Source organism: Stegostoma tigrinum, chromosome 28 (assembly GCF_030684315.1).
Source record: "Stegostoma tigrinum isolate sSteTig4 chromosome 28, sSteTig4.hap1, whole genome shotgun sequence".
In the NCBI taxonomy this organism is placed as follows: Eukaryota; Metazoa; Chordata; class Chondrichthyes; order Orectolobiformes; family Stegostomatidae; genus Stegostoma; species Stegostoma tigrinum.
Window position 1 is genome coordinate 31,419,361 of NC_081381.1, and position 71,759 is coordinate 31,491,119.

Below are 71,759 nucleotides of genomic sequence, written 5' to 3' on the forward strand. Positions count from 1 at the left end.
ATGTACTTAGATTTCCAGAGGGCATTCAATAAGATGCCACATCAAAGATTATTGTGGGAAATAAAACGCTCATGGTATATGGGATTGCATTTTGGGCATGGATAGCAGACTGACTTGAGAACAGGAGACAAAAAGTAAGCATGAAAAGGGTAATTTTCTGGGTGGTTAGATGCATTGAGCATTGTGACACAGGGATCAGTGCGAGCGTCTCAACATTTCACAATTATTTATATAAATGACTGGGATTAAGGAACCGAAAGTCACAGTTTTTGACACAAAGTTAGGTAGGGAAGTAAATTATGAAGAGGAGAAAGGAGCCCAGAAAGGGATATGGATAGATTAACTGAGTGAACAAAAGACCCAGCAAATGTAATATATTGCTGGAAAATGTGAAATTGTCCATTTCTAAAGGAATTATAAAGAAGAAGCCTATTAAATGAATGGTGAGAGATTGCAGAGCTTTGAGACACAGAGCAATCTGGGTGCCCTAAGTGCATGAATTGCAAAAGGTTAGCGTGCAGGTACAGCAAGTAATCAGGAAAACTAGGAGAATGTGTTTGTTTATTGCAAGGTGAGTTGAATACAAAAATTGAAAGGCCCTGCTTCAGAAATACAGGGCATTGGTGAGACCACATCTGGACTAATGTGTGCTGTATTTGCCTTCTTATTTAAGAAAAAAACTAACTTCATTCAAAGCAGGTCAGAGAAAATTTACTTGACTAATACCTGGAAATGACAGATTGTCTTCAGAGGAAAAGTAGAATGACTATACTTGTAACCATAGCAGTTTTTAGAAGATTAAGAAGCAGTTAGATTGAAACATTTAAGATCCTGAGGGTCTTGATAGGGTACATGTGGGCAGAATGTTTCCTGTTGTGAGAGAATCCATAAATAGGGCCACTGTTTAAAAAATAAGGGTTGCCCATTTAAGACAGAGTTGAGGAGGGCTCTTTTTCAAAGAGGATTGTGGTTTTGTTTGGAAGGGTCTTTCTCCAAAGGCAGTGGAAATAGAATCTTTGAAGGCTGAGGTAGTTAGAGTAAGGGGGTGAAAAGTTAGTTAGAAAGGAGCGTAATATAATCAGATCAATCATGATCTTATTGAATGATGAGAGAGCATGCAACCTACTCATGATCCTAATTGTATGCTCATATGTACATATGAAGAGTGGACATTATCATTTGTAATGGAAAGGTTGGCAAAATAATGAAGCAGAAACATGGAAAATGAAAGGTTTACTAAACAGGAAATACGTACAGATTTAAGATATTTATCATATTAGAAATTATATATATAAGTTAATGATCTGTTTCTTTGTGGACTGAATTCACTGAACTTATTATTAAAATGAGGCCAGATGTTGTGCTCCTCTATAATTATCAAGAGTGGCAGAAACTCTATCGGGGCCCATGATAATTTGATAATTGGAGTAGTTAAAAATAATCATGTTTATTCTGTTTATCGTTATTACTGAAAGACTGCCTGGATATCAAGGCTAGTGAAGATATTGTCAAAGGCCAATTTGACAGGGGGATCTAAAATTTGGAAGTTAAGTGATCTGTAAGCACAATAAAAAAGACTCAGTTATGGAGCTCCTGGTTTGAACTTGCTGGGTGTTGCCAGATATTGCTAGATTGAGATAGAAATTGGTGTCACAGTCTGTGTCTGTGACAGACCTGAATGTAGCATTCATCATTTATTTATTTATTGAAAATCAACCTGTTCAAATTTGTAATTACATATCTCTGGGGCAGTTGGGACCTGAAGCTAGGTTCCTTGGCTTTTGCAGGTAGGGACAATACCGTTGTGGTGGAACAATCATTATTTACACTTTCACAGATAATCACTTCCACTTTTAACAAGAACCTAATTGAGAAGATAAAGTGTTAAACATGAGTGGTGAATTGGGATGGGTTGGTGATAAGAGAAAGCAAAGATAAATTGTTACAGGTTTAACACTGTTGTTTGGGAGTGGCAGAGGGGGTTAGTATAAACGAAAAGAACCGCGGATGCTGATAATCGGAAACAAAAGCTGAAATTGCTGGAAAAGCTGAGCAGGTCTGGCAGCATCTGTGGAGAGGAATCAGAGGTAACATTTTGGATTGAATGACCCTTCTTCAGAGCAAGAGAAAGAGTCACTTGGCCTGAAACATGAACTCTGATTTCTCTCCACAGGAGCTGCGGGACATGCTGAGATTTTCCAGCATTTTCTGTTTTTTGTTGTAGAGGGATTAGTTCATGCTCTCAACTTTGATCTCAGATGAAGTGATAATTGACACAAAAATTTGTTGCAGCCCATTTTGGAGCGTATAGCTGATGCCATGCTTCTATCTGATCCAGGAAGCTCAAAGCACAACCCAAATTGAGCCTCAGGTTGTTGTAATGGCTTCTCTTCAGACACAATTTGCTGGTGTACCCAGAAGACAAGTTGACCCATTTGCATCACTGGCAGCAGCCGTTGGGTAAGGTCCTGGAGCCAGCAAAGCAGAAACAATGAACAAAAAGCAGCAAATAATGGCAATTGAGGGAAGAAATTCCTCCAGTTGTAATACAAGCTTAAGTAGGTGGCACTACGACAATTTTAGGCACAGCTTGTGTTATGTCTCAGGAACATCAGTAGCTAAGAGGAGCCCCGATTGACTCCTTAGCCACAGACACTAAGGGCTATGGGTGTAATTCAGTTTCAGTGTTTGATCAGTATATAACGCTTGTTTGGGAATTTGACTCTGTACTTTTACAGAGTCTCTCCATAGACAGAGAGGATGCTTTCATCCCAATAGAGGGAATGGATGGATGTGGGAAGAGTTCATACAAGAAGGGTTAAGGTATTTAAAAATGTGTGAACAAAGGAAGCAAAACATGCTGATCAGAAGACCCAGTTCCTTGTAAAATGCTGTCTTCAATCAATCACAATGTGGATATCAGTGGGGCAATATAACTGGCCCTGATTTCAGGCAAGGAAAAAAAAGTCAAAGTTTGTGTTCCAGATCACTTTGTATAACCTTGCCAGCCCCCTAACATGAACACAAGATAATGGCAATGTTTAGCTATCTCGTGTTGGCATGTCGAAATATTGCACTCACTGGCACAGAGGGCCTAAGGGTCTGTTCCTGTGCTGTACTGAGTGTAATAAATGTAGTGCAGGTGGGTCAAGACATATGGTTAAGGATTTGAGAAAGGCAAGTTACACTGTGGAATTATAAAATGATTATAGCACATTAGACCATTTAGCCCATTGTTTCTATGCAGCAACCCCCATCATAAGATAAAATGACATAGGAGAGGTATGCCATTCAGCCCATCGAATTTACTCTGCCATTCAATGAGATCATGGCTGATTTGATAAAGCTTAACTCCACTTTCCTGCCTTTTCCCCTTGGTTTCCTTGCTGATTAAAATTTAACCCATGGCCCTACATTTGTTTCCTCCTTCAGACAATTCTTTCGTATGCTTTCGAAAGCTGCAATTGAATCTTTCGCACTCATAGGCTGTACATTTCAGATGTAATCACAGCAGCAAATATGTTTTTTTAATCATGTTGCCTTTGGTTCTTTCGTCATTATGCTTTAAATCATTGTTCTCTGGTTCTGGACCCTCACCACCAGTTGGAACAGTTTCTTCTTATCTAGGCTGTCCAGACCCATCCTGATTATGAACACCTTTATCAAATTCTTCTCAATGTCTCTTCTTGAAGGAGAAAACCCCATCTTCTCTAACCTGTCCATACAACTGAAAGCCCTCATTCTTGAAATCTTTCCAGATCAGCCGGGTGATTCCAGAATCAGATCATTCAACCATCTAAAGTAAAGCAGGTGATCTCAACTGACTAGCGGCTTGTTCTAAGGCAGCATTGAAGAGGCCTCTTGTGGAGTAATGGTAGTGTCCCTATCTCTAGGCCAGTGAGGCTCAGGTTCAAATTGCTACCTGCTCCAGAGCTGTGCCATAACATCTATGAGCAAGTTGGTGTGGGGAAAATATCTTTGAAGACAGCATCTCTCAAAGGTGGAGGCCAGTGACCAAATTAATTTCTTCAGAACCTTTTGGGAATGTTGGGTACAGAATTCGACACAATACTGAAGCTGAACCAGTATCTTATAAAATTTTACTGTATCTTTTTTAGTTAACTTTGTTTACTATAACTTCATTGCTTTTCCTTCCTTACTCCAAAATGTGCAGGCTGCGTGGATTGGCCATGCTAAATTGTCCCATAGTGTCCAGGGTTGCGCAGGGTTGGTGGGTTAGACAAGGGAAATATAGGGTTACAAGGATGAGGGAGGGGTGTGGGTCTGGGTGAGATGCTGTTCTGAGGGGTGATGTGATAGGCAAAATGGCCTGATTCCCCACTATAGGGATTCTATGATTCTGATCTCTGTTCCTCTATTTACAAAGATTTTCCTTGTTAACCACTATTTCAGACTACCCAGCGGCTTTCAACTATGTGTGCGCATGTACCTCTGAGTCCCAGCACCATCTTTGCAATAGCACCCCATATTCCATCCTGCCTGCCCTGCTTCATCCCTTCAGAAATGTGTCACTTAACACTTCACTCACTGAGAGTGGGAATTAAAGGTAAAGTTGCCCTGGTCCTATAGAGCTGCTCTCTCATTACAGAGAGAGAGAGAGAGAGAGAGACAACTGGTGGTGGTGGTCTAGCCTGAGAGTCACCGTGCCTCAGCAGGGATTGAGAAGGACAGTTCCTTATAATAACCTCAGCCCAAAGTGGGAATTTGAAGACAGCCAAGCTGAGCTCTTAACCAGCAGCTTAGGATAATTGAACTCAGGGAATATGGACATTAGAGAGATGCCAGAAGATGAGATGAGATGTGATAAACGATTATGCCAGAGTGAGGGGATCCTCTGGGAACGGTGCATTCTGAGGTCAGCGAGAATGAAGAGAAGTGGCCCAGAAAAACGGGCACAAGGACGAAGGTGTCGGAAGAAGAATTCAATGTCATGTTGTGCCTGAAATTCATTAACAACAAGAACAAAAACAGAAGCTGTTGGAAAAGCTCAGCAGGTCGGGCAGCATCTGTGAAGAAAAAAAATCAAGAGTTAACGTTTCGGGTCCAGTGACCCCTCCCTCAGAAGGCATATAGAGGAATAGAGATCAGAACCAGTTCTGAGGAAGGGTCACCAGACCCGAAACATTAACTGACTTTTTCCTCTGCACAGATGCTGCTAGACCTGCTGAGCTTTTCCAGCAACTTCTGTTTTTGTTCCTGATTTACAGCTTCCGCAGTTCTTCAGGTTTTTATTCTGAAAGTTATTAAGGTGGGGATGCAGGGGTGCGGGTTAAAAAAAAGAGACCATGCTGATTTCTGAGGAAGGGTCACTGGACCTGAAATGCTAACTCTGATTTTTCTGCACAGACGCTGCTCGACCTGCTGAGTTTTTTTTCTAGCAACTTCTGTTTTTGTTCCTGATTTACAGCGTTCGCAGTTCTTTCGGTTTTTATTGAGGAAGAGGGAGACGATGGTAAGAACTGGATGACTTGAGTTTGGGTTTCACTGTAGTCTGTACAACCCGGTGAGTAGGTAATTCTTCTTTTTCCAAGAACCTGCCCAAACCTGTCTCATGACAAGTCGAGTCCTAATGCTGTGTGTGTGTGTGTCTGTGTGTGGGAACTGCCGAGTTCTCAGGCTCCAATCCATCTCCTCCCAGCCCAGGGCACACAGCCAGCTCCCTCCCCGCCTCCCCTATCACCACTTCCACACCACACCCCGGCCAGGAATGCGGAGCGCAAGCTGATTGGATGTCTCCAGGTAGAATTGGGAATGTTCAATAGACGAGGGGGTGGGGATTCTGGCGTCACTGGGACATGAATGAAAGTTTGGATCAGGGAAGTTTACTGAAAGTTTCAGTCGGAGCCAAAGCTGTACTCACGCGTTCTCTCAGTCACTCTGACCGTTCCGACAGTCTGCCATGGAGGAGGCGCAGCACCTAAGGCATCCTGCTCTGCTTTCGCTGCTGTTTCTTACGGCAGCTAGTTGTAGCCAGCAGGCTGTGGAGGGTATGGAGAAAGTCCTCGTTTGTGGCGTTTTTGACGGCGGGTCCAGTGCTGATGTTGATTGAGTGGGCAACGTGAGGTAGTGGGTGAACCGTGGGGAAGTCAGCGTGTTGCTAGCCATCGCGAACTTCGGCTATATACCGTGTTGGTTTGTCTTTATTTCTGTTCGATGTCTTTCGCTGTGTGCGTGAGAAATGTGTTTGTGCATGAGAGTCTCGGTCTCTTCTTTAAATTCATGTTACGAATCGGGGATTTGGGTTCTCTTGTCTTGGGCAGGTGTCTGATTTCACTTTCTGACTCCTCACTCGTAGAATAAAAGCGATTTGAGTTTCAGCAGCTTTGGGCTGAGTTTTATCCAACCAGCGACGGCTCTCAACAAGACTGTCGCTTCAGTTGAGAAGCTGCCTGGGATTTAACTTTTTTTCCCGCTGTAACTCGGTAGAAAGTGCCTGCTGGTTGTCTACACCTGTCACTCCTTGCCTCCCTTAGTTGGAGTGTGCCGCACTGTGAAAGACTTTCTGGAAAGAAAGCTGTGGTTCACAAGGTTTTCCAGTTGAGAGAGAGGCCGTTTAGCCCATTGCTCCTGTGCTGGCTGCTTTGAAAGTGTGTTCCAATTCATGGAATAGAATCCATACGGTGTGGAAAGGGGCCATTCGGCCCATCGGGTCCAGACCACCCTATCGCTGATTTCAGATGCCTTACCATACGAGCCTGCACAGCCCCGGACAGTATTGGGCAATTTAGCACGGTCAGCCTACCCACGCAACACACCTTCGGACTGTGGGAGGAAACTGGAGCACCTGGAGGAAATTCACACACAGTTCGCAGGGCAAACACAGGCAGTTATCTGAGGGTGGAATCACACCCAGGTCCCTGGTGCTGGGAGGCAGTAGTGCGAGCTGCTGTGCCACCCCAAATTGGCCTGCCTTTTTCCCCCCAACTTTCCACAAAGCCCTGAGTTTCCTCATTCAAGTATTCTATCCCTTCTCCCCCCCCCCCCCCACCCCATTTCCTCCTTTCTAAGCGGAGTAGGTGAGAGGAAAGCCCCCATTAGTACTAATTTGCGAGCAATTGCATCAGCGTGTACTAGGAAGGGGGATTTTCCTTGGGAGAAGGAAAAGCCGCACTTGTTGAATTAAAAGCCAGAAAATGCTGGAAATGTGGATCAGTCTCCTGACAGATTACTGCTACAGGGGCGGGCATTTCATCAGAACTTGAAATTCGGATCCAGATTTCTACCTGAAAATTTCCAGAGGTAGCCCCTTGGCTGTATCCAGCGTTTTCCGTTTTTAGCTCTGAGTGAATGTAACGCAGTTACGGAGGAGTGGGTGAATGGGCATTTTTTCAAATCATTCAGATATCTTGATTTTCCCCATCTCTTGAGTTGGGATCCCAGCTGGGATCAGTTGTGATGGCACTCCTGGTGGAGCAGCCAGTTACCCGAGGTATGAATTACCATTTGAGGGGATTACCAAAAGTTGCTCTGCAAAACCTGCAGCAACTTAATATCCTTGAGCAAAGATGGAGTCCTTTGTCCACTTTTTTAAAAAAAGAAACAATAAAGAAAAGGTCAGAGGTCAGATGATACCAGCTTACAGTTCAACAGGTTTATTTGAAATCATAGCTTTTGGAGTATTGCCCCTTTTGGGTGAAGCGCTTCTGGCAAGAGGGCAGTGCTGTGAAAGCTTGTAACTTCAAATAAACCTGTTGGATGGTAACCTAGCTAATAGTGTGAAGCTGGATGAACACAGCAGGCCAAGCAGCATCTCAGGAGCACAAAAGCTGACGTTTCGGGCCTAGACCCTTCATCAGCCGCTTCACTCCAGCATCTGCAGTTCCCATTATCTCAGATGGTAACCTGGCGTTGTCTGACTTCTGACCCTGTCCACCCCAGTCCAACACTGGCACCTCCACAATAAAGAGAAGGGATAGCACAAGTCTAGCAGTTTAAAATGCTTCATGTTTGAAGTGTGATGTGTGAACTGAAGGTGTTGGTTTAGATTTCAAAGAAGAGATTTAATCCTTTTGAAGCTTCAATGAGGCAGTCTCCTGTTTTCTGTAAGCAGATACAAGAAACGAATCTTTCCAATTTCTTTAATCTGGCAAGTGCCTCTGATCGTCTTTTATGTTGGTTTTATGTATTATGAAAGGTACTGCTGAGAATTAGGAATTGTGCTGTGAGTTGAATGAAGGGTAATTTTTGTTTTAACTTGTTGTGGGGTTTAAACATCTCAAAGTTGGAGGACCAAAAATTCACTGAAGCCCTTTTGCTGTCATTTCTCTGTATTTGATGCAGCCTTCCACATCCTGATGCTACACCAGGCAACATTCTTGATGACCACAAAATGATTCCTGTGTTCAGGAAATGTGAAGTTAAAATGCAGCTGCTGGAGTTCCTTTAAAATCCCCTTGTTTTGTGATAGCCTCTTCCCATTTGGCTCTTGACCGTGTTACCGAGAGGATGTGAACGATGTAGAAATGTTCCTCTAGAGCTGCTTTTCCTGTGTAAGCAACAATAACTCTCAAAGGCAATGTTGCTGGTATCCTGTTGCTAGCTTGGCTGGTTACTAGAGCTGGGGGTGGGGGCTTTGAGGCTGAAAGTGTATCTTTTAAAATATTATCTGTCCCAGGGTAAGAGCAATCACCCACACTGGCAGAGCTCACGAAACAGGTTATGTGACTCCCAGCTGAACTCTTGCTCATTTTCTGCATACATTTATAGGCTCATAAATCTTCACAGCACAGAAGGAGGCAGTTCAGTCCATCGCGCCAGTGCTCATCTCAACAAAGACCTGACTACATTTTTTCACTACTGTTTTTATTACATTTCCCGCTTAGTTCAGCTTGTTTGAATTTTATGGGCCAAGAAATTTTGGGAAACCTGTTTTCCTGAGCACTCTGGATCTGAACAACATTCAGCAGCAACCAGAGATTGTTGCCAATAAATAGAAGTGTGCGTTTAATGTTTGTGTGACCCAGGGGGTACATCTACATAGACCAAAAAAGCTTTGTCATCCTTGGTTAAGAAATCAGTACAGAAACAGAATTCCATGTACCTGGATACTTGAACTCAAAGCAGACTGCTCAAATTTTATTTCAATGCCTTGGTTTTAATGGTGAAAAGACAGGCTGCCATTTCACAATGGGAGCTCCTCACCAGACACCAGCCCGCTATTTATATCCAGCATTTTCTGACTTTTCAATATAAATTTTAAGCTTTTAAAGTCATCTGTTTGTTTTTCCTGGGCTCCTTTTTGCTTTAGACCCTGGACTGTTCTAGGAATTCTATTGAATTGTTCTCCTTGTTTCACTTACTACCAAAGCCAAAAAAACCCTTTTGCAATTGGCGTTTCTTGAAACTCTTCTGCAAAGAGTCCTCCTTTTGTGGCTTCATTCAGCTGTGATAAAGTGGGGGAAATTGTAGCGTGTATCAGGGGTTATTACTTACTTTGTTATAGCTCTGTTCAACTGGAACACTGTCCATAAAGTTTCCATCTCCCATAGAACCTTTTCTGAAAACTCATTTCTCTTTGTTTTTTGACCTGACCTTCAGTGACCTTCTCCCCATGACTAGGCGTCTGTTGCCCATATAATTTCCTTGATAAGTTGTCTCAGGCAATTTTAAATGGTAAAGGGACTATGAACAGTTTAATGAGGCTTTTTTAAAAAAGGAAAGGCAGTCAAAGCACTGGGGCTCATTTTAAGAATGCAGAATTTTTAAAAAAAGTTGTACTTATTACAAGCTACCCTTGTATGGAACGTTTAGAACACATGTCCAATTCTGGTCTCCATATTATGCAAAGGGTATACACTAGAGTCATTGTATAAGTGCAGAGGTAACTTTTCTAGACTACTGTCAGACCAGCGAGGATCAATCAGGAAATATTGAAACAAGTTAGGACTTTCCCCCTAGAAAAGAGTGGATTTGTGGGTGACCTGATACAACTTGTTGAGATTTTGAATGGGATTGAGCTGCAGACCAGGGCTATAAACTCGGATGATTACTAATAAATATATTTTTCCAGGGAGTGAGTGGCCAATAGAATTCATTATTGCATGATGTAGATGAGTTGAATAGAATTGGATGAGTTAAGGGAGAAAGAAATTGCAGATTATGATGGTAGGATTGATAAAGAAGGGCGGGAGGAAACCCTGTGTGCAGCATCAACAGGCATATAGATCTGAAAATCTGTGTGGTGCTATGTAAAACAACGTGCTGTAAGCACTGAATCTGATGTTTATTTTCAATGATCTGATTTTCCTTTATTAAAAAAGTGAGATACCTAAGTGTTGTGGGAAAGAGTTAGGGTCATGATGAAGGACAGCATCAAAGAGCCTTTGGAGAACCTAAAATACTTCAAGGTAGTACTGATTAGGTGACTAGAGGTGGGAGTTCCAATTTAATCTGTCTGCTCTAGCTTCAAAATTCCGCACTGATCATTTTCTCCTTGGGAGAAGTTCTGATTGTGTTTCAATTTGGCTGGAGCAGGGGTATTTACTGTAAGGCAATAAAGGAGCGTTTAAGAAAGTGAACTTGTTTCTCCTCTAACCTCGGGTGTTAGGTGATTGCTCCTTTTCCTACACTCCAATATGTTGTAGGATTTTGTTAGACTCTCCAGTTAGAATTTCATGCACACTACCTGCTCGTCAGTCTGTAATCTCTCCCTCCCAGTCATGTGCCACTTCCTTGACCAAAAAGAGCTGTCATTGACTTCTCCACGCTGTTCCGATCCTTGATGTGTCATCTCTAAATTTGCTGATTTCCTTATCAGGCTCCTGTACTGCCTCCTATCTAGTCACATGCCATTGATTATTGTCTGTGACTGTGGGACGCTGCCTCGTAAGTGACTAAATGAGCTGTTTGCTCAACAGCAGCGACACAAAATACAGCAGAAGCTCGAAATCTGACATAAGAACAGCTAACGCTGGAAATATGCAGCATTTCAGGTAGCAGCTGTGAAGAGGGAAATGGTTAATGTTTGAGGCCTGTGTCATTTCCTCTTGCTGATGAAAAGTCACAGACGTGAAATGCTTCAAACTTGTTTTTCTCTCTGCCTCATGTAGGAACGTGGGGAACTTGAGTTGGCCATTCAGCCCTTTGAGCCTGCTTTGCTGCTGTATAAGATCATGGCTTCTCCAGTTGTAGTTTCAAATGCACTTTCCTTTTTTATCCATTCTACAAAAACCTTTGACTCCCTTGTCTATCTCCCTTGATTAAATTTAAAAAATGCTGCTTGGCCTTTTGGGGAAGAGAATTCCACAGAATAAAAACTTCCAGAGAAGGGAGAAAAGTCTCCTAAAAAGGACATGCTTTCATTCTTTAAATTGTGTGTTCCCTAGTTCTAATCTCCTCTGAGATAGAAATAGGCTGTCGGTATCCAGCCTATCAATAGCTGTCAGGATCCAGGCTTGGGTGTTAAACTCTGGAGTGCACTTGAGAGGGATTTTAAGTTTGTGAACCAAACCAGGAACTGCAATGATCTGAGGTGATCAGATTGGCCAATGAATGTGTTCAACTGCTTATGACGTTGGTGGTGCCAGCAGGTTTTTAAAAAAAACCTTTAAAATTCTGGTACTGAGTCAAATAGATAAGGAAAGTCCCAGCTCTGTCATCTAGGTCAATTGAAGTTCCACCTGAGAAAGCAGGTTTAATGGGGATGGCGCGGAAGGCATGGTATTACGTTGGCTTCAGTTCTTGCTCTGGATATATGAAGTCAGCTTGCGTCCTGCTGGTGAAGGGTAGGGTTGCTCAACTGAAAACAAAGTGTTAGGAATCACAGCGGGTCAGCCAGCGTCCGTGGAGACTGGGCAAGCTAATGTTTCGAGTCTAGATGACTCTTCTTCAGAGATTGTCCTCCTTGGACTGGCATCATTTATACCACATTTTATCCCGCAGTGCCTCAGATTGAGTAAAGTGTCTGGGGGAGACTCATGGATTTCATGTGGAATGTGAACCTAGTAAAGTTGATTCCTTCCAGGATAAGAGAGAAGATAGTTTGTAGGTGGGTGGAAAAGGGGGAGTTGCCGTCTTCCTGTGATTGTTGTCTTGATTGTGTGGGTTTCTGAAGAGCTCTGACTCAACAGTTCCTCCGCCCCCCCCCCCCCCCCCCCCCACCGCCCCCGTCTGATTAAATGATGGATGCTGTGGAATTTTGCTGACAGCCCACAGGAATGTTGAAAGGCCGAGTTTGTGTCGGACACTGCTTAGCCCCGACAGGTTGTCTGTGTGCAACAGTGAAAAGCAGATCGTCTGTCTTCGTCCTTTTTTCTTAAATGAAAGAGCCCTCAGCAGCCCACACCAGTTTATGACATGCATCAAGTTTGTGGGGATCAGAGGTCACTGCATTTTGCTTTGAGTGTGCTTCCTAATAAGCTGCAGATGTCAGTGTATCTATGTTAAGAGTATGTGAGCGAGGGGACGGATGGGGTGCTGAGGGCTGTAAGTGCTGTGTAATTTGATCTTGGTGCCAGATTTCTCAAATTTGAGGTTCTTGCAGGTGTTTTTTAAAACGAGAAGCCAGGGTGGCTGAGTCTCAACCCATCACTCCAGACAGTTCCCAAAGTTGAAAGAACTGGGTGGTGGGAACAGTTAACCTGCGAGTATTGATTTAAATGATGCCAAACATGGTGAGGGTTACAGAACAAGGAGAAATGTAAAGAATTTCACAGCTTTTGAAACCTGGGATGGAATAAAAGACAGTGCACTAAATCTTTATCCACGGAATAAGAATGGAAAGTGGAAGCTGTGGTATTTGGTGCCTGCATTAACCAGTCCAGAGAAATATTGAAGTGTCAGAGACTCCAGGATTTTTGCTGGTGCTCTGTTTAATTGATTCAGAAAATCTCCAGGAAAGCCTTCAAAAAATTGAATAGGAGCAGTCACATATTGGGTATATTTTCAGATGGGCGGCACGGTGGCTCAGTGGCTAGCACTACTGCCTCACAGCGCCAGGGACCCGGGTTCAGTTCCACCCTCTGGTGACTCTGTGGAGTTTGCACGTTCTCCCCGAGTCTGTGTGGATTTCCTCCCGTGCTGAATTGCCCATAGTGTTCAGGGATATGTAGATTAGGTAGGTTATAACGGGAATGGGTCTGGGTGGGATGCTCAGAGGGTCTGTGTGGACTTGTTGGGCCGAAGGGCCTGTTTCCACACTGTAGGGATTCTATGAACGTTCTACACTGTGACTTTGTCCCTTAATCACTGTTTGTACTTCACCTTCACAGTGATTCCTTTCAGTGCATCATTGAATAGAAAAATTGGCAAATGTTCTGAGGAGGACCTGGTACAATTACACTTTACAAAGCATCTGGATGGGTATAAGAATTGGAAAAGGTGTTTTATGGTCTTAGTGAAAATTTGTGGCTCGGGTTGCAGGTGCAGCTGTCCGTTAGCTCGCTGAGCCAGTTGTCCTGTCGTGTGCAGATGTTTTGTTACCTTTCTAGGCAACATCATCAGCGCCACCTCTAAGGGAAGCATTGGTGTTCTGCTTCCTTCAGGATTTGTGATCCTCTGGTACAATGGTCTTGTCACTTCTGGTTCTGTTGTTTCAGAGGGATGTGGGCCAAGTTCTGGTAAATGAGAGTAGGTTAGTTTAGGTTATCTGGTCAGTATGGACAGGTAGCACTGAAGGTTCTGTTTCTGTGCTATACATCTGACTCATGCTCTTAGATTTTATTTTCTATATTTGAATGCATTTTATCACACTGTCTAGTGGATTGCCCTTTGCTCTAACATGGCTTGTGTACTCTTGTCTTTCAGTTGTCCTGCTGGATTTTGCCTCGGCACATGGAGAGCTCGGCTGGTTGACTGACCCATACAATGCAGCTGTGAGTGCGTAGGCTGTTTTGGGATAACCTTCCCCTGCTGTTGAGTAATTAAGACAGATTAGTAAGAGAATCAAAGGTTACAGGGAGAAGATGGAAGAATGGGGAATGAGGAACATATCAGTCCTGATCGAATGGCAGAGCAGTCTCGATGGGCTGAATGGCCTAATACTATAGCGATATTTCATGGTGATTGAGCCACCCAAATTCATCCCTGTGCTGCACTGTATTTCTACAGCTGGATTTGTTTCTCAAAGTGGGGGTGGGAGGGGTTGGCAGTTTTGAAAGTCCCTGGGGAGAAGAGATGTGACCATCTCAATGGGAGGGGTAATTGAACTGGAACCCAGTTTTCTCACTCATTGATTGGATACAAAATCTAAGCTGCTCACTTACTTCCTTTGCATGTCTTTTCTTTTCTCCCTGTCACCTCTTGGCAGCTTTGTCCTCCTAAGCAGCTAGGCATGCTTTCAGGGGCATAGTTTTACTCTCCGTTTCCCACTGGCTATTCTTCATCTATTTTACTGGCTGTCCAGCTGGGGAGGCATTGCCACGTTAATGCAGTTGGATCCAATTGTCTGACTTCTGACTGCACTTACTGCCCAAGGACTGGGGAGTCTGAACTCCTGCCTCTCAATCGGCATGAGGTATCCCCCTGTGTGATCCCCGGGCTAAAGCATGGTCAATCAATTATAGCCACCCTGTGTGGGGAATTGTGTGAGGGAGTTGGCTGGGCAGGGGAGTGCAAAGTGGAGGGTAAGGCTTTTTCTGCTAAGAGTAATATTGTCAATGGGTTGTATGCAAGTGACATATTGGAGTGTTGCTACAAGTCTCTGCCTTTAGAGAGATGATGTGGAGGGCAAATAACTTTTCTTTCAATGGAACTTTCAACCTGCAACTCTGAATGGCTGTTCACTTTGCAATTTTATTTTCTCCATCCCCTGTTCTTGTTTGCAGTGGGATCTTCTTCAAAACGTGTGGAATGACACCCCCATATACATGTACTCTGTGTGTAATGTGGTGGAAGGTGATCAGGACAACTGGTTACGGACTAACTGGATCTATCGTGGAGAGGCTCAGCGAATATTTGTCGAGCTGAAGTTCACCGTGCGTGACTGTAACAGCTTCCCCGAGATCGAGACCTCTTGCAAGGAGACCTTCAACCTCTACTATGTTGAGTCAGACTTTGATTATGGGACAATTTTCAGGAAGAACCAGTTCAAAAAAATTGACACCATAGCCCCCGACGAAGTCACAAAGAAAGAGGACTTTAGCACCCGAAACGTGAAGGTCAATGTCGAGGTGCGTGCAGTGGGCCCACTGAAGCAGAAAGGCTTTTATTTAGCTTTCCAAGATGTTGGTGCCTGTGTCGCCCTCCTGTCAGTACGTGTGTACTACAAGAAGTGCCCAGCCATGGTCCGCAACATGGCCGCCTTTCCAGAAACCATAGCTGGCGAGGATTCCCAAGCGCTCTCCGAGGTTCTCGGCTCTTGTGTGGAGAACGCGGTGGCCCACGAACCTCCAAAGATGTACTGCAATGCTGACGGCGAGTGGCTGGTCCCAGTTGGGCAGTGCATGTGCAAAGCTGCGTACGAGATGGTGAATGGAACCTGCAGAGGTAGGCCCTTTCTGTGAACTGAGGTTATATAGAGTGAGGACTGACCCCGCAATATAGTTTGTTTCCCTCCATCCTGTGACCCGACAGAGGACACAGTTCTACATCGCCAGGGCTGTACATGAGTCCCAGTCCATCTAATAATACATGGCTCAGGATTTAATCTTTGTTAATACAAACCTTTTTTGCAATTGGGTCTCGTAAATAAAAGGAATTCCAGTGACAGTTCATAGAATCCCTACAGGGTGAAAACAGGCCCTTCACCCCACCAAGCCCACACCAACCCTCAGCATCCCACCCAGGCCCATCTCCTTAAGCCGCTCATCCCTGGACACTACAGGCAATTTAGCATGGCCAATCCACCTAGCCTGCACATCTTTGGACTATGGGAGGAAACTAGAGCACCTGGAGGAAGCTCACGCAGACAGTTGCCCAAGACCGAAATTGAACCCAGATCCTTGGTTCAGTGAGGTTGCCGTGCTAACCACTCAGTCAAATTTGCAGCCTGATCTCCAGAGAATCAGCTCATCCTGGACTTGGTTCTGTCAGAAATGTGTGTGTGTGTCACGGCTGTGTGTGTTCATGCATACAATTTATTTTCATTTTCGCTTTATTTAAATTGCACAGATGGCCAGTTATGTTGGGGTTCAGTCTCAGGAGCTGAACTCTCTTTGCAGCACCACAGGTGCCTGGGTGAGACAGTATTGAACACTGAACAAAGCCGCGCTGTAAATTCTGAGGAGGGGTATGTCGAACACTGGGCTTGAGGTCAGGTGGGTGGGGTTTGTGGTGGGGTGGACAATCGGGGAAGCATAGTTGTCAAAGGAATTCATAGGACAATGAGCGCTGTTGTGTAGCGAGTTTGTTTAATGAGATGCGGCCTCCGTCACTCATCAGTGATTTACTGGAGACCCTCCCTATTTCTGGGCATATGTGAAATTCCATTATGCTGTATAGTAGACATTCCACAGTCTGCCTATGTTACTAGTAAAGTTCTTCTGTTTTTTTTTTGGTCAATTCTTCAGATCTTATGCAGTTTCAACGTAATAACAAGCCCCATGTTGTTCTCACTACTGACTGTATTTCATCCACAGCCCAGTCAAGAAGCCTGGGGAGTTTTAATTTATTTTCTGTAATGCTTGTGCAGTATGTTGGGGAGGCTGGAATGTTAACTATTTTAGTTCTGATTGCTTGGTGTAACTGCAACGGTGAGATTAATTTCCATCCTTGCTGCCAGCAAAAATTCTTTGCATCAGTCAAAGGGTGCTGTTTTTTTTTTTGAATTGACCCATTTAGACACCATAAGCCTGTGTGTGTCTCTTTTTCATATATTTACCTGCACCAATGTCCTTCCCTGGGAATAACTCTTCTGTGCATAAATAAAATTTTCCCCACTTTCTGGATGTTGATTTCCTCCCCTTTTTTTAAAGCAACCAAATCAGTGTTTGTCCATTTCCCTTTAGAATCCTGAACCTCTTCATTGGGGGCTAGCTCATTGTGCTTCAGTTTCCAAAACCGATCACTTTGTCCTGACAATAAATAGCAATGAGAACATACTTGTTCTGAACCCATCACAAACTCTGGTTAAACATAAACTAGTTGTATGAATGGCCCTGTTGGCAGTGTTGATGTTGTTTTGATGCTTAATACCAATCCCTGACATCAAGGTCTTTTTTAAAAATTCTTTTGGTATATCTATTTCAAACCAAGAAGACATGCAGACCAATCGCAAGGTGTTTCAGTTGGGCAAGTGAGATGTATCAGGAGCTTGATCAAATCATTTATCTGTCTCCTGGGTCTGCAGCTCCATCCCAGTTCTCTGGGAGCAGTTGTTTCTGTGCAAAGAAATGAGACACAGGAATGGTTGCTCGAGGAGGAGGAGAAACTGCTGTAACCGTAGGGACCCTGGGTGTATCAACCCATTTCCGCTGTCTAGGCCTAAGCTGGGCTTTGTGTTGCTTCTGGCTAATTACACTCCACTTAGTTGCACGTTCAGATGGAGGTAGCATTATTTGACAAAGCCGTTGAATTTATTGGGCTGCACATTCATTAGAGCTGCCCTGTCCATGTGTATATTAAACCGTTGAATATGCTGTTGTACAGGTGGAAGTTTGGCTTTTGTACCACACCATAATCGACTCTTGGGGTGACAAAGGGAGTCTTTCTTTCAACCAACAGAAGGGGATTAGTCGATGTTCAGGGAGGAACTGGATAATCTTCATCTCCTACAAGATCCAATTATTGTTTGAATCTGGCGGATGTCCAACATTACACTTGGATATTTTCAATGATCCTTGTTTCTGAGTTAAATCCTGCATTTCGAAGACAGACAAAGGTGTCAGACTGGTTGGCACCAGCCAACTCCTCTTTTAAAGCAGGTCTAATAATCTGGTTATGAAACTAATCTGTAATTAGACCAGGATGTGTTTACATAAGATTTCAGTAAGTTGTTGGGGTGAGGGGTGCTCTTGCCACGAAGATCACCTGGAGTCCTCTGTTCTTCTGACTGTAGCCGAGCCTGGTGGCCTTCACTTTGAAAGAAAAACAGCTCCTTTGGCTTGCTGTACTAACGGGTCACGTAGATTGGGAAAGCGCACACTAATTCCCACTTTCTGTTGCATTGACTAACTGTAGCTCAGGACAATTTGCCTCATTGCTCTTGAGCGTGGCATTAATTGAAAGGGGTCTTTGACTCCTGATCACTTTGTGGTCAAACGTGAAAAGTGATGGGGGTGAAGACAGAACTGAGTTTGGTCGCTAAAGCCAAATTGTTTGCTCCTTACTTGAGTGAAGGGTTGTTTAAGCAAATTATTGGGATAGGAGAGGTTCAAATAAATGTGGTCATACAGCACAGAAACAGATCCTTCGGTCCAACCAGTCCATGCTGACCATAAGCCCAAACTAAACCAGTCCCACCTGCCTGCGCTTGACCCATATCCCTCCAAACCTTCCTTATGTTGAATTTTCCCAGCAAAATCTTTCTCTAAATATTTTCAGCTCACTTATGTTGTCAGAATTGCTGGAAATCTTTTGAAAGAAGCATAAATCCTGAAATGACACATCTTGATGCGTACACTCGCAGTGTTGTGTGTGTGTGTGGGAGGTGGGGTGTGGAAGTATTGATTTGAAGCTAGACTAGCGGACAATGAGCTGGACATTCTCACAATGAGCTGGGCATTCCTGTTGGCATGGAATCCATGCCAGCTCTAGCTTCGTGTCCTGTCGTTGTGGGACCTATATACCACAGGACTGGGGCTAGAATTTCAAATCTTTCAGCAGTCCTGCCGTGGGATGAAGTCATACAAAACCACGAGCTGTTTGAAAGGCAGCAGAGTAAAGCACTGCCTGAAAAGCAGCACCTTCTCTTTAATAAAAAGAAGAGCACAACTCTAGCTATGATCCAACCTAGTCATTTAAAGCATTGGAGGCATAAGAAAACATGCTATTAAGCTGACTGCTGCAATAGCACTGAGCTCCTCTCTGATCGATATTGTTTTTCGGTGAGCACATTGGTATTCTGCAGGGTTAGGAGCCTGCATGTGATAGACATTCTGAACTCCATCACCCAATGCCTTCAAACAGCTAGGGTGCTCGGCTTTGGCGAGGCTTTTTCTGCCCATAGTTGTCTCTTCCTTTCTTTTCCAGCAAGTCCCAATTATCTCCTGATGGTGTTGGGGGCACGTGCTGGACTATAGGTTCCACAGGAACCAACCACCCTTCCCAGAGCCCGGCCAAATGGTTCCCCCCCCCCCCCCCCCCCCCCCCCCCCCTCCAGTGTGAGTCTGGCAGCTTGACCTCAGTGCAGCCAGACACCCAGCTGGTGGCCATTGGCGTTTTTCCATACTGCTGCATTGTGTTCAGGAGCGGGAATCATGCCTCTGTTTTTACATTTTCTCCTTTTTTTCTCTTTATTCCAGTGAAATGTGTTAATTGCGCATGGCCTCGGGTTGGGGTGAAAATGATTTGGCTTCTGAGTGTAAAGTGATCTGAGCAAGCTCTTTAAAATCTGTTTGTTTGATAGGGTAGACACGGAGAAACAATTTTGGCTGCATGGGGTGTGAGGTAGAACAAGGAGATGTAACCTTCCAATTAGAATTAGGACATGTGTGGGAGGACATAAAATTGGAAAGCATTTCTTCATCTGAAGTGTGCTTGAAGCTCACTCCATTTCTGTCTCCAAATGACTGGGAACGCTGTTAGCTTTTGAGATAAAGGTATTGATGAGGAGGAATATGGGACAAAGGTGGTGGTAGTTTGGAGGTGAGATGGGTGATCAACCCTGATCTGAACGAACCCACCGAGCCATCCGTTCCATGTGCTTAATGGCCTCAATCTCTCCTCCTCTGTCTAGTCATTGGGAATGCCATGTGGTCATTTTGATTTAGTGAACTTCACGGTAGAGTTGAGTCAGAAGGTGTGTTCAGAGATCTGGACTGACTGTATTTATTTCCTAATTGACTTAGATACCCTGTTGGCACCACGCTTGATGAATTAAACAACGCAGATTAAAACCAAACCATTTGCACCAGTCATCTCCCTAGTTTGGCCTCCCCTGGAGATTTGGATATGTCAATATTCTCTTCCCCAAAACACCACTTTTAATTAAATGCGTGATCGTTTCTTTAAATGAATATCCTTTTTTATGGTACGCCAAGTAAAATCAGTATGAATGTGTTTTAGATCTGACTTTACATGATAGGCAATAATTTTAAAATAACTTTGACCTCAACAATCCATATCACAAACAATAAAAAGAAGAACTGAGCTCTCTGTTAATGGTCAGAGTGAATGGTATGTAGGCTGTAGTCATTTGTAGGCGCCAACTCAAAAGCCAGGCTGACGGAGACTTTGGCATTCAGCTCACCTGCTCCACTTACATTTTGTCAGTGATTTTTTTTCTCCCCCTGCCCGTTGGGTATATGGCTTTACTATGCCTGTTTCATTTCCTAAAATTATGCTTTTTCTATTCTGATGTAATTACCAGTCCCAGTGAGGTGTTTCATCAACTTTTTTGGTAACTTGCTCAAAAAACTCACTCAAGTTTGTGAAACACTATTTTCCTTGCTCAAAACTGGTGAGTATCCCTAATCAATTTTTACCTCTGTAAACATCCATAAATCTTATTGTTTATAATCATCTCCAACAATTTACCTGCAACTGAAGTCAGACTCTCAAATCCCTCGTTCTCTGGTTTCTCCTCGCAACATTTCTTAAACAAAGGTACCACATCAGCCACCCTCCAGCCATCAGGCCCCTCACCCTTAGTTATAGACGTAAATATTTCTGCAAGGCGCCTCCTAATTTCCTTCCCTACTTCCCTCAACATTTCTGGGATACATTAAATTGGGTCCCAGAGATTCATCCGCTTTGAGACCTCCCGAACTTCCCGTTCTGTAACACAAATTGTTTTTAAAGCAAAGATTATTCCTCTGCATTCTCTAGACTCCATTTCTTTCTCCACAGTTAAAAACTGACATGAAATATTCATTTAGTATCTCCTATCTCCTGGGGTTCAACTCACAGATGACCTCCTTGATCTTTGAGGCCCAAGCCACCTCTTTCATTACCCTCTTGCTCTTAATGTATTTGTAGAATCTCTCTGGATTATCCTTAACCTTATCTGCTAACTCATCCCCTCTTTGCCATCCTGATTTCTCTCTCGAGAATGCACCAACGTTCTTTATATAGAGATTCAATTGAACCAAGTTGTCTGTATCTAAAACAAAATAGTCTTTTTCTTTACTCTACTCATCCATCGTTCCTTAATCTTACCAGCCGAACCCTTCACACTAACAAGAACGAAATGCTTTTGAACTCTGGTCATCACGTTCTTGAAAACCTCCCACTTGTCAGACATCCTTCTCCCTGTGAACAGTCTACTCCAATCAACTCTTGAAAGTTATCATCTCATACCATTTAAAATTTGCCTTACTCCAATTAAAAAACTTTAGCTTTTATGGAAGGCTTATTCTTTTCTGTAACCATTTTGAAACTAGTAGAATTATGATCAGTTAGACCCAAAGTGTTCCCTCATTTTTACTTCAGTCACCTGCCCTACCTTGTCACCCAAAAGAAGCTCTAGTTTTGCTGCTTCTCTGGTAGAAGCATCCACATATTGACTTTTCTTTCTTTTCAAAAAAAAATTATTGACTTCTGTCACTATTGAAGTAGGGAAAGGGTACGATACCATTCTATAATCTACACTGATGCCTAAGAGTGGAGATTAAACAAACAACATTGGCGTCAGCTAATCATTCTGCTCTCTCTCTCAACCTTGGAGCTGTACTGTACCATTCGTCTCCTCCTGTCATCTGATTCCCTTAATTATATGGTTTTTTTTCTCTTTAAAAGCAGCAGAGTCTCGCTGTGTCTTGATGTTTTGTGGTGATTATGTTGTGGCTGGTACAATGTTTGTGTTTTTTTGTTTTTAATTTTGTCCCCGTCACACTCCTCAATTCTGAGGCGTCGGGAGGTGTTGCGCACTGCCGGATGTGACAACGCCACTTTGCTCAGCCGTTTTTTAAATTTTTAAAATCCTTGGCGTCTCCCTCTTGTTCGTTTTCTTTTTCCCTCGTGGGTAGATTGACACGTTTTTACAGTTGGATTGTGACTGGATGGTCAGCCACAAGAACAATGTGGAGGGAATGAGCCTAAAGCAGTGGTGTACTGTTGGTTTGACCAAAGATGGATGGTTACAGTTAACCAGGGTAGTTAGTTAGCTGGAATACTCCTGTGGCCTGCCTGCTGTCTCATCGGTTGGGTGGAGGAACTGGCTTCAGTAAAATCGCCCATCATGGCAAACCACTACTTTGGCTGGATTCGCTTCGTCACAGCCAGCCCCAGGCTACTAAGAACCTGAAATAGCTGCTGATTTTTATTCATTGCTCCGAGCTGGTTGTGGGGCACTTGAGTTATTTTTTAAGTTTAAAAATGCATCATTTATGGGCTTACCTTTTTAGGGGCTTCTCATTGACACATGATTCCTAGCTCTGACATGGTTTCGCATCTGACTTTTTGTCCCCAAAAGGGATGCTGTCACTTTTGCTGGTGGTTTCGTTTCGATGGAAGCAATTGGGCAAAGAAGTAGCTGCTTCAGGTCAGCGCCAAAGTGGTCCTGTTGCTGAGCTTCGCTTGACTGCTCTTGCGCACTCTGTTGTTGATTTTGTTGCCACGTTGCTCTCACTGAGGGGAAAATCGGATATTATCTCAGCACACCAGAGCATAGCTCACTTCGTGCCTTCTCATACTTCTCCATTTGCAGCTGGCCTGTAACCGGACAAGCCTGTCCACCATTTTTCTCCATCTCACCTACATTCCCTTTGTGTGAGTCACCCTGTTATCTTTTGAAGCTGATTGGTCGGTCAGTTCCTTCCTTAACTTGGACACAAGTTTGGAGATTTTTAAGTGTGGTGGCGGACTGCTTGGCGCTTGTTACAGCAACTTTCTGTATTCCAGCATGAGCCTGTTCTATTGTGCAGTAATCTAAAGGCCTTCAGGCTTTCAACCTTTGGTAGAGTTTCTTTCTCCATCTTTCCTTGAAAAAGGTAGACAGGCAGGAGGCTGGAAGAATGCAGCAGGCCAGGTGGCATCTGGAGGATAGGGGCAGTCATTGTTTCGGGTATTGCCCTCCTCAAAGATGCTTGACTGGTGCGTTAAGTGCCTGTGCTGTACTTGTCGCTGCCCTGAGCCTGACCCAGCCAGCATCTCAAAGAACCATGTATTAGAACCTTGCCTGGCTTAGAGACTCCGTTCCCAACAGATTTGGGAAGATAATGATCACGTGGGGAAATGTTTGGGACCCAGTGGCTTAACCCCTTCTTTTGGCTGATATGTTTCTTGTTGACCAGCTTATCTGCCCATCTTGCAATGTTTTCTTCAAAAGCTTGGTTTGGGGTAACTAGGTTGCTGTCTGCTGCAGGTTTGGTCATCTGAAGGGGTCGGCCTCTGTGTGCTTTAACCCTTTCGATTGTATCAGTCCTCCCAAAACTCTTGCTAGGCGCAGTGTTTATGTGGCTGAGCTATGTACAGCAGGAGTATCTCCTTTTGGGAAGGAAACCAGCTATCCCTGCCTGGCCTGGTCCGTGATGTGACCCCAATCTGGCCGACTGTGCTCCACCCGCATCAAGCAATTAAAAGGTTTGCAAGGAATCTGGGGATAGCTAGGGAAGGCTGGCTTTACCAGAAAGCCAACATCATGAGATTGGGTGAGATGAAGGCAGTTACCGCCCTGTGCTCTCAAAAGGCTTCCAATTAATTTCAGTGCCAATGGGCCAAGGATGATGGGAAGAAATAATCCTTTGCGTTGACACACTGCCCCTAGGCTGGCGCATACAAAAGGTAGCAGGGTGCCCACAATTTATGGGCCTGTACCCCCAATCTCAATTGATAGCTTCAAGGAAGGAAGAAGATAGCGTATAGATCGTAATGGTAACTCTGTATGAGGGTTTCAATAAAACTGTATTTGTGCTAAGCATATCTGTTTATCAGACCTTCATTACAAGCATACAATGACATATTTAATGTTTAATCTGAGTTCGTTTAAGTTTGTCACAGAGCCGTTGCCGTATACTGTTGTAAATGGGAATGCATTTAGTTTTCGAATGTGCTAATTTATGGGTGCCATTATGAGCTCAGTTGTAATTATTCTGTTTTTAATTTCCTCCCTCTCTTTATCCCTATTTCTAGTATCCATTTTTATTGTGGAGTGACTCCAGGGCAGTGTTAAGCCATAAATATGTACTTAAGCTGCTGATTCACATCAGTCCTGTGTCCATCACAGCAGAAGTCCCTTATCCAGCTGGGCTTTGTCCTAAAGGCAAAAGTCTGTGTTTAGTGCAGTGGTTCTTTCAGACTGCAGGAGACAGGAAGACTTCTTCATCCCTATCTGCGCTGAATTAAAACACATCGGTTTTCTAACCTTGTTCTCAGTGTCCTTTTTTGTACAGTGATTTTTCAAATACACTTAAGGACAATTCATTAGTTTAGATGAAAAACCTCTGTGGGACAAATGCAACCGGATTACGTGCAATTGAAAGAGAAAGTCTGTCGGTGTTTTGTCCAGGTGACAGATGTTTCCTTAATTTTTGCTCCCCTCCTCTGACCTGCCAGCATTTAATGAAAGTTGATTAAAAAATACGAGAGGCAAATCCCATGGTCTTTGAAGATGTTGCCCAGCCAGTCTCATATGTTACTGAGCTGGGGCCTCATTGGTGGAATGGTGTTGCATTGTCAAAGTATGTTAGTCTCCAACAAATCCTATTTTAAAACCTTCATTTAGTTCAGTGCACTTGAATTCTGCTCTGAGATCATACATAAACAAACTGTTAGTAGATTTCCTTCTCCCAAAAAAAGCCTTGTTGAGTGAACATTTTAATTACTCCTACTGACAGATATGTGGCAAAAATTGTCATTTTAGCAGGTTTGGGTTGATGTGCTGATGTGGATTATGGAGCGAGGTGACGAAACATAACTGATTATACAGTGACTAATTACATAGTCAAACCAATGGACTATTTCTAGTTAAGGCAATGGAAGTGTGAGTCATTTAGACAGGAAAGTCCCAGTGCTATCTTGTTAATGGCATTGATTGTGAAGGGGTGGTACACCCCAATGGGGCTAAGGCTAAACCAAATGCCTGTTATTATCGCTCCCATTTGCTATCCAGTAAACGGGATAAGAACGTAATCGAATGGAATTTCACCATAATGCTCATCCCAGCAAATATCCTGCTGACTTCTATTGCTTGTGTCCTGTAAGATAGGTTGGTACTTGGGAAAGATGGTTGGGGGGCAGGGTTACCAGTGCATGTAGAGTGGTCACGCAGCAAGTAACCCTTAGGAGAGGAGGTTGGATACAGGCAGTTCTCCTGCAACATGCTGTCACTTTCTTATGTGACCTTGCGCTCTGGAAAATAGTGTTATAGGGGAATCGCTATACTTGTACAGCAGAAAGTTCATGCTATCCAGACAGCATCCACTATTCATCCATTGTGTTACAGCCAATTCATGTTCGTGAAACATTGTAGTAGAACAGCCAGTATGTTGGCAGGAAGAGAAAGGGGAAATAAATCCCTTAGAAATTAGGAAGGGGGTTGGTTGGGGGCGATATGAGGAAGAGACAAGGTATTTAATGGGTTAATCAGTAGGCATTGTAGATACACCCTGATTAGTAAGTACAAAATAAGGGCTTTCCATAGTGGCTGGTATTTGAACAGGTCCAGTCCTGCCTTGTACAATCCCAGCATCTTTCACTCTAACATAGTATGAAGTTACAGTGTGGCATTAGAGTCTGAATTCTTGCTGACATTCTTGATGCATTTGCTCATTTCCTTTGAATAGAGTTGAGAGGTGGATATGCCTCAGCTTGCCTTCCCCTGTGCCTCCCCGCCCCCCCCTTCTCTTTAATGGACTCTTGCTGCCGATACGGTGTGTGCCGTTTTATCCCCAGGCTGTCCAGTCAGTTGCTTCTTGGGATCGTGTCAGTAGCAGCAGCAGAGTTTCTGACGGACAAGGTCAGACAATCACTCGGACCTCAACAGGACGTGAGCCAATTGAATGCCAGCATTGCAATGCCACTTGATCCCGCTGATCTGCATTCTAGGCTGTGCCCAGTTCTGAGAATGACAGGACTGGGTTATGCGATGGACAAAGGGTTGTTACTGCATTAGCAGTGAGAATACATACTGGGAAAGTTTTTTGGGGGGAATAAAAAGCCTGTTGGATTTCACGGCGAGTCACACTGGATGACCTCGTTCTATTCATAGATTTGAATCACTGGTTCCACAGGATATGCTCAGTGACTCCGGCAATAACTCCAAACTTCCTCTCACTGCAGCAGATGTGGGCAGCATCAGGAAGGCACTGACTTGTCATTCTCGAGCAGATGGATGACTCTCCTTGGGTTGATGCCAGCATTGGCTTTTTTCCCCTCTCTTTTCCTGTCTTATTTTCTGGACAATCCTGCAGATACTGAAACTTCCTGGCACACCAGCTTATCACTTAAAATAAAAGTCTGATCTTGACTTGTCCGTTCATTCTTTAACCTGAGAACGGCAGTACAATTGGCTAAATGTGTTTCCATTTGTAGAAAGGATGGTGCCACTTTGTGGAATTTACCTGTTGAAGTTTTTGTCCTACCTTTTTTTGGCATTTTAAGTAAATTTTATCAACTGGTTCCCTAGAGTGGGAATTGTTTTTTTTTTAAAACTGATCCACTCAAGTTAACGGTTTCTTCATCTTTGTTTGTGTTATTGTTTGTTGATTTTTTTTTCTTCTTCCTCAACTCCTCACAGATTCCCATCCAGCTCGTGCTTGTTTCTGTGTTTTCTGGCGTGGGGTCTTGCCAGCTGCCTGTGTAGCCAGTAGCCGAGCTGAGGTGATGAGCTGTCTCCATGTTTTCCTCCAGGGACGTTTCCCTCCTTTTGCTGCATCTCAGTTTTTGTATGAGCCTCTGTTGCCTTGGATGGGCTGATGGTGCTGAGAGCGGGTCATGACCATGTTAGTTCCAGGGCCCGATCTCTCTCTTTCCCCTTAAGCATGTACATACGGACACATTGGTTATCTGTGTCGGTTGTATCCAGAAAACCTGGGGTTTGATCCCCTCACTGTACTGTTGCTGATCTCAGCTAGGAGCTTAGGCATTGTAGATTAGCCATTATTCAATTTAAGCAAAATAAACTTTCTCCAGTCAGAAACCTGAGCCTGACATGTTGGAGAATGTATCTGTGGATGGGATTGGCTCTGTGGTGATAATTAGCTCCAAGCTACTGCTGAGACCAACCATGGAATCTTAAAAAAAAATACAAAAAAAAACTTTCCTTCGAGCTTCAATGGGGATATAAAGTGGCTGAACAGAGTCGGTAACCAGAGGAGATAGCCATGTTAAATGGCCAGTGGCTGGAGCTGGGCTTTGGGGATTGTTAGAACTCACGTGATGAAACCTCCAGGAATACTGCCCACCCAAATTGCCACCCTAAATGTGGGTCTCCTTGAGGAAGGATTCCCTCCCCACCACCAATGTTTCTATAGATTGGCAAAGGTTTGTGCTGGCTGTCCTTTGGAAACATGGCAGCTCCCGGTCAGAGGAAGGTTGAGCCTATGACTGTATCCTAGTGGAGCTTGGAGATGTTGAGACTGGTGAGGGATGCAGTGCACCGTTCTTTTAGGCTGTATTTTTGTTTACATTGCACATGGGTCGGCAGCTTTGGCTGGTGTCTTTGCCTTTGCCATTGCCATTATCTCTGGAATGCTTCTGCTAATTTTGTACCTTGCCCCTTGTGACATTGTCAGAATGCTTGCTCGAATAGTTTTGCTTTCAGGGCTGGGCACCACCTTCAATTCAGATCACAACTGCTAGTCCAATCTAACTGATCGCTGCCCTCGTTTTCCAGGTCATCTCTGTCTCCATAAATGCCCTGGTCTGATTGCTGCAGTTTATTGTCCCTGAGGGACTGATGTATTCATGTTTGTGTTGCTAGTTAATTGGAGGATCACACAGAACGGAAGTGTCAGCCAGCCTGGTGCTGACAGCTTGCTCCTAATAACGAGTCATTATCCTTTACTAAAGCTCTGTGCACCCTATGTGATAAAACCCTGGGCTTTCAATTTCCTTTCAACTTCACTCATTCGCAGAAAGGTTAAGAGCTGTGACCTCTCTCTATCTGGCTGCTCTTTCTCTCCCCAGATGAGCCCCAGCCAGTTGTAATGTATTTGCAAAGAGATGCAGGAGGGGGTGACAACGCCTTCTCTTTGGAGGTGTCACTGCTTTTTGTCTCAAACACCTACTTCAGAACCTTAACAATTAAATGCGTACAACATGACCTCAGCAGCCTTTGAACTGTCACATCTGCGGTGTCAGGCCAGATCCCATTGAAAAATCCGCCCTCTCTCACTTCAGCATTCCCTTGCACGTTCATTCATTAAAAGAAAGGTTTCCGAAGTGTCGGAGGCTGGTGTATGTGTGCTTCCTTAACCAAACAAACAGCACCGGTTTGGGAATTGACTTCCTAGCCTGACATCCTCTCGAATGTGTTTTACTAAAGCATTAACATAAATGAGCTGAAGCCTTTGATCTGCGTGTCCATTATCAGCAATTTCCTATAACCTCATTTCAATCTACCTCCACAATTTTTGTTATGATCCCATGCTACTAGGTTCTTTTTAACCCTGGGATTACCCTCCCCTCCCCTCCTGACTGTCACAGCACCATTGGCAGCTGAACCATCAGAATTAGAATTTACCCCCGACCCCCGTACTAGCTCAAAAACCTCTTAAGAAGCTCCGCCTGTTGTTTGACAGTTGTTCACCTGCCTGATTGTTCACTGATGCCTGGCATCCAACCCTCCCTCTGGGAATAGTTGCTTTTCTTAAAGCTCTTCTCCTTTTTAAATCAAATGTGAATCTAGCACAGATTAATGTGAGGGTGTGCACTGTTAGGAATCCATCCATTCAATGTTCTCTGCATTGACTCCTGCTATCTTTAGGCATCACCGTTGCTGAATCCCTGCAGTCAACATCCCAGGGAATACCTTTGACCAGAAACTGAATGGGACTAGCCATGTAAATTCCATGGTTACAGGAGCAGGTTAGAAGCTGTGCAAGAGACTAGTAGCCCCATCTACTACCTTCGTTCACTCCCTAACCACCGATGCGCAGTAACAGCAATGTGTATCATCTCTCCCATGCCCCAACCCCCCAAACACGTAACTTTTTTTTTATATATAGCACCTCGACCAGCTGCAAATCTTCACTACCTTCACTATCACTAGGTCAGCAACCTGGCCTTCACTTCCTCACAGCACTGCACCCTACAGCCCAGAGACTGCAGTGGTCTGGAAAGGTATCAACTTCTGCAGAACCATTGGGGCTGGGTGTTAAGCAAAGACCACCAAATGCTGGGTGCAATTCAAACACGATCCCATTGCCGTTTTGTTTTTCCACTCTCTTTCTCCCTTTTAACAGCAGGGTATGAATGCTAGCAGCATGTTAGGTTCAGCGGGCTCTGAACTTTTCCATTGCATTGACTCTAGGCAACTTTCCATGCAGTGTTGTCCTTTTGTGTGATGAAAGCCATGGTGCAGCCCTCTGGTATGTTGGCGGGGATACACACTGAATGTTCAGCAAAGCAAAACCAGCTGGCCAGTGTTTGCTTTCTGTTACAGATTTACAGACCTGTTGTTTGATGTTTTAAAATTATAATGAAGGATTGCCCCACCCAGGAAATACCAGAGTGAAGAGCTCACCACCTTTTTAGAGCTGTAAGAAAGCCATGACTAGCCCTTCTCGCCACTCTAAGCGATCCTACCCAAAACCATGAACAATGGCCCTTTTTGGCTGTGATCACCATCTTTTTACCTGTTCTCTTTGATCTCCTTGTGATATTTGTTTGCAGTTAATCTCACCGTCCAACATGTATTTCCTTGGCCCAGCTTTCTGGATCAGTCTAAGTTTCTGACATTGGCTTCTCATCTTTCCCACACTGTCAGTGTCATTCCTCTAGTAATCACCTCCCTTCCCCTATTTCCCCACCCCACCCAACCTGCCTCTATTCTGAGGCAGGGTTCAGCTACCAGCTGCATTATGAGGGAACTCATCCTGGGTGGGTCACTATTTCTTCCAGCTCCACCTCCAAATAAACTTGTCATTGTCACAAGCGTCACTGCCTTTCTCATCCAGCCACTGCCTCTCTGATTTCACTAGACCCCTTCCAGCCCCTGCTTCCTGTTTGTTCATGGCCTTCTCCCAACCCCACGTGCCATCCGCCCCTAAGTCTTCTGTGATGTTTGCATCGTGCCCGCTGGTAACTGGCACCCTGCCATAATAAGATGCATTTAAGGCGTTCATCTCATTTTGTACATTGGCGTTAGCGGGGGGTCCTGAATATTTACACATTATCTCTAGTTTCAGACGGCTACAACATGTCAGAAATGCAACCCAGGCCAGTGCTATGTTGAAGGCTTCTGAAAAGTACTTCTGTTCTGTAAAGGGGCTGTATTCCCTCTTCCCCCGCCCCATTCCCATATGGGGTGTGGGTAATCCTGGCATTTGTTGTCTGTTCATCCTTGCCGTTGAGGTGATTGGCACTTGAGACCCTCTTGTGGTTAAAAATTAACCAGATCTCTCTGGGTCTGGAGTCACATGGAGGCATGACCAGGTAATGACCTATGCTGCACTCCAACCATCCTTCATCTCATTTTGCTGGCAGCATTAAGAGGTTACATCCCAGTGTTGCTCAATTTTACGCAGTTCAGACAAAGCCAACACTACCCTCCCCCGCCCCCACCAAGGGGTCTCTAAAGTGCCCTCCTCTGGCAACAAAGTATCTTCTCAGGTGAGGGTATCCACCCTGAGCTCCTGCGAGGTGATGCTCCAAGTATAAAGGCCGCCTGCCCTTGTGCACTTCCATGGTGTTATAAAGGATAGCCTGGGGCTACCATCTTTAGTAGGCCTAGGAGGATCTCAAACAAAAGTCCATGATCATGTCCTGGTCCTGATCATTAAGCTGCTGGAAGCTCCAAAGAGTTTTGACCTAATGTACCCCCTCCATGGTAAACACACACCTACCATTTTTCAGTTTAATTCCACTTGCCCTTCAGAGATCTTCCCAATAAGATGCCTTTAGGCAGACGCGCTCACCAGCAATGTGGCGCTACTATTGCACCAAGTCAAATACCTGCTTCAAGTTGGAATGTCACCAGCGACCGATTAATAAAGAAGTGGAGATATTTTTAGATTCTTCCTCTCCAAGAGATAAGGAAGGCAATCTTTACCCTCTGTGGGAAATCTGAGTCCTTTTGAACTATTGACATGTGTATATCCTGCTGGTCAGGCACCAGTCTATCCTGCCGATATCCGAAAGCACACTACTGCTGTCACATTCGCATGTTCAGTAAGATCCATTGGATACACGCTACAGAAACAGGCCATTCAGCCCAACTGGTTCATGCTGATTTTTTTTTTAATGGTCCACTCAAGCGTCCTCAACAAAATCTAGTAGGGTAACTATCTATTCCCTTCTCCGTCAAATGCTTTTCCAGCTTCCCCTTAAATATATCCTTGTGACTCATTCCAACTAATCCCATGGGAGCAGGTTCCACGTGCTCACACCTCTCTGGGTGAAGGGATTTCTTCAGCATTCCCCATTGGGTTTCTTGCTGACTATCTTGTATTGCTGGTCGTTAGTTGTGGTCTTCCACATGAGAGGAGGAGATATCCCCTGTCTATCCATACTGTCAAAGCCTTTCTGAATTTTACAGGCCTTGATTTGGTCATACTACTTTTCAAGTGATAAAGAGAGCTAGCCTATTGATTCTTGCTTGACATCTGCAGCCACACGTTTTTTTTAAATGTTCTTGCAAATCTTCTGTGCCCTCCCCATTCTTTCTGGGTATCATAATTGTCTGAAGAGGCCATCACAGTCCTTGAAAGCCGACAGATTCTCGTGGCTCAATGGGAGGGCATTGGCCTTTAGATTAGATTAGACTTAGATTCCCTACAGTGTGGAAACGGGCCCTTCGGCCCAGCAATTCCACACCGTCCCTTGGAGCATCCCACTATAACCCACATGCCCCTGAACTCTACGGTCAATTTAGCACAGCTGATCCACCTGACCTGCACATCTTTATAGACACAGTCCTCCGCTCTTTTTAAACTGAAAATAAAGCTCACTTGACACAACCCCTATCAAACACTCCTGGGGTGAGGACTCAACCTTTGCACCCCTGTCACCCGCTTCTCGCACCCCTCCATGTTCATTTTACTTTTGCTAGGGGTAGTAGTGAGCTACAGCTGCATAGCGACCTGAATATTCTCCACGTGTGAGCTCTGCTAGCACCGAGGCACAGATGGTATCCCACACTGCATGCTCAGGATCTCATCAATTTGCAGTAACAATCCAGCTGTTGGGATTGTGTTTTTGTTACGTGATGAATATTCAAAGCTTATTTGTAGGCCACTGGTGCTGCCATGATCCCTGAATGATTGAAATATTTCTCGTCACAAAAGGCCATGTGCATAGGGTGTACCAGGCCATGGGAACTGAATTGATACAGGGCCAGCATAATCCCTGGACAGCAACCATTATAGAGGCAGAGACTGTAAGGGGCCCGGCTTTGTTTTGGGTTAATAATGAACAGAGGGAATGGCATGCTGACTAAGCTCTGAACCTATCAGCACCACACTCTGTGCATTACCATTCGGCCTGCCCAGCTAGAGATTCCTAGTACCTTGAACCCCATCTCTCATTGAGCTGCTGGTTCCAACAAAGCAGCCTTGCTACTCCTGTGTACCAGGGTCTCCGTGATAAGACAGCTGTGTCATCTGAGGTCCCTTGCCATTTGGGCAGCTGTCTGACATCATTGTTAAGCAGAATGTCTATGTTGACGTGACTATTTATATTCCAGGAGACAATGAGTGTTGCTGTCAAAAGGACTTGGATTTCCCTTTGACTCTGATTAGTGAACTGGACAACCCAAAGACACTGAGCTCAGTTTGAGAGAGGGGCTATTCTCACTGACTTTGTTACCACAGTTACTGAAGTCTACTTGTTTGGGAAAATCAGGCATGTATAGACGGTGGGGTGTGCCTACGGTTTGGGAACCAGGCATTTCACGTAATCTTAAGGGCTTTACAAAGAGCTGTGCTTTGTTCCATAACAAAGTGGGGGCCTTGGTTCAGTGGTAACCTCTGAGTCGGAAGGTTATAGGTTAAGTTCCTGACCCAGGGACTGGAATGCAGAATCTATACTGATTCTATTGCCCTCTGGAAGTGCTGTGTTTTGAATGAGAGCTCAGCAGCTTGAGTGGAGATCAAAGCTTCCACAAAACCCCTTGGAAAGGGCACTCGACATGCATCCTTCAGCCAGCGTCACGAGAAGAGAGGTTCAGGCTGTTATTGTATTGGTGTTTGTGCACAGCAAGATCCCACATCGGCTCTTCTTTCTTGTCTGATGCCGCTTCGAATACTTCATTGATGGATAGGGTGGGGGAGACAAGGATTGCTTTAGTAAGTCCAATGTTTTGGGATGGTTTATAAATGACATTCACACTTCCACCCCATTTATTTCACTACGTTGACTCAGGTCGACCTCCAAATTGAGTGAGGGGTGGGTATTTTGCAATGTGTACTGTTAGTGTACAAACGCTCTGTATATTGGCATGACCAGCGTCTAACTCGTGTTAACACTTTTCTGTTAAGTTTTCAGACAGAGGCAGTCAAATGAGCCCTCAAATATTGCAAATCGTGATTTTTCCCGATGATCACTCAATGGGGCATCTGGGAGTTCAATCGAGCATCCCTAAAGCAGACAGATGCATTACTGGGAAAGTGGGCTATGTTTTCTGTTAAATGTGCTCTGAGCACTGATTGATGAGTCAGTTGGTTGCTGGAGAGATGAAGGGAACAAACCATTCTGGAGTGTGTGTGCTGGGGTTGTGTGAAGAACCTCCTTTCTTTCCCTGCCCCCCTCTAATTCTTCAGCCTTTTGTCCGTTTTGGAAATGTTCTTGGAGTGAATGGAAATGCTCAGCACATGCACACTTGCCCATGAGGTCAGCTCTGCTGGGCTGTGTGCACAGAGGCACTGTTATTCTGCCTCTCATTAAACTCCAGCTTGAGGTCTGAACCCATTATGTGCAACCAACAGGAGGTGGCTGTTTGCTCTGAGCAGTTGTCCCCACAGCTGTCGAGTACATGTTGAGTTGGAATGCAGGAAAATACCAGGAATTCCCCCAAAGTGAGGGGACTGGGCTACAGAGCAAGTACAATTGATATCTGCTGATGCCTTTCATTAGAATGACAGGCTTGACAGTTCCCACTGCCTGATTGTCAAGCAGTTGACACGCTGTTTACACAAGTAAATTAAAATCTACCTTAGCTGCTCATGAGCACTTAACTGATGAGGCGTCTTGAAGTTTCCATCATGAAGTAACCGCTTATTTTGTGCCATTTCTAATGGTGGTGTAGTTCCTATCTGCCTGGTTGGGGTGAGTGGGAGATGCATGTCAGAGTGACAGATTTCTGAATTTCTGCACAGTTTGTGTGTTGGATTTCCCTGCCAACATGTGAATGCAGTGTGTAAAACGGGCTTGAGTGAAAGCACTATTCATCCTATAGGGAACGTAGGAAGGTCATTGGCCATTTGTCCGTTATTTTTTTCTCTCTGTCCATGCGGACCGTCTGCAAAAGTGAGTCTGCTCCCCACCCCCACCTGCTCTTCAATAAAAGCTTCTACCTGCAGATAAAATCATTCAGCACCATTTCTGTGCAAAAGACTTTCCTGCTGCTGTGTGATGTAGTGAGAGTCCCAGGATGTAAAAAGCACTTTCCTTGAATTTACTGGAATTAAACACCACCAGTCTACTCTTCAAGGACCCACCAATTCTTAACTGCTTATGTTTAAGTGTAAAGATTGGGGCCTTCTGGGAGCTACCTGAGAAGGGTGGAGGAGTGTGAGTGAAAAGATGTGTGATACTGATGTGAAATTTTGGCTGCCAGTCCCTGACTTGAACCCTTTTTGGAATCATGTGGGATCCTGTTGGGCTGTTCCTGATCCGCCTGCTCTCACTCATTCTGGGATTTGCCTTTCAGAGTGTGAAGAGGGCTTCTTCAAATCGGAGGCCTCCAACGATCCCTGCGCAGAATGTCCTGCCAACACTCAGCCCTCCGAAGCGGGTTCCACATCGTGTCCCTGCAAGGACGGTTTCTACCGAGCTCCCAGTGACCCGGCCACCTCTGCCTGTTCTCGTGAGTACAGTCCCCTTTTCAACAACAAACTGACTTGCACGCAGCGTTCGGTGTGTGCCCTGCAATGTTAGCCTTTGATTCTACCTAGGCCTAAAGCCTAATCCAGGGATTGTTAGCGTGAGTAGGTTGTGATGATGGCCATTGAGAATTCAGTAAACAAGGCTCCTCAGCAGCAAGCTGATTTTTAATCTTTCCTCTTATGTCCGATCCTCAGAACCACCATCTGTGCCAGAAGGTCTGACTGCTACGGCCATGGGTTCCACAGTCGTGTTAAAATGGATGCCGCCCAGTGACACCGGGGGTCGCAGTGACATCACCTACACTGTGGTGTGCGAGCGTTGTGCCTGGGACACGGGAAGCTGCAAACCTTGCGAGGCTGCTGTCCACTTTACCCGCCGGTCTCCGTTTGTCCAGACTACAGTGAGTGTGATGGAGCTGGAGCCGCACACCAACTACACCTTCAGGGTGGAAGCGAGGAACGGGGTATCTGATCAGAGCGCCACGCGCAGCATTGCCAGCACTGTGGCCTTCATCAATGAGACGGGTAAGTGATTGATGCATTTGCTGGTGGGGAGGTTTAGCTCGGTTGGCTGGTTTGCGGTGCAGACGGTGCCAACGGTGGGAGTTCAGCTCCTGCAACGGCTGATATTACATTTAAAGGACGGTCCTTCTCAACTTTTCCCAAAGCGTGGTGACCGTCTGGTTAAACCCCCACCCATTGTTTCTCAGTAATGTGAGAGCTGTCCTATGGCAAAGTGTATTTGCTGGAATTTGGATGGTTTGTGCCAAACTTCTAATTGTGGCCTGGACTGTTGGCTAGCTCTGTAAACACTTGTCAAGCTACTCATTTGTTCGAAATCCTGGGCACTTCTAGCCAGGTCTTTTCACAGTATATCTGAGGAGTGGCAATGCTGTTAGATTAGTAATCCTGAAGCCCACAGCAATGTTTTGGAGGTATGGCTTCCAATCAGTAGCTGGTGGAATGCAACCAATAAAGTTTGGAATTGAATGCTGGTCTCATTTTTGTGGTCGCCATCCCTATAATGGTGTAAAAACACCTCTGGCTCATAAATATCCTTTTTGGAGGACGAAATTGGTCCTTATCCCATTTGGCCTACACATGGCTTCAGACCCACAACAGTGTGGTTGGCTCCAAACTGTCCTCTGATGCAGCTCAGCAAGATGCCTCACTCAAGGCACTTGAGGCTGGCCTACATCCTACTTTGGAATTCTTTTGACAAAAGGACAAGTCCAGTATTGCAAAATATCTTCCCTAAATTTCACTAAGCTATTGGACTGCCATTGTTTAAACTGAACCAGGAGAATTGCACTTCGGATATCACAGTTGCTTGTCCCTGACCATATGGTCACTTTCACAGTATTTATGACCTGTTCTCACTCCTACAGAGCCTCCTAAAATCACCTCGATCGTTATGGAGGATCAGGAGAAGACCAGCCTTACTCTGTCCTGGAGTGTTCCCAAGAGGCAACTGAGAAGGATTTCTGGCTATGAGCTCATGTACAGCAAAAAGGTGAGAGTTTTGTTGCATAACTTGGTCCACTCCCTCCATCTACCTGTTCCCGCCTTGTTGAAGCTCCAGTAGCCCATTGCATGCGGCTATGGAATTTGCAGTTGCTGCCCTCGTTCTCTAGCTGGCATAGTTTCTGTGACTTCCTTTTATCTCCGTATGATATCGGTCTAGTGATGTTTGAGGAGTGGCTGTCACTGGGAACACATTTGGTTGCACCATTCAAACAAGCAATTGAACCTGCTATAAAATATGCGAAATTGTTAACTCCCTGCATTTTATTGCCCTCTTGAAAATGCTGACCTGCTTTGGCACCAATCCTGATACCAGTTTCCTTTCAATACCACACTGTCATCGATACTATGTTGCAACATGCCACTGGTCCTTCAAGGACAGCTCTCGTAATCCAATGAACCACTGCTGTTTTGAGGGTCCAATTGTTGGATCGAGAATCTGCCACCTTTGGTGTCTGTTCCAGATAGTTTGGAAAGTGTTATGGCACTATGTTTCACGTGATACTCCAAGGCTGACTTGATCCAGCCAGGAATTTTGTGTTCCCTACTCCCTGTCCTCCTCAGCAGATTGTTGCATGTACATTCATGGTGCTGAATCTGTAGGACACAACCCGTGGTTCTTCATCTTTGGGAAATCAAACAGTACCTGATCCAATTTTGTGTCGGCGCGTTGAGGTTCTGGACGGAGCACCCTGGGATCACCGTTGTGTCTTTGTTCTCAGAAACTTTTTTTTTCGTTTTGACGATGGCAGATTCCTAGAGGAGGTTTGTGGTGGTCTAAATGGTCGAACAGTCTCCTTTTTATGACTTGCAACTGCTAAGTTAACAGCAGAAGGCCACATGTGAAATTCAGTGGCAAGCTGTGAAGTGAATTTAAGAGCAGAGAAGTTGAAACGACACCGGGTTTTCTGAAAGGGGAAGTTAGCTTCCCCCTCCAGATCAAAGACCTGTGCAAGCTGATGAATAGTATTGGACAGAAACACCCAGAACAGTAGCATGAATCGGTCTGCCCTGTGTAACTCCTTCCAGCAAACTGAAAACAGATGCTGCACCTGCAGCCAGACCCTGGGTTTGAGTCCCTGTGGGGAGGGATTAAGCCTAAACCCTACAGATTAGGTGTAGATCTTTTCCTAGCTTGATCCAGATTTTAGCATGGCTGATGGTTTTCATGCACCTCAAACATTCAGCTGACCAGAGGAATTTCACACCCAGCAGATCTGCTGAAATCAGAGGTGGTCTGAAACCAGTCTGCAGTTTAATTAGGGGGATGTACAAGTGAGAGAGGGTGTCGAACTTGAAGCAGCTGTAAGGATGTGTAATGTGTAGTAAGTGTAACATCCTGAAGCACAGATACTGTTACATAGAGTCAGTCTAATCCCTCGTTGAGATGAGTAAGAAACACCCAGTTAATTCCCTTGAGGTGTTAAGTGGAAATTGATAGGTTGTCGACAGGAGCTAGTGAAACTGCAGCGCAGTTCCATGTCTTAGGTGAAGTGAATTTGTTGTGCAAAATTCTCTCCCTAAAAAAGTGTAGGTTAAAACGAATCCTGCTGTAAGAAGAGAGATAATAAGGTGTAAAGCTGGATGAACACAGCAGGCCAAACAGCATCATAGGAGCAGAAGAGCTGATGTTTCGGGCCTAGACCCTTCTGAGGAAGATGCTGCTTGGCCTGCTGTGCTCATCCAGCTCTACACCTCGTTATCTCTTATTCTCCAGTATCTGCAGTTCCTAGTACCACCTGCTGTAAGAGGTTTTTGTCTTGCACCAGCGACTCCCAGACATCTGACGAGTTGCATGAATAGTGGGTTCTGTGCCAGCTCCAAATCCATCTTGGAAGAGTTTCATGCTCAATCTCTGCTGAATAAACTGGCATCAGGAAGAGCTGCTGTTGGGGATGTGTAATCTGGTTTGAGTATCTCTGGGCTAAAGGAGCGAGTGGATATAGGCAGGAATATTCCTGGCCTTTTTTCTTGTTTTGTCCTTTTTACTGGGAATGTGTATGTACTTGGATATCCAAGTGATGTCGAGAGATGGTCAAATGGCCCAGCACGTCACCATTTCAGTGCTCACAGGAGGGAGGCTGATTTCAGTGAATGCAGACCGATGTGGAATCCATTTGCGAGTACATCATCTTCAACAGGAAGCGAAAATATTGATCATAGAAATAAATTTCTGTCCACTGCACATCAGGAAGCTTGTGAATGGAGTGTTACAGTGAATTGAAATTGCTTTGCTTTGTGGCATAGGGCACAGTTCCTTTTTTGTGAGTTACAAAAGTGATGTTATTCTCTTGTTCAGTATGCATGAGTTCTTTTTGCAGAGAAAGGTTTGCATAGTTCTCAGGGCATCTCATTGCTGTGTTCTCCTTGTGTTTATGGCCCATTCACTGTTCCAAAGAGATCATTACTGCCTGTTAATCACCACTGCTTTACAGAACAAGAGAAATCACAAAGGAGAGGTTTAATTCTTTTCACTTTATATTCTGCTATGAGCAACGCCCTCACCCCAGCATGACCTCTAAGAGGCTGAGGTCAACATGCTTGCCTACATAATGGGAGCGGCTGCTTTATCTGCCTTTTTCTTCCAATGTCCTCCCTGTAGGTGGATCAACAGAGCTACACGGTGCTGCGGTCTGACAATAACTTTGTGAAGGTTACAAACTTGCAGCCTGGAACGGTGTATGTTTTTCGTGTGCAGGCGATGATGCCCAGTGGGGCTGGGTTTTACAGTGAGACCTATGAGTTCCCGACTCTCCCAGATAAAGGTGATGTATTGCTACTGGATTCCCAGAATATTACTTTGTAATAACGTGATATTCCTCTTTTAAAATATAGAATGACAGGAATAATAGGCCTGTAAAGATGTGAGAAATCTTTGAGGCGGGAACGCTCTGTTAGAAGCTAATTCATTTGTTTGTCCAGATGATGGTGGGAACTACAGTGTATTGCCAATATTACTGAGCTGTTCAGATCCCATTCTGTTCAATTAGTTTTATTGTTTTTCCTGCTTTTGGTGACTCCCTTTTGCTTTTTAAAACCCCTTACAATCCGGTCCAAGGAGTCGCATTAACAAATCAAAGCCTCCTGTGCATCTCTCGCTCGCTCTGTGAGGTTTTTGAATCCACTCTGCATTGAGTGCTTTGAATGTTGCTTTGTGCTCGAATGTGTAAGAAATTAAAGCAGGAGTAGCCTATTCAGCCCTTCTAGCCTGCTCCATGGCTGATCTTCTATCTCCCCTCCAACTTCCCAGCCACTCACCATGTCCCCAAGAGATCCAAAATCTGTCTGTCTACAATATAGTCAATGATGGAGCACCTACAACATGTTTTGGGGTAGAGAGGCAGAAAGATTCAACCGTTTAGAAGAACCTTCTCTGCTCAGTCCCAAGTGATTGTCCCCTTAACCTGAGACTCTGTGCTGTTGTTCTAAATGCCCCAAACAGGGTTAAACCACTTTTTGGCCCTTACCCTGTCAAACCCCGTCAGCATTTTTCAATTCGAACATCTCATTCTTTCTAAACTTCAAAATATAAAGCCTGATTTACTCAGGCTCCCATTGCAGCACAACTGTCTTATCCCAGGAACCAATTGAGTGCTCTGAAGGTGAATATAACGACCTGACATACAGAGGATTTTAAAAAAACACCATATTGCAAGCATGGCCTCAAAGGCTTGTGCACTTGTAGTGAGACTACCTTATTCCTGTACTCTCGGGGGAAATGATTTAGCTGCCTGGGTACTGAGGGCAACTAACTCCCGTAATGTAGCATTCGCATTGACTTTGGGCTGGTGCTATAGTCTACCTGACCAATATCCACTTTCTGGGTCAGTGGGTTCCAAACACAGTCGGAATTTCATCTGAAATGAAAATAAATGATGTTGGGAAAGGAAGGAATGTGTGTAGTGTAAATGTGTGGTCAAATGGAAATGTGCAGCGGGTGACGGATTGGATGCAACCAAGGTTGAGACAATTATTCCCTTTATTTCTGCAGATTCGAGTTTGACACTTATAGTGGGCTTGGTGGTTGGAGGAGTGGTGCTGTTGCTGATGCTGTGCATTGTCATCTATATTAGGCGGAGGTGAGTTTTCACCTTGTGATCAAAATGGTCACCTTGGTACTCTGTGTGTTTTCGTGCAAGCTGTAACTTTGTGGGTCGTAGTCAGATACTCGTTCATTACATGATCAGGAATGCATCCAGTCCGCTGTGTGGTCCACTTATTAATAAACATTACAAGTAGCACTCCTATTTTGAAAGTCGAAGAGTCTCTGTCTGAGGTGGGACAGAACAAGTGGATCAGTCAGTGCATGGTCATTTAATTAGTTTGGAAGAAGTCAAATTTTTCCTTTTTTCTGAAAGGAGAGGGAAGGTGGTGCAATTTTTAAAAGAAAAATGTTATAGCATTCAAATATAAACCTGGTTAGGAGCTGCATAGGGATGAAACTGTGACCCTTCTTTTCACTTCTTGCAACATTAGAAAACAAAACCTCTTGTTACCTGGTATTCGATGATCAATGTTACTGTGTGCGCTCCTAAACTAGGATACTACTTATTTTTTTGGAATTTGTGTTTTCTAGGAAACCAAGTGCCCGGGCACGTCAGGGACCTGAGGATATTTATTTCACCAAACTCCCTGGTAAGTCTCATGGCTAAAGAGTCTGCCTTCACAACACCAGAGTCAGAATGGAAACTGGGAGAGACTATTCTTAATTACCCCAATGTCATGTGTTCCCCCGGGTCCTATTTGTACTTGCTGCAAGCTGTCTGTAACACTGACTTGAATATTGAAAAAGCCAGCAATACTGGTTATGACTCCCACCGGTGCACTCAGCCTCTGCCACAAGAGTTCATGTAGGTACTTATAGGGCCCACCCTGCAACGGGCCACTTGGCTTTGTTTGGCTAACTGTGCCCCACCCTGCTAGGCCCAAAGGTTTCATTTGGGTATCAACAGGCTTTTAGTACTGCCTTGGGTCACACAGGTAATCACATTGGCAGCTGTCAATGTGAGTACTTTGCCTGCTGTTTTCACAGATGTGGACTGCACATTGATTTTTGTTTTTGTGTGTGTGCGCCTCCAGACCAGCTGAAGCCTCTGAAGACCTATGTTGATCCACATACGTACGAGGACCCAAACCAGGCTGTCCTAAAGTTTGCCGATGAGATTCATCCATCTGCGATCACCAAGCAGAAAGTGATTGGAGCCGGTATGTAGTGCTTTACAATGGCCATGACCTATTATCAAACACTAGAACTGAAAATCTAGGTATGTTTTAGAGTGCCATGGGCAGTATTGGACAATAATAAAATCAGGCCTGTGCAATATTCCACCATGATGTTTGTTTGTGCCTATTATAACACAAATGTACACCTTGACAAACTCTCTGCTTTGTACTGGAACAGGTGAGTTTGGTGAAGTCTACAAAGGCATTTTGAAGAAGGGACGGAAGGAAATTAGTGTTGCGATTAAAACCCTGAAAGCTGGCTACACGGAGAGCCAAAGGATTGATTTCCTGAGTGAAGCGAGCATCATGGGACAGTTCAGTCACCACAACATCATTCACCTGGAGGGGGTCGTGACCAAATGTGAGTAAGCTGGTTGAATGACAACATGCATCCTCTTGACAATGTCAATCACTAACAGTTTAGCAAAGTCCTTGGGAGCGACAGTGAATGTCTAATGGCAATGTTCTTGCCTTTAACTCTTGATTTCTCCTTACAGACAAACCCCTGATGATTGTGACAGAGTATATGGAGAATGGAGCACTAGATGCCTATCTCCGGGTAAGAATCTATTTACTTTTTAAGATTCCTGGTTGGATCCTTGTTAGGATGAGAAGCTGGAGCAGTTTTACATTGCAGAATGGAAGTTTTTGTGCATTGCAGTGTAGGTCTGATTTGTATATAGAACAACATCCTCCGTCACATCCCCTGTAACACTCTAAGAAATTGTAGTGTAAGAAGAGCGCCTTGCCAGCCAGCTAGCATATATCTTGCCCATTTCACCTGTCTCTATACTTTCATACATTCCAACCTCCTAGTCCTCACACGTGAATATGTACAATTTACAACCATTTCCTCCTGTTTTCAGTAAATGTATTGAGTCATCTTCCAGGGAGGGAAAGGTTGTCGGAGTACTGGAGATTTAATTCTTGCAGATTTGAGTTCTCCAAGAACTATAGGGTGTTGAGATACAAGTTTCTCACAGCAGCTCCTACCTGTGTGTGAACATTGGAAAGTGCAGGAGCTGGCTCTGTGTGGCCCCTGATGTTTGCATTGCGATCTATTCGGTTGTCTTTCCAAAATCATTTTTAGGTTTGGGGGCCGATGACTGACTGACTGACTGACTGACTGACTGACTGGGGTGCTTCAGTGTTTAATTAGCTCGCTGCTGTAATTTCTGTGATGGTGTGGAGTTGTTTGATTGTGGATGAATTGTTAAGTGAGGGAGTGTTGTGGAGATTCATGAGTATTCACTTCTTTGGTTGCAGAGGAACGATGGCGACTTCTCTTCTCTCCAACTGGTCGGAATGCTGCGGGGAATTTCCTCCGGCATGAAGTACCTTTCTGACATGAACTACGTGCACAGGGATCTAGCGGCTCGTAACATCCTAGTGAATAGTCAGCTGGTTTGCAAAGTCTCAGACTTTGGGCTGTCCCGAGTTTTGGAAGATGACACCGAGGGGACGTACACCACTAGTGTGAGTGATCCTTTGTGTAAGAAGGGCTTGGATGGGGGAAGCAGAATCCCTCAGAGTATTTGCATTTTCAAGTAGGGACTGGGATCATGGCAGTAACTTGGCCCCACCCATGTGCAATGGGAGTTGGGCTTTAGGTGCTGCTCAAACATTTGCTCCGGGTATTTCGGTAATAAGCTCAATTTCATATCAGTAAAAGATTAATATTTGATTTATTTCTTGGAATTACCAAATATTACAAGCCAACACCCAAAGTAGGGGCGTTGTGGCAGAGAGCGAGTGGTCGCTTTTTCTTAGTCTTGCTATACTATCCCGTCTTCGATTTATGTATAAATCATCCATCCAAAGCTCTGTCTCTGACCTATAAATTCCAAATCATGTTCCCTGGACATTTGTTGTTCTGTATAGTTTGTTGACATTTAAAATTTTAGCTTTAACATTTTATAATGTTGCCAATAGCTTGAATAAACCTGTACTTGTTTTTCTCCAAATACAACATGATACACTGAGTAATATGCACTTATCGTAGGCTAGTGCAGAACAGATTTGGCCCAGTGTCCATGCCACTTCTACTCCATTCTAACCCCCATTTATCTATTCTTTCAGGGCCGATTCCTGATCCGGAGTGTGTGAACTTTCTTAGGTTTACAGGTTTCCAACTGCTTTCACTTTCTGTCCCACATTCCTAGATTTTTAACCTATGAGCTGCCAGTCGATTGTGTAGTATTTTGATGAATAGAACATAGAACATAGAACAGTACAGCACAGAACAGGCCCTTCAGCCCACAATGTTGTGCCGACCATTGATCCTCATGTATGCACCCTCAAATTTCTGTGACCATATACATGTCCAGCAGTCTCTTAAATGACCCCAATGACCTTGCTTCCACAACTGCTGCTGGCAACGCATTCCATGCTCTCACAACTCTCTGCGTAAAGAACCTGCCTCTGACATCCCCTCTATACTTTCCACCAACCAGCTTAAAACTATGACCCCTCGTGCTAGCCATTTCTGCCCTGGGAAATAGTCTCTGGCTATCAACTCTATCTATGCCTCTCATTTATCTTGTATACCTCAATTAGGTCCCCTCTCCTCCTCCTTTTCTCCAATGAAAAGAGACCGAGCTCAGTCAACCTCTCTTCATAAGATAAGCCCTCCAGTCCAGGCAGCATCCTGGTAAACCTCCTCTGAACCCTCTCCAAAGCATCCACATCTTTCCTATAATAGGGCGCCCAGAACTGGACGCAGTATTCCAAGTGCGGTCTAACCAAAGTTTTATAGAGCTGCAACAAGATCTCACGACTCTTAAACTCAATCCCCCTGTTAATGAAAGCCAAAACACCATATGCTTTCTTAACAACCCTGTCCACTTGGGTGGCCATTTTAAGGGATCTATGTATCTGCACACCAAGATCCCTCTGTTCCTCCACGCTGCCAAGAATCCTATCCTTAATCCTGTACTCAGCTTTCAAATTCGACCTTCCAAAATGCATCACCTCGCATTTATCCAGGTTGAACTCCATCTGCCACCTCTCAGCCCATCTCTGCATCCTGTCAATGTCCCGCTGCAGCCTACAACAGCCCTCTACACCGTCAACGACACCTCCGACCTTTGTGTCGTCTGCAAACTTTCTGACCCATCCTTCAATTCCCTCGTCCAAGTCATTAATAAAAATTACAAACAGTAGAGGCCCAAGGACAGAGCCCTGTGGAACTCCACTCACCACTGACTTCCAGGCAGAATATTTTCCTTCTACTACCACTCGCTGTCTTCTGTTGGCCAACCAATTCTGTATCCAAGCAGCTAAGTTCCCCTGTATCCCATTCCTCCTGACCTTCTGAATGAGCCTACCATGGGGAACCTTATCAAATGCCTTACTGAAGTCCATATACACCACATCCACAGCTCGACCCTCAACAACTTTTCTAGTCACATCCTCAAAAAACTCGATAAGGTTTGTAAGGCATGACCTACCCCTCACAAAGCCGTGTTGACTGTATTTGATCAAGCCATGCTCTTCCAGATGGTCATAAATCTTATCCCTCAGAATCCTTTCTAACACCTTGCAGACGACAGACGTGAGACTTACCGGTCTATAATTGCCGGGGATTTCCCTATTTCCTTTCTTGAAGAGAGGAATTACATTTGCCTCTCTCCAGTCCTCAGGTACGACTCCAGTGGAGAGCGAGGATGCAAAGATCTTCGCAAGTGGCGAAGCAATTGCATTTCTCGCTTCCCAAAGCAGCCGAGGGCAAATCTGATCCGGGCCTGGCGACTTGTCAATCTTAATGTTTGACAAAATTTTCAGCACATCAGCTTCGTCTATCTCTATCCATTCCAGCATGCACACCTGCTCTTCAAAGGTTTCATTCACTACAAAGTTGGTTTCTTTCGTAAAGACAGAAGCAAAAAACTCATTTAGGGCTTCCCCTACCTCCTCAGGCTCCACACACAAGTTCCCTATGCTATCCCTGATCGGCCCTACTCTTTCTTTGATCATTCTCTTATTCCTCACGTAAGTGTAAAATGCCTTTGTGTTTTCCCGGATTCCTTCTGCCAAGCCTTTCTCGTGCCCCCTCCTGGCTCTCCTCAGACCATTTTTGAGCTCCTTCCTTGCCTGCATGTAATCCTCATATTGATGTTGCATCAATATGTAACCGAATAATGTCCTAAATGACACTGGGCAATCTTGTTGATGAGATTGGTAACTTGAAAGATGAGGCGGTTTGTCACTTGTAAGAATGGGTCCATTGGTGCCCACTTTTTCTCTGGGGCATCTTGTGTCAACAGTTAGAAGCTTTTTGGGTTAAAATTCTATCAGCCATCAGGGTCACTTGCTGCTTACAGCAGGCACGTCCGTAGAGCATCTAGAACCCAGCCACATTATTGAAAATCAGTACCGAGAAAAATGTACCTGAAATAGCATACGGTCATGTGGCGAGCTGAAATGAGCGATATTAAGATGGGGATTGTTGTGAGGTCTGACTTCCTGATGCAATTGACTTAACTGCAAAATGGAGAAAACTCGATAATCCTCAGTTGCTGATGATGTGCCCCTTTCAGGGAGGGAAGATTCCCATCCGCTGGACAGCTCCAGAGGCCATTGCTTATCGGAAGTTTACCTCTGCAAGTGACGTGTGGAGTTTCGGCATTGTAATGTGGGAAGTCTTGTCCTATGGCGAGAGGCCTTACTGGGATATGTCCAATCATGAGGTAAGTGGCAGATTTGCCTGAACACTGCAAACTCTGGTCTTGAATTCAATGAACTAAAGATGCAGAACAGTGGAAAGCTTGAATGGGGCAGTAAGTGAGATCTGGCAGCTTAAAAATTGTATAGCAAACTCAAGAATTGGCAACACTTGGCATGACTAAAGAGAAGTGATTTGAAGTGTGCTGAGGGGCAGAAAAGTAGCTTGGGGGAACAGAAACGATTCAAGAGGAATGAATGTCCACCGATTAGAGTAACATTTGCATAAGAGAGGGAGTCCTCTAAAACTTGCCTGATTTTCATACAAATAATTCTGTAATCTTATGAAGAAACCACGACAAGGTTAAGGTTTGAAATGATATTAGGAACAAGGCTCCAGTATTGTGAGGGATTTTGGCTCCACTTTCTTCTCACTTTTGTTTTACATTTGAAGAAGTTTGGCAGTTTTGAAGATTCTGCAGCCTGATTGTCTCCTGATTCTAATTAAAGTGAGGGATTTTAATGCCAGAGAATAGAATATTTTGGGCAGCCATTTTTTTTTTGAAAACCATTCTCTGCAGGCTGTGGGGGCTCTGTCATTGAGGATACTGAAGAGAAAGACTGAAATTTCTAGTGATTTTCATACACAAACCCCACATTTCTTAATATGTTAATATTGATCCCTTTAGTATATTAAAGGGTGTGGGGTTTGTGTAAGTAAATGCTATTGAGTTAGAAGATCAGCTGTAATCTCAATGATGGAACAGGCTTAGTGGGCTGAATGGCCTGCTTGTGGTACCCTATTTCCTACATTTTTCTATGTGCACCTCTTTAGCTCCTGCTTACATACAGTGTATGCCTTAATCTCAACCTCAGGAAGCACTTTACTGCATCAGTGTAGCAGGTTTCCCGGCCTGAGAGAACTTATCTTTCACCAAAGATGGATGCTCCTGAGACACTAGGCCACCCTCCTTCAGTTAAGAGCCTTACACTCAGCAGTTAGGCTGAGAAATCTTTTGAGTTTGTCACCTTCCTTTTATAGATGCTCTCTTGGTGGTGGTTCTTTAGTACCTGTGGCCTTTTTTATGAGTTGTAAGCAGACAGCACTTGTCCATGGCTTGGGTTGTTAATTTGCAGCCTCCTCTCATTTCTCTGATGTAGGTGATGAAATCGATAAATGAAGGATTCCGCCTGCCTGCTCCGATGGACTGCCCTTCAGCCATCTACCAGCTGATGATGCAGTGCTGGCAACAAGAGAGGGCCAAGCGACCCAAATTCTGTGACATTGTCAACATCCTTGACAAACTGATCCGCAACCCTGACTCCCTGAAAAACATTGCAGACTTTGACCCACGGTAAGTCCCACGGGATGGCACTGTGCCCCAGACTCTGTTCAGGAGGGCTGGGGTCAGGTGGTAACTTATTGTGCTGAATCTCGATGCACCTCCCTTCGATTCCCAAATCCTTGTCAGTTAATTTCAGAAGGAACATGTCTGGTCTGTGGACACCACTTCATTAGTACCTAAAGGCCAACGCCAGTACCATCAATGCCAACTTTGATAACATAACGAAGTTTGATTGGCTTTTGACTTGATAAACCACCAGCAATTGCTTTCACTAAAGACTTTCTTCGTTATCAAGGGGAAATTAACTGAAATAACTTGCAGATTTGCTTCTGTTGGTTTTGTGTTCCTGTGTCTGTTTTACCCACTGTTGTCTGAAATTGGGTTGAGTATGTGAGAGAACACAATGAGGAGTTATCCCTCATCAAACGTCTGTACTTGCTAACTGAGCGATGTTGGGGTTTTGTGTCTCTACATGCAGTCTTGAGTTACTGTCATGTGCCACAAGAAACGAGAGACCAAATCTTATTCAGCTTACAAGAAAGCATTGTGCTCTAACCATTGCACACGAAATATCCAGAAGGTTAACTCTCTGCTGCTGCCAAAGGAACATGAAAGTGTAAAGATTGAGTGACCTCTCCGCATGAATATGAAACAGTCAAACTCTGGTCAATGAATAGATGAGTTGTCTGAATAAATACTTGCGGCTGGCCGTCCTGGTGCCAGTCAATTACTGGTACAACTGACCCTGACTGGGCCTCTCTCTCCATTGTGGTACCAATCTGGTTCTCTTAAGTGCTAGTTTAGATTTGTTGCACTGCATACATGTTCTTGGTCATGAAATCTCAGTGCTGGCGAAGGTCCAACTGTGTATTTGATACCTCTGTAGTCCCAAAAGCGCACATTCCGGTGATCCAGGTGTATGAACAATGGAAAAACCACAGAAACTCCTGTTTGAGTAATGGCTGTGGGCAAATTAATCAGGGCCAACAATCCAGGCTTGTCTAACTAGCTTGGGGCAGAACTTAAACATTTGCTGCAAGTGTGCGTATGAACTTGACTAGAACTGAGGCTTGTTATTAGCCTCTGCAGTCAACTGATCGCCTTTGTTTTCTGATATTTAACCCTTTGCTGCTGTGGGTTTGTGGTTACTCCCAAGCTTGAGGCCATCCCAAGTCAGGGCTAGCTCTTTGTGGAGATTAACAGACCCAAAACAAGATTTAAGGTTTCTCTGTCACCCATTGGGTACTGGATATGAAACAGACTGCAGTCATTCCTGTCAATCCTGCTCACTCAGTGAAAACATTCCAATGAAAATCACAGATTTCTGGTTCGGGAGGGACAGGGTTGATCAAACACTGATGCAATGATATCTGCCCTTCAGTCCTGGGTGGAACTAAATCTGTGAACTGAATTAGATGGTTTAGATTCAAAAATGAGTTGTTCGTTACATTTGATTCAAATAACAGGGAAGTATTGCAAAAGAACTTTCAATTTGAGCAATTAAATGGGTAGAATTCATTATGTGCAGTGAAAGGGAGCCACGGCAAAATAGGCCATCTGGTGATGCACAGTGTCAGCCTGACCAAAAGGATCGCTCTGCGTACAATTCTGAGCTAATTTAGCAACTGGGACTCATGGCGGTCTCTTCTGAGCCATCATTGATGGTGTTGCTTAGCTGAAGTTAGTCCAAATGTAAAGTGACTTACTGTGCCTCTCAATCTTGTAAATAAGTTATAATTTGCTGATCTCCCGGTTCTCTGCAGAGTATCCATCCGACTGCCTAGCACAAGTGGAACCGATGGCATGATCTTCCGTACTGTCAACGAGTGGCTGGACTCTATCAAGATGGGCCAGTACCTGGAGAATTTTATGACAGCTGGATACAACACCATGGAGCATATTGTTCAGCTAACCACAGAGTAAGTACATTGGTGGGATCAGCAGTTCAAGCACAGCTCTGTGCGATCCCGATTTTAAATGGTGCTAATACCTCCTGCTAGCATAAGTTGTTAGGTTGCTGATTTTTTCTTATCACCATGGTTTTTCTGTGCACAACAAACGCAGCTCAATGGTCCCTGGTGACTTGCAGCCTGATACATTACTGAGCAGCTGTGTCCCTGCTTTTCTACAACTTCACTAAAGTGATGTCTTCTTTCTGGGAGGCTGTACTCCAGTGAGTGGAGTACCTGTGCCTATGGTGTTCTGTATGTGGAGACAGAGTTCTCTCCTCTTCTCCTCTGCAAGATCATCAGTTTGTAACTTGAGCATGAAAGGGATACTAACAGGGCAGATGGCGACGCAGTGGTAAAATCCCTGGCTTAATATTCCAGAGGTTAATGCTCTATGGAAGGCAAAAACCAAGCATGGTAACATTTTGTGCAATGTTTTTGAAGAGTCCTGTTGGATTTAAAGACATTCACTCTGTTTCTCTCTCCATTGCTGCTGGACCTACTGAGTTTCTCCATGGCTTTTTTTTTAAAATAGTGCAGTTCTCCAGCATCTGCAGTATTTTGCTATTGTATTAATGATCCAGGGAGATGGGCTCAGATCCTGCCGTGGCTGCTGATGAAATTTTTAATTGAGTTAATAGAATCTAGAATTCTAAAGCCAGTCTCAGTTCTCATGGTCATAACTACATCAATTTTTGTTTTTTTTTATATAAAAAACATCTGGTCTACTAATGTTGTTTTTCTGAAACAACCTACTGACCTGACCTGGCCTAATATGAGACTCCGTACCTGCAGCAATGTGGATAACATTGTAACTCTTTAACTGTTCTCCGAAATGGTCCCCTCAGTTCAGAGGTGGATAAGATTCGGTGGCTTTGTCAGTGACGCCTTCGTCCCATGAGAAAGTGTGGGGGACAAACAAAATCTCTTGAGTGAGGAAAAAATGTTTACTTCCCTGGATTCTTTCTCATGGATATGTAGGCACTTCAGGATGTACTATTAATAGTGTAAGGACAATCTAACTTTTCTCTCCATCTAACATGGAGTTATTGCTTGAGTAAATAAATAAACCCATCTGGCCCTGCAGACTATAATAAACATTGGAGGCCGCTTGATATGCACTAACACTGGTGCTGTATCCCACTGTTAAAGGCCAGAAGCAAGAGGTTTGTCACAGAAGTGAAAACATACCCCCTCGTTTAGGGATCAGGCTATCTACTGTCGAGCCTGAGCATTGTGAGAAAGCTTGGCTTGAATTTGTACGGTAATAGCGAGACAGACACATGATGCACCCCTGGGAGTGGTTGGGGCAGATTGAAATAAAACTCCCACAAGTAATCAGTAGTTCATTTATACTAAAACGATGAAGCAAGAAAATTGGGAAGCAAGAACGAAGCAAGCCGTTTTACAAACCATTTTTATATATATAGTAAAGTGGCTTGGTTCCATATAGTAGCATATAAAGAAACAAAAAACAAACATTAGAATTTGACTATCCAGCAAACAAACCAAAGGCATTTCTTAACTTTGCAAGAGTAAATATTTGCATGCATTTGAGGCACTGCATGTGTCCAATAACAGAACAGACCTCATTATGCTTTGGTGGAAAAACTTGGATAGTAGTCCTTCCCCATTGCCCCTTCATGGCAGCTGTCCCAAGCTTTAGTGCATCCTTCAGCACATAGTGCTGGACCTTGCAGGCTGGCACATTCCAACACTCAGTCGAGTCAATTCCCTGTTCTGGAGGACCAGCAAGAAAGATGCAGGTTTTGCTATTTATTATTAGCACGCAGAACTACCACCCACACAACTAGTAGTGATCTTTGAAAGGCATTACCACAAGGTAGAAGAATCCACTGAGATAGTAAGAACTGCAGATGCTGGAGAATCTGAGATAACAAGGTGTAGAGCTGGATGAACACAGCAGGCCAAGCAGCATCAGAGGAACAGGAAAGCTGGCGTTTCAGGTCTAGACTGGAGAAGGGCCTAGGCCCGAAACGTTAGCTTTTCTGCTCCTCTGCTGCTTGGCCTGCTGTGTTCATCCAGCTCTACACCTTGTTATCTCAGAAGAAGCTATGCTTGAGTTAGGCAGATTATGTTCCTCTGTGCCGGTTAAATAAATCTCGAGGTATCCCAGCAGGTGAGTGACATGTTTCTGGAACCTAAACATCAGGGTGTAGCACAGGGAAAAATTAAGCTTTCTGTAGAGAATTGAAACAAACAATAGAAGAATTTGCACTCATTGTAAACACAGCAAGTGAAACATGCCAGGATCACCTTACAAAATGCATTTGGCCTGCAATCAGAGCATTTGCTCACCAAACAGGAAATGTCAGGTTCTTATCTCCATGGAGATAGAGACAATTGGAGGTGGAGAACAAAGACAGCCAATATAGTTCATCCCTCCCTCTTCTGGGAGAATGCAACCAGTGAATGGAAAATGATCTGTTCTTCCCAAGCTGCACTGGGCCATCTTCAAGTAAAGCTTGTCTGTGTGGCCAAGCTTCGGTGATGCCTACAGTTTTGAAATGACTGCAGATATTAGCTTGTGAATTCTTTTATCATTGGCATTGGTGAGACTACATCTGGAGTTCTGTGCTCAATATTGGTCTTCCTTTATTGACAGAAGGATGTCAGTGCATTAAAACAGTTCAGTGTAGGTTTACTAGACTAATACCTGAAATGGTTGGGTTGTGGAAATGTCAAACAAACCAGTCTGGCATCACAGGAGTTTGGAGGAATAAGTGGCAATTTGATTGAGACAAGACCCATAGAGGTCTTGACAGGGCGGATGTGGTCAGGCTGACTTCTCTTGTGTGAGAATCTAGAACTGGGGGGGTCCCTGTTTTTTTAAATAACCAGGACCAGGGTGAGAAGACATCTTCTCAGAGGGCTGAGAGTCTTTGGAACTCTCTTCCTGAAAAGGTGGTGGAAATAGCCCTGTGCATATCCTGAGTATCAGGGATGGGTAAGAATGTGGAGCCGTCGGATCAGGCATGATCTCATTGAATGGCGAACCACGCTTAAAAGGGCCGAGTGGCCTACTCCTCATTTGTGAGTTTGGCATCTCCTTCGTCTGCTATTTGAACTGAACTCAGTTAGTTATTAAATGGATTTCCAGTTCCTTTGTAAAATCACTGTAGGTGCACTTCAATGCTAATACTAAGCTAGCTTCATTCTCAAAAATAGTTCTATAATTGGATGCAAGAAGATTTCCTCTGCTTGCGATTTCTCACATCTGTATTGTCACTACTGTATCAGACACCAATTGTATTTGCATCATGTGGCTGAATTGTGTTTGAAGTGATTCCACATGACTAGGAGTGCTATTGTACTGATGAGACTAGGTGTATCCCTCTGTTTTAGAAATGGTTCCGTTGGTGGTGCACACACACACTGCTGAGTCACAAGGTTCTGAGTTCAAGACCCACATCAGATCTTCGGTGCAAAATTCAAGGCTGACCTTGTAGTGCAGTAGTGAGGGAGTGCTGTGCAATTGAAGGCCCTCCCTTACAGAAGAGATGGTGTGAGGAAGCTCCATTAGCACTCTCAGGTGGATGTCTCTTAAAAATCCATGCCACTATCAGTGGAAAAGGGGATGTTATTTCTAGTGTTGCAGCCAATATCCATTCCTTTAAATCAATATCACTGAAGCAGACTATCTGGACCGTTATCACAATGGTGTTTGAGCTTCCTGTGTGTAAATTGGCTGCTGCATTTTCTTGTGATGTGCAGTGACTATATTTGAACTTCATTGTTTGTTTGCAAGGAGCTTTTACAATGGTGGCTGTTATACAAAGTGCTATATGAATGCTGTTTTTGAAAAAAATTACATGCTGACATTTTGCTTTTTACAAATTCATTTAGAGATGTGAAGAAGATTGGAGTCCGGTTACCAGGCCACCAGAAACGGATTGCTTATAGCATTCTGGGACTGCAGGAACAGGCTAGCAGCATGGGTGTATACACTGTATGAACTGTTCCTGTACCCTGCACCCAGGAGGCTAAAACCTTCCAAGACCTATTTCCAGACAACTTTCAATACTTGAATAGCACAACAACTCTGTACATGAGTGCTGGAAGGATCCAGTGCTGAAGAAAAACTTTAATTTTTTTAACCTTTTTTCTTAAAAAAAAACTAGAAGAGATTTTGAATGGAAAGAGACGAAGGCATCAGCACATGGATTTCACCATTCCTGTCATTGGTGCTTGGAATTCCAACTGTCCAGTGCCCAACATGATTGCATTGGGAAGAGGGGAGCATTTCAGAAGGCTGACAGCCAAAGTGGCTATAATTGAGTTGTTGAGCTGGTGCAGTGTGTGTCCATGGAAGGAATGAACTGCTTTATTTGGATCTTCGTGGTATCCATTTTGACTGTGTGCAGTTTAATCATTACCTGATTGGGTTGTTTGTTGGCTTCTTCTCTCACTAATAGTAACAGATGCAAGTGCTCTATAGGATCATTCTAGGAGATGCCTCTTTACTCAACAGCATCTTCAGAGTCCCCTCTATATAAAAGTTGAGACTCTTATCAGGAAACACTTGTTTTTGGAATGCTACGTTTCCTATTTATGAGGCTTTGAAGAATTAGCTGGATGGCATTAGTCCAGACTGAGCTGGCATGTAGATCATTTGTTCTGAATGATTTTGTATAAATGTAGTTTAAGCAGTTGAGGAGAACAAGCATGAAAGGCAACTGGCTAAATTGCGAACAGCATTTTGCAGTTGGTTGAACGTGTATTTTTTTTGTTGTTGGTCCTGTTGAATGATTTCTGCGTAGAATAATGCCACCCCAAACTCCCTTGCTTTGGGCTGGAATATACTTGGTGGCTGTAAAACTCCTCGTGTGTATGATGAAACAGTTAGAATACAGTACCGTGCGATGAGGCACTGGACATGATCCCTGGATGGTAGGTTGGGGCGTTCCAAATCCATCAGCATTGCTGACCGTCGGGCAGAATGCCATCTGTTTAATGAGGGGCAGGTCATTCAACCAATCACAGTCATGTACCACTCAAGCCAGTTCAAAGACTACCTCGCCCCACACCTGCGGTAACTTTTAACTGTTTTCTGACACAAGCTGCCAACAACGCACCACATTGTTAAATCCCAAAGGCAAACAAATTCCCATGTGTCTGATCTCCACATCCTGCAAACATTCCCATTTCAAAGTTTTCCTCACCCTGTCTGTGTAATTGTAATGCACTTCGATAACAATCAATTAAACAGAATAGCAATAAAGGTTGCTACCTTTTTAGGGTTGGGGAGGCATATCTAAGTGGTAGATTTGCACACAGCATTATCAGGGGAAATCTTTTATTTTTCAAATCCATGTATTTCTTAAGTTTTAAAGATTGAATTTGCACAGCTTAAATTTCCTGATTTTATATGAATCTGACTATATATATAATATGTATTATATATATTATGTATATAGTGAGCCTCTTCAGAAATAGTTCGATACTTCTGCTTTTTTTTTAAAAAAAGGAAAATGTTTTATTTAAACTGTGTGTATTTATTCCGTGCTTTCTTCCATACTTTTTTAATTTATTTAACTCTCAACTTAATTTTTGTTGCCTCTGGCTGCAACTTGTTTGATTTTTACTCTTTTTATTGTCTCCAAGTTGCTTTGTATTTAGAAAATGATTTTATTTATTCAGACCAAAGAGAGACAACTGATGGAAAAGGCCCTTTATACAAAGATATAGGTTTTTTTTTGTAATAAAAGCTGGTGTACTGGTTTAAAGTGTCCTGTGATTTTCCTTTCTCTCTAGCTTTTAATAGATGTTTGGAACAGTGTAAGTTGCTGCTACTGTTTTGAGATAACACTGCAACAAACTGGTAAATAAATGTTGCAGAGCTTACTACAGATGGGTGTGCACTCACGTATTGCAAAGCTCCAGGTGTCCAATCTTAATTTGAAGGTCTATGTGGCTGCTACATTACAGTGTTCCTAGTTGGAGCATTGCATCCTGCTGAAGGTGAATGGTCAGTTGGAAAACTGAAGAGAGTGTATGTGAATAAGTTTTCTGCATATACAGGGTTCAGTTGTTTGAGTGAAGCTGGTAATGACTCAATGGTCAGACCACATCCTTTTTAAGCTTTCTTAAAAAACCTGATTGACAGCATCCAGAGTTCAATCAGGAGCGAAAACAGAAGTTGCTGGAAAAGCTCAGCAGATCTGGTAGCAACTGAAGAAAAATATCAGTTAATGTTTTTGCCCAGTGACCCGAATGTTCTGAGGAAGGGTCGCCGGACCCAAGACATTAATATTTTCATTCTCAGTTGCTACCAGATCTGCTGAGCTTTTCCAGCAACTCCGTTTTCACACCTTTCAGCGGACGGCCATACAAACATTATACATGCTATTGCTGTACCTGGAGTGGTAGCCTTGTCTTGGTTTCTAGGACTTGCCAATTAGTAAACCAATAACCTAACATGGTCTGCAGTTTAAAAAAAAGACACATCTGCCTGAGACAGATACAACACAGTGTGGAGCTGGAGGAACACAGCAGGCCAGGCAGCACCAGGGGAGCAGGAAAGTTGATGTTTTGGTTTGGGACCCTTCTTCAGAAATGGGGGTGGGGGGTGGGCAGGGCTGGGGAAGGTAGGTTTAATGGTGATAAGTGAGTGCAGGTAGGGAGTGGTGGGGATTGGTCACTGAGATGGGAGAGAAGATGCACAGGTTGTGTCAGGCCAAGGAGCTGGAGATGAGAGGGAGGATTGGTCTTGGGATGAGGCCTGGGGGTGGGGAGATTTTGAAACTAGTAAAGTCCACATTTAGGCCACTGGGCTGTAGGCTCCTGAGGCGAAATATGAGGTGCTGCTCCTCCAGTTTCTAGCATCATTGTGACACTGAAGGAGGCCCAGGATGGACATGTTGTCCTGGGAGGAGGAGTTGAAATTGTTCGCAGCCAGAAGGTGTTTGTCGTCCATCACGAACCGAGCTTAGGTACTCTACAAAGCGGTCTCTGAGCCGCCGCTTGGTCTCCCTGATTGTAGATGAGGCCACATCAGGAGCAGCAGATGCAATATACCGCATTAGTGGATGTGCAGGTGAACCTCAGTCTGATGTGGAAGGTTTCTTGGTTCCTTGGCTGGCGTTCCTTGGATGGAGGTGATGGGGGGAGGTGTAGGGGCAGATGTAGCACTTCCTGTGGTTGGGAAAGGCACCGGGTGTGGTGGGCCTAGTGGGGAGTGTGGAGGGGATGAGGAATTCACAGAGAGACTGGTTCCTATGGAAGGCAGATAGGGGTGGGGAGGGAAGTATATCCTTTTGTGGGGTCAGATTGTAGGTGGCAGAAGTGATGGAGAATGATATGTTGGATAGGGAGATTAGTGAGAGTAATACGTGAGGGTCATGCTAAGTTGCCTGTAGTGTACAGGGGTGCATAGATTAGGTGTGCTATAGGGGGATAGATCTAGGTAGGATGCTGTGAGGGTTGGTGTGGACTTGTTGGGCTGAAGACCCTGTTTCCACACTAGGGATTCTCACACTCTCTCTCACTCTCACTCACAGGATTCTGCGTTTATTTTTGTTGCGGGGAGGGGATGTGAGGGCAGAGGTGCAGGAAATGCAAGAAATGGGGTCAAGAGCATTTTTGACTACTGAAGGAGGGGGAGAAGTTGTCCTTGAAATATGAGGATATCTGGGATGTTCGGGACTGGAATGGTCCATATTGGGTGCAGATGCAGTGGAGGCAAAAGAATTGGGAATAGGGGATGGCATTCTTGCAGGAATGTGGGTGCGAGGAGATGTAGTCTAGGTAACTGTGGGAGTCGGTGGCCTTGAAATAGATTTGTTTCGAGGTGGTCACCAGAGATCGAGACAGAGGCACCCAGGAAAGAGTGAGAGGTATCGGAGATGGTCCCGGAGAATTTGAGGTTGGTCAGAAAGGTGTTAGTGAAGTGGATGAACTGTTTGAGCTCCTCATGGGAGCATGCAATCATTGATGTAACTGAGGAAGAGGTGGGGGATAGGGCCAGTGTAGCTTTGGAAGAGGGATTGTTCCACGTATCCGCCTGAAGAGGCAGGCATAGCTTGGGCCCATGTGGGTACCCATGGCCATCCCCTTAGTCTGTAGGAAGTTGGAGAGGTTGTTAAGGGTGAGGACGAGTTTGCTTAAGCGGATAAGGGTGTTGGTGGAGGGGGCATGGTTGGGCCTGTGGGGCAGGAAGAAGCGGAGGGCCTTTAGGCCATCTGTATGTGGAAAGAAGGTGTATAGGGACTGGATGTTCCTAGTGAAGATGAGGTGTTGGGGGCCAGGAATTTGAAGTTTTTGAGGAAGTGGAGGGTGTGGTTGGTGTCAGGTGGGGAGTTCCTGGAGTGGGGGGAGAAAATAGTCGAGGTAAGTGGGGCAGACGGAGACAAAGGGGTGGTCAGGGCTGTCAGGTTTGTGGATTTTAGGAAGTAGATAGAAACGGGTGGTGCAGGATTTGGGGAAACCATGAGGTTGGCGGCAGAGGGTGGGAGGTGTTCTGAGGCGATAACGTGAATAGTTTGGGAGATGATACTTTGGTGGTCAGGAGTGGGGTCATAATCAAGGGGGCAGTAGGAAGAGGCGTCCGAGAGCTGGCGTCTGGTCTCTGTGATGTAGAGGTCAGTGTGCTCTACCACAAGTGCGCCTCCCTCATCTGCGGGTTTTATGTTGCAGTTGGGGTTGGAGCAGAGGGCTGCACGTTCTGTGGGGGAGAGGTTGGAGTGGGTGAGAGGGGTGGAGAGGTTGAGGCGATCGATGTCACGACAGCAGTTGGAGATGAAGAGATCGAGGGAGGGTAGGAGGCCTTAGGGTGGTGTCAGGAGGACGGGGTGTGTTGGAGGTGGGAGAAGGGGTCTGTTGAAGTGGGTTTTGACTTATGGTTAGAGAAATAGGCGCAGAGGCAGTGGAAAAATTGTTGTAGGTCCAAGGTGGAGGGGAGTTACGGTGAGTCCTTTACTGAGTTCTGACCATTCTTCCTCAGTGAGGGGGGGATGGTGAGGACCTAGCAGCGTTTGGGGCTGGGACCGACTGTAGAAGCTGGTGGCTGTGGGGGTGCAGTTCAGGTAACGTCGGCAGTGACTCCCTGAGGGACATTATTTACATGTGTTTGGAAAGGCCATTACTGATTAAGGATAGTGTGCATGGGGCAATCATGTCTCACTAACTTGATTTGAGGTTTTTGAGAAGGTTCTCCATGGAAGACTGGTTAACAAGGTTAGATCACATGGAATACAGGGAGAGCTAGCTAATTGGATACAAAATTGGCTCGAAGGTAGGAGGCAGAGGGTGGTGGTGGAGGGTTGCTTTACAGACTGGAGGCCTGGGATCAGCGGGTGTGCCACAAGGATCGGTGCTGGGTCCCACTGCTTTTTGTCATTTATATAAATGATTTGGATGTGAACATAGGAGATGTGGTTAGTTTGCAGATGATATTAAAATTAGAGGTATAGTGGCCAGCAAAGGAGATTATCTCCGAGTCCAGTGGGACCTTGAGCAGATGGGCCAATGGGCTGAGGGGTGGCAGATGGAGTTTAATATAGATAAATGTGAGGTGCTGCATTTTGGGAAGGCAAATCAGGGCAGGACTTATACAATTAATGGTAAGATCCCGGGGAGTATTACTGAACAAATGGACCTTGGGGTGCAAGTTCATTGTTCCTTGGAAGTGGAGTCACAGGTAGACAGGGTAGTGAAGAAGGTGTTTGGTATGCTTGCCTTTATTGGTCAGTGCATTGAGTATAGGAGTTGGGAGGTCATGTTGCTGCTGTACAGGACATTGGTTAGGTCACTTTGGGAATACTGCGTACAATTCTGGTCTCCCACCTGTAGGAAGGATGGTGTGAAACTAGAAAAGGCTCAGAAAAGATTGACGAGGAAGTTACCAGGTTTGGAGCCTTTGAGCCATAGGGACAGGCTCAATAGGTTGGGGATATTTTCCCTGGAATGTCGGAGGATGAGAGGTGACCTTATAATGGTTTATAAAATCATGAGGGGCATGGATAGGGTAAATAGCTAAAATTTTCTCCCTGGGGTGAGGGCATCCAAAACTGGACGGCATAGGTTTAAGATGAGAGGGGAAAGGTTTATAAGGGACTTAAGGGGCAACCTTTTCAGGCAGAAGGTCATGCGTGTATGGGATGAGCTGCCAGAGCAAGTGATAGAGACAGGTACAGTTACAACATTTTAAAAAGCATCTGGATGGGTATTTGATTCAGAAGAGTTTAGAGGGATATGGGCCAAATGCTGGTAAATGGGGCTAGATTAATTTCGGATACCTGGTAGGCATGGCCATTTGGAATGAAGGGTCTGTTTCCGTGCTGTACATCTCCATGATTGAATAGTAAGCCTTCGTGGGCATCCTTCAGTGTTTGTCAGATTTGCGATACCTTGAGCACAAGAGGAGGACATTCAGCCCATCTCGTTGTCTGTGGGGTTAATGGGGGAAGGTATGTGAAAACACCTGTATGACACACTTGTGGAGAAGGAGTTTCGGAGAAGACAGTAACTGCATTAAGGCGGATCTTACATCTTAACAATGTTTAGGTACCAAGAGCTGAGTGGACTGGAGACATAGAGCTTTACACCTGGAGGAAAGCATCACAGTTACCCCTGTTAGCAGAGTGCATGGGTGCATTAGTAATTGGCTTCTGAATTTGCCAGAACTGAGGGCTTGCCAGTAAATGCACGTGAATATTAGGTTTCCCATTTACCAGTGAAACTGCGCCACAATGAAAGGACATGTGAGCTATTTCACTCTGACTAAGTCTATCCCATGACCTGGTCCCTTTCACAGCGTGTCCATTCTGGTTTGTGATTCATGTCATCGGGATTCTAGCCAGCATAATTGAATGCATCTAATTGCCAATTTCTTTCTGCAAGCCTAAAATTTCTGTTAACTGATCCTAAAAGAGCACGCAATTGTGTACTTACAGTAAATGCCAGCTCTTGCTAAAGTGCCTTTGTCCAATGGGCTGCCTTTTATGGGAATCAGGAAAAATAATCTGATTGTCGAATAATACATGTGCAAAGATCCAACAATTTGGTCTAAATGTCTCTGGTGTGGGAAGCTTGAAGATTCTGTCAGCTGGCTCTGGCGAGATGGAGCCAAGAACATATAGTCAACATTAATCCTTCTCAGAGATAGTAAGAACTGTAGATGCTGGAGTCTGAGTTAACAAGGTGTAGAGTGGGATGAACACAGCAGGCCAGGCAGCCTCAGAGAAGCAGAAAAGTTGACGTTTCGGGTCGGACCCTCGTTTGTGCTTTAGAAAATTCCAGCCAAATTATTCTCAAGCCTTGTCTCTACACATGGGTGTGATAGACAGTGTGTTATTCCCAATAGCGGAACCATAATCGTGCGCCACTTCCTCACACTCTTGCTTTTTACCATTTCTCCTGTGATTACAATTAAAATTTAAATTGCTGGTGCCCACAGGAAATGTACAATTCAGTGGTGGGGCTTTTCCATTGGCAAAACCTGCCATCAGTTGGCAATTGGGATGAGATATGATATACTACATAAGATGTGAAGCTGGATGGAGGAAGGAGGAGGGGATCAGCCTCACCCTCTGCTGCTGGCATTGTGAAATTCATTGGCAGGTCAGTTTGCTGCTTTGTTCTGCTCTCCTCCTGCTCCAAGCTTGCAGGGATATCGCAAACCCATAGGTTGTTCAAGCATCAGAAGGGAAGATGTGACGCAAGAATGTGACTCCATGAAGTTCCGCCTTCCTCCATTCAGCTTCACATCTTTCCCCGTTGCTCTTGAAGCTTTACGTCTTCCCTCTGTAACCCGTCAACTTTGGGACCCTGTTGCCGTATAATTGAAAATTCCATACCCCTCCATTGAGTGTGCACCCATCACCATTGATCATTCTCCACAGGCCCGATCCCACTCCAAACCACCCAACATCTGATGCCTGCCCCTTGCTCCTGCTCCCTTCACTTGTCATACAGACTTTAGTAAGGAAAACCCTTGCCCTCAAGAAACAACTGCACAGAGAAAATTATCTAACACCCCTTTAACCAAATGTGAACTGGGATCAAATTATGATATGCTACCCCTGCCTTGCATCTCCTTATGGTCGCTGTTGGTTACTGTGGACAATGCCATTCAGTTTTCCCAACCTCAAACTGGACCTGCCACGCCATCCAATCAAATCTTCCTGTGACCGTACCCGACCTCTCTGCCAGCCAATATTCAGTCAGCAGACCCACATGTGGATAGAAATGACCTTGCTCTCTGGGCCCCTTTCTTTCTTTATTTGACTGACAGACCCCAGCTACAGCCAACGTCCCATGCCTCCCCACTTCCCAACTCCGCCCTCCCTTGGAACCCTTGTCTAATTCTCCACAGCCCTGATCCCACTCCAAACCATCCACCACCTGATGCCTGCCCCTTGCTCCTGCTCCCCTCACTTGTCATACAGACTTTAGTAAGGAAAACCCTTGCCCTCAACAAACAACTGCACAGAGAAAACTATCTAATGCCGCTTTAACCAAATGTGAGCTGGGATCAACAAGATCCTTATGCTTTATTGATTTTATTTTGAAGGTAGGACTTTTTAAAAAGAATCTGCGTTTTAATGAATACGCATAGCAAGCAACCGTTTTGTAAGCATGCATGCTGAAGCAAAGTTTAAAATGCCACAAACATGTGACTGACTTTAGCTGCATCTCAAGCCACCATTGAGAATCAGAAATTTTACATCTAGACTGGTTCAGTCACACTGCATTGCCATGTTTCCCGCTCCTGCAGTCTCCATAGAAGTCCCCATGCAAATTATGGTTTTCTGTCACCATTTAAACAATAAATCTGCCACCCCTTCACCTAGTCTCCCAACCAGAAGCAATTCAGCAACTTCATAAAACAGCAGCTAAAAGTGATTTCCTCACTCAACCATTCATCTGCCCACCACACAACTAATCCCCAACACGCACACAGACACAGATGCATGCACACACTGTCCTCCAATGGAAATTTCATTGAGTTCTGGCTCTTTCATCCAGTGAAAGGGAAATTGACTCCATGACTCCAATACTTCCTCATCATTGTAATTGTCTCTCATAGAGATATACAGCATGTAAACAGGCCCTTCGGTCCAATTCGTCCATGCCAACCAGATATCTTAAATTCATCTTGTCCCATCTTCCAGCATTTGGCTCCAATCCCTGCAAACCTTTCCCATTCACAGAACCGTCCAGATGCCTTTTAAATGTTGTAATTATACCAATTGCCACCATTTCCTCCTCCGTACCTCTTCAATCCAACTTCCATCTGCTCTCACCCTACTCCCAGAATGCAGGGACAGAAGGTGGTTATACAGAACTGAGTCCTTAAAGAGGTGGTGTGATGGTCTGAAGATCTTTTTCTCTACCTGAGTCAGTAAAAAAAAATTGGCTAATCTTGGATGAGTCACAACAGCCCCAGTGATTTTGTTAGTACAAGGACTAGTTTCTAGCGATTTATGATGTGGAAGAGGAATTGAACGCTAACTTTTTGACCAACCTTGATCTATGCAAGGATTGTGAATCAAGTCACAAATTTCTGTGTGACAGGAAACAAGGCGATAAAGGTCACATTTAGTCAAGTCAGTCGGGTGTTGTCTACTGAGATGCAGGCTTGAAATATCCAGGTAAGTTATGGACAGAGAGATTTGACCAGGTTTTGTGTCAAATCAACTTCACAATTTGCATTGAACGTGCTATCAATGTACTTACTGAGCTAATACAGAAGTGCATGTGAAGGCACATTTGCAAAGGGTAGAACATCCAGTTCAGATCAGAAAGGGTTACTGAGGTGATATCCAGGTTAAATAATGGACAATGCAGGAATCTTCATCAATATAAAATGTGGAGATCGTTTATAGGTGTGATCAGTGCTGCTTAAACTTATAAGAATATCTGAGACAGATCCAAAATTTCTAACGTCACAGTTTGTCTAATAAGCCATCTGAATGGGTTTGTGAATAGGAAGGGTTTAGCAGGATATGGGCTAAATGCTGGCAAATGGGACTAGATTACTTTAGAGATAGTAAGAACTGCTAATGCTGGAATTAGAAATAACACAGTGTGGAGCTGGAGGAACACAGCAGGCCTGGCAGCATCAGAGGAGCAGGAAAGCTCAGGTCAGGATAAATTTTCTGAAGAAGGGTTCTGACCTGAAACATCAGCTTTCCTGCCCTTCTGATGCTGCCTGGCCTGCTGCGTTCCTCCAGCTCCACACTAGATTAATTTAGGATCTCTGGTCAGCATGAACAAGTTGTGCTGTACATCTCTATGACTCTATGACAGTAATGAGTCACTGAGTGTGGTGCAGACAATGTCAGAATGTTGTTCACATTGACAGTTTGAAATAATTTTTAATTCTGATTCCAAGGTGATTGATTTTGTACAATGAAAATGTGGATTCCAGGTGTCTCCAAACATCATCTCTTAGACATCTTAATCTGCTGATGACAGCCCTCATTAACAACTTTATTGCATCAGTTCTATCAGAGGGTAATGACCAGTAAATAGCATACAATTGCCAACAGGCCTCTGGGTAAACCGCTTTTTGTGAGATTTTTTAATTATAACCGGTAAACACGATGCAACCATATGACTCAAAGTACAAGTACTTGGGAACAAAGGCACGCAACGTGACAACAGTTGTTTGCAGCAGAAGGCTCCTTTCATCAGTACCTTGTCAGGAATCATTGAATGTATTGCAGAGCTGCCAAAGGATCAACAAACAGGTGAGTGTCAGAGCAATAAAACAAGTTCAGAAGAAGTTAATGGCACTGTCAGCCATTCATTATCACCCCTTCATCATCAATACAAAACAGGTAATCATGCAAACAACAAAATCTACAGTTCACTACCCATTTAGGATTAAAGCAGTCTTACCACATCCGGGTGTACACTGTACATAGAGATTTCATCATTCACAATGCTTTTCTCTGCTACAGAACCTTTGTAGAGCTGGTTAAGTGTCACACCTCTTCATTATTTTAAAGCTGGGCCTTTGTTTATCATCCACCGTTCCTCCAGCACCCAAAATGTCTCCAATTTCAACTTTGAGTTTTATTTCTGGAGAAGGGTCCTGACCCGAAACTTTAGCTTTCCTGCTCCTTTGATGCTGCCTGGCTTCTGTGTTTCTCCAGCTCCACACTGTGTTATTTGAGCTTTATTTGTTTTCTGTTTACTGTTTCTTTTCATCAAGGTGTAAATTGGCTCATCTCCTTGGGCAGTAGGTGTGAAAGTAACAGTTTGACTCTTGAAGATTAACCAAGCTTGCCAATGGCCTAGTGCAGTACTGTACCATAGGAGCAAGGTGAGAATACAGGTACAACAAGTAATTAGGAAAGTCAGTCTAATGTTGTTACTTATCACAAGGGCAAGCAACTGCAAAAATAGGGAATTATGCTTCAGTTGTTCAGGGCACTGGTTAAATCACAGTTGGGTACTGTGCACAGTAGTGGTCATTTTATTTAAGGAAGGATATAAATATATCGGAATCAATTCAGAGAAGGTTTACCACACTAATATCTGAAACAGAGGGGGGAGGTCTTGCCTTAATAGGAAATGTTGGACAGAAATTAAGAAGAATAAAAGATGACTTGACTGCAACATGTGAGATTCTAAGGGGATAATAAAATGTGAGGCTGGATGAACACAGCAGGCCAAGCAGCATCTCAGGAGCACAAAAGCTGACGTTTCGGGCCTAGACCCTTCATCAGAGAGGGGGATGGGGAGAGGGAACTGGAATAAATAGGGAGAGAGGGGGAGGCGGACCGAAGATGGAGAGTAAAGAAGATAGGTGGAGAGAGTCTAGGTGGGGAGGTAGGGAGGGGATAGGTCAGTCCAGGGAAGACGGACAGGTCAAGGAGGTGGGATGAGGTTAGTAGGTAGATGGGGGTGCGGCTTGGGGTGGGAGGAAGGGATGGTTGAGAGGAAGAACCGGTTAGGGAGGCAGAGACAGGTTGGACTGGTTTTGGGATGCAGTGGGAACAGCAACTCATATTCCGCCTGGGAACCCTGCAGCCTAATGGTATCAATGTGGACTTCACCAGTTTCAAAATCTCCCCTTCTCCTACTGCATCCCCAAACCAGCCCAGTTCGTCCCCTCCCCCCACTGCACCACACAACCAGCCCAGCTCTTGCCCCCCACCCACTGCATCCCAAAACCAGTCCAACCTGTCTCTGCCTCCCTAACCGGTTCTTCCGTCTTCGGTCCGCCTCCCCCTCTCTCCCTATTTATTCCAGTTCCCTCTCCCCATCCCCCTCTCTGATGAAGGGTCTAGGCCCGAAACGTCAGCTTTTGTGCTCCTGAGATGCTGCTTGGCCTGCTGTGTTCATCCAGCCTCACATTTTATTATCTTGGAATTCTCCAGCATCTGCAGTTCCCATTATCTCAGATTCTAAGGGGTCCTGGCAGGGGATATGTGTAAAGGATATTTCCCCTTGTGGGAGAGCCTGAACTAGGAGCCACTGTTTAAAAATCAGAAGTTGCCCATTTAAAACAGAGATGTGGATTTGCTATTTTTTTGTTTTCCAGGAGTGAAACAACTTCAGACCTTGTTGAAATGGCATTCCATTTTGTTTCAGGGATTGTCTCTCCACAAAGCTGTAGCTGTGAACCCAAGTTAAATCATATCATTTAAATCCAGCTTAGTAACTGTCTCCCTCACATGTTCTGGCACAAAACAGGAGTATCATGCAAGACAGATATGATAGTCCTTTAGTAGTTCAAGAACGGTCTATCCTAATGGCACTCCCTTGTCTAAACGTTAAGCCATTTCAAACCGAATTTGTCCAGAGGCATCAGCGTTGGTAGGGAGTTACACTTTTCCAAAGATATTGTAATAGTATACCTGGAAATCACTTCCAGGAGGAGGACTTTTAAGTTAGTATCTGCTAATGATGGTTTCCTTGAATTTTTAAAGGCATTACATCCTTTTGAGTAGTATTGAAGAATGTGGGGCACATTGCTCAATCTGCAGATAATAAAATGTGAGGCTGGATGATCACAGCAGGCCCAGCAGCATCTCAGGAGCACAAAAGCTGACGTTTCGGGCCTAGCCCCTTCATCAGAGGCCCGAAACGTCAGCTTTTGTGCTCCTGAGATGCTGCCGGGCCTGCTGTGATCATCCAGCCTCACATTTTATTATTTTGGATTCTCCAGCATCTGCAGTTCCCATTATCACTTACTCATTCTGCAGTTGCATTATATTGCTGACAGATATCCGACTTGTCTGGACCGGTAACCTAGTATTACAGAGCTGTCAAAGCATGACATAGCATTGTATGTTCAACATTTGTCCAAGGTACCAGGCACAATTGAAAGGCAATCATACACTTCTACTGATCCAAATCAGCAGAACAGATCCACGACAGACACCACCTCCCTCGACCTACACTTAGCCCTGAAACATCTGGATAATCAGGATACCTACTTCAAGCTTCTACTTATTGACTACATCTCCACATTCAACATTATAATCTCAACCAAACTAACCTCCAAACTCTGAGACCTAAGTCTCTGCTCTGCCCTCTACATCTAACTCCTCGATTTCCTGACCCACTAACTGCAGCCATTGAGGAAACGCAACAACACCACTTCCACAATAATCCTTTGCCCTGCAAGTGTGCATACTCAGCCCCCTACTGTACTCCCTGTGCACACATGACCGTGCGATCGAATTTCACTCGAACTCCATCTGCAAGTTTGTTGACCGCACCACCATTGTAGGCCAGATACCAAACAGTGATGAGACAGAAGACAGGAACAAGATAGACTCTCTGGTGATGTGGTGCAAAGATAATAAGCTCTCCCTCAATGTCAGAAAAATTAAAGAGATGGTCTTTGATTTCAGGAAGCAAGGAGGAGGGCACAGCCCTAACTGCATCAATGGAGCTGAGGTGGAGATGATCGAGAGCACCAAGTTCCTGGGAGAGATGATCACCAGCAATCTGTCCTGGGCCACCCTTGTAGATGGGACAGTCAAGAAGTCACAACAACATCCCTTTTTCCTTAGGAAATTCAGCATGTCCATAAGGACCCGCACCAACTTTTATAGATGCACCACAGAAAGAATTGTACCTGGATGCATCACGGCTTGGTCTGATAAATGATCTGCCCAGGATGTTAAGAAATTACCAGAAGTTGTGAACACAGCCCAGTCTATCACACAAGCCAACATTCCATCCATGAACTCCATCTATATTCCTCGTTGCCTTGGAAAGGCAACCAACATCATCAAAGACCTGTCCCACCCTAGTTATAATTTCTTCCAACCTCTTCAATCAGGCAGAGAATACAAAAGCTTAAACACACGGACCAAAGGGTTTAAGCACAGCTTCTTCCCTGTTGTTACCTTTCAAATCTAATGTTGATCTTGCTTTTTGTGCACCTTTCTTTGCAGTTGTAACTTGCTCTGTTCCTATGGTCTTTGTATGGTATGACCTGCCTGTGCTGCATGCAAAACAAAACCTTTCTCTGTACCTGGGTACATGTGACAATAATGAATCAAATCAAATCATAAGTACAATGTCATCCCATTCCTGAGATGAGGAGGCTTTTATTCTGTGGTAGTACAACCAGTCCTCTCACCAAGGGGCTGAAATAAGAATAGGAATGGTGAATGTAAAGGGATGTTTGAGGACAATGAATGTGAACTTTGAGCTTTGCCTCCTCCTCATTTATAGAATCCCTACAGTGTGGAAACAGGCCCTTTGGCCTAACAAGCCCACACTAACCCTCACAGCACCCACCCAATCTACACATCCCCAAACACTACAGGCAATTTAGCATGGCCAATCCACCTAGCCTGCACATCTTGGCCTCTGGGAGGAAACCCCAAGCAGACACAAGGAGAATATGCAAACTACACACAGACAGTCACCTGAGGGTGGAATTGAACACAGGGCCCTGGCACTGTGAGGCAGCAGTGCTAACCATTGTGCCACCCTTAGTGTCAGCCACTGCACCAGAGAATGTTTTGAAATACTGAGAGTCAAGTAACCCTGATGAAGGGTCTTGGCTCGAAATGTCAGCTTTTGTGCTCCTGAGATGCTGCTTGGCCTGCTGTGTTCATCCAGCTCCACACTTTGTTATCTTGGATTCTCCAGCAGCAGTTCCCATTATCTCTAATTAACAGAATATTCCATTGGGAAATGTTGCAGAGTTATATGAATGAATGGAAAAGGCGACCCTTGGAGAAAGAAGCCATTAGCCAGGGAGAATCCCATGTAACAACCCACGTTGCTTCCAGGCCCAAATCCTGTTTCTGACAAAGAGTCACTGGACCCAAACTGTTTATATTGCTCCAAACTTACTGAGTTTCCCCAGCAATTCCTGTTTTAGTTTCAGAGCTTTAGCATCTGCAGCTGTTTGTTTTATTTTATAGTACCAAAATCCTTCTTGTCAGATGTGCAAAGGGTAAAAAGAGGTGAGACAGTTATAACTCTGTACTCACTGCCATTGTTATCGGAGGCTTCTGTTACAAACAGATCAGAAATAAACAAATTCAGAGAATTAATATGTCTATATGCCAGCCAATTACCATCCAACAATCTGTCTGGTGAACATACAACTTGCAGATATCTGATGTTGGCAGTGTGCTTGATGCTTGTCCTTTGTCGAACACCTTGATACAAAAGGGTTGGTAAAAATATGGGCTCGCCCACATTTTGGAAAGTGCGCGCACAATTGTAAGAATGGTGCACATTATCCCTTCCTGAAGCTTCACCAAGCTGGCTGAGGTGACATGCACAATTAACATGTGAGCGTGCATCACCTTGCAGCCTTCTTGCATGCGACCAACAAATCTCTTTCTTGACAGTGGCCACAGATGAGGCTCCTGGATGGCAGGCTGCCGCCCTGGTGCTGGGTCAAGGATGTCACAGAGTGGCTTTAGGTCATTGTTTTGGGGGAGGGTGAAAAACCAGGGGCTATGGTCTACATTGGCACCAACAGCATAGTCGAGAGAGTGACTCAGTATGTATTCCTTGATTCAGAATTGTATTAGTACATGGGACTTTGTCCCACTTGTTGGACTTTTCACCATCAGGGCTGGGTTTTGCAAGACCTTGGAATCTGAGCTGGAGCTTCAAATGCCACAGTCACCAGAGTCCCTGACCGACAGTAGGCAGTGTGGGCCTCGTTTGTTTGTATGTATACATGTGTATATTATGGAGTTTAAGCTGTGATGATGCTGTGACTGTAAGAGGTTATTTTGTCCTGGTTTTTTTTAAGAGAGCCTATAAGTCAGAGATAGCAAGCTTTTAGGGTAAACGGCTTGTAAGGCCTTGGGTTTTTTTTAAAAGTGAGAACATAGAAGCAGCCTGGATGGGTGTGCTCACAGGCCAGGATTTCTAGCTTTTTTAAAATAGATTTTAGGTTTAGCTTTAAGCAGCTGTTGATATGGGCTTGAAGAAGGGGAGGAAGTTATTTTCCCTCTCTTGGTTACAGCTAGAAGCTGGGATTTCTCTCTGCTGCTGGGGTACCTGTGAGACAAATCTGTTTTTCTGAAATTGTTTTTTTGCCAAAGACTGTATTTATGGGATGTTACTATATTGGAGCAGTTAATTAGTAATAGTTACTGTATCTATTATTCAGTTAAGTTTTCCAGTAGAGTTGTTATTCTAAGTTCTTTGTTTTTTGGATGTATTTTAATGATAGTATTTAAATAAATTGTGTTTTGCTTAACATTGAATAGTTTAACCAGTCACATTGCATCTGAACACAACACATTACATTTGCCTTTAAAATAAGAAAATGTTAGGGTCTAGGCGACTTTCTTAAAGTATTTTGAGGGCTACTATGTTCACCCATTTCTGAAGAAGAGTCCCCACCTGAAACGTCAGCTTTCCTGCTCCTCTGATGCTGCCTGGCCTGCTGTGTTCCTCCAGCTCCACACTGTGTTATCCCTTACACCAGCATCAGCAGTTCTTACTATCTCTGAGATGCATTCATTAGTTTGCATATAGTTCTAATATGTAGGTAAGTAGATTATAATAATAAATTTACTTCACATTAAAGTGCATGTGTCTTCTTGCATTAATTTTAGAACCTGTTAAGTACTTCCAGCCTAACAATGCAGACAGAAAGTGAAACTGAGGCTGAGGTGAGATCAGCCATGATCCTGTTAAGTGGCGAAGCAAGCTCGAGGGTCTGAATTGCCTACTCCGGCTCTCAGTTCTTACGTCCTTATTAAAAGGTTTGACAGTAGATAGACAATGGCTAGTATTTATAGAATGGGTGCTTCGTTTTCACAAACATACCTTCCCCTAAGGCAAAAATGCTCTGCAGGAAAAGCAGGAGAACTGTGGCTAACAAGGGAGGTTAAAAATAGTGTTAGATCAGAGAAGTAGGTTTAGAAAATTGCCAAGAAATGTTGCAAGCCTGAAGATTGAGAGGATTTTAGAAGACAACAAAGATCACCAAAAAATTGATAAAGAAAGGAAGAATAGAATATGCACATAAAAAGCAACGTGCAATACATGTCCCTAATTGATTTCAGGTTAAGATTCTAGTGGGATGAGATAGCACTTATTATACTTTGTTCCTAACATGGAGCTGCATGTGGTGACATTGTACACTTTTCAGTTATAACTTTGTACTCACTGCCATTGTTATCTGAGGCTTCTGTTATAAACAGATCAGAAATAAGCAATTTCAGAGAATTAATATGTCTATATGCCAGCCAATTATCTTGTACCTCGTGGCTATAACACCTAAAGCTAACACCAAATTATTTTAACTGATTCCCTTCAGGCTGGTTCAGCTGCAGAATGGCCCCTTTTCTCCCTTGAATGTGTTTTATTTGTAAAATCTAAATTACACAAAATTTCAGTTTGAATTTGCAATAACATTCAAATTTTCTCCATACAGCATG

General features: G+C 44.4%; 1 protein-coding gene across 2 annotated transcripts; it reads left to right on the forward strand.

The window, feature by feature from the left end:
* Positions 1-5,655: 5,655 nt before the first annotated feature.
* On the forward strand, positions 5,656-55,637 carry epha2b (eph receptor A2 b). Of its 2 annotated transcripts, none has more exons than XM_059655614.1 (17): positions 5,656-5,760; positions 13,765-13,832; positions 14,784-15,444; positions 35,024-35,179; positions 35,394-35,723; positions 36,587-36,711; positions 39,325-39,487; positions 40,714-40,801; positions 41,299-41,357; positions 41,802-41,927; positions 42,124-42,306; positions 42,443-42,504; positions 43,212-43,421; positions 46,484-46,633; positions 47,769-47,962; positions 49,717-49,872; positions 53,770-55,637. In XM_059655614.1, the coding sequence occupies exons 1-17, from the start codon at positions 5,751-5,753 to the stop codon at positions 53,876-53,878; spliced, it is 2,850 nt and encodes a 949-aa protein (XP_059511597.1). In that variant the 5' UTR covers positions 5,656-5,750; the 3' UTR covers positions 53,879-55,637. The 2 variants fall into 2 exon arrangements, with proteins under 2 accessions (XP_059511597.1, XP_048417476.1); XM_048561519.2 differs by lacking the exon at positions 5,656-5,760 and adding an exon at positions 5,818-6,008.
* Positions 55,638-71,759: the final 16,122 nt, after the last annotated feature.

What these genes read in the sequence shown, in the direction of transcription:
- epha2b (XM_048561519.2), top strand. Translation starts at nt 5,921, where the DNA reads ATGGAGGAGGCGCAGCACCTAAGGCATCCTGCTCTGCTTTCGCTGCTG. An exon ending in TTATTTCACCAAACTCCCTG is followed by an intron (nt 41,358 to 41,801) that starts GTAAGTCTCATG and finishes GTGCGCCTCCAG; the next exon opens with ACCAGCTGAAGCCTCTGAAG. An exon ending in AGGGGACGTACACCACTAGT is followed by an intron (nt 43,422 to 46,483) that starts GTGAGTGATCCT and finishes TGCCCCTTTCAG; the next exon opens with GGAGGGAAGATTCCCATCCG.